The following is a 72089-nucleotide window of genomic DNA, read 5'->3' on the forward strand; positions in this document are numbered from 1 at the left end:
TGACCAACCTGCACAGCATATTAAAGAGCAGAGATATTACTTTGCAACAAAGGTTTGTCTAGTCAAAGCTATGGTTTTTCCAGTAGTCATGTATGGATGTGAGAGTTGATCTATAAAGAAAGCTGAGCATTAAATAATTGATGCTTTTGAACCGTGGTGTTGGAGAAGACTCTTGAGAGTCCCTTGGATTGCAAGGAGATCCAACCAGTCCATCCTAAAGGAGATCAGTCCTGAATATTCATTGGAATTACTGATGCTGAAACTGAAAGTCCAATACTTTGGTCACCTGATGTGAAGAACTGACTCATTGGAAAAGACGCTGATGCTGGGAAAGATTGAAGTTGGGAGGAGAAGGGGTCAACATGGGATGAGATGGTTGGATGGCATCACCATCTCAATGGACCTGAGTTTTAGCGAGCTCCAGGAGTTGGACAGGGAAGCCTGGTGTGCTGTAGTCCATGGGCTCACAAAGAGTAGCACACAACTCAGCAACTGAACTGACTGTCTATTACATTTAATCCCTTGAATCTTTTTGTCACTTCCACTGTATAATGGTAAGGAATTTGACTTAGATCATACCTGAATGACCTAGTGGTTTTCCCCACTTTCTTCAATTTAAGTCTGAATTTTGTAGTAAAGGGTTCATGATCTGAGCCACAGTCAGCTCCTGGTCTTGTTTTTGCTGACTGTATGGAGTTTCTCCATGTTCAGGTGCAAAGATATAATCAATCTGATTTCAGTATTGACCATCTGGTGATAAGCATATGTAGAGTTGTTTCCTGTTGTTGGAAGAAGGTGTTTGCTATGACCAGTTCTCTTGGCAAAAATTTGTTAACCTTTGCCCTTTCATTTTGTACTCCAAGGGTAAACCTGGACTCTACACACACCTTAATCTTGTCAGTAACCCCACCCTTTTAAAACTTCGCTGAAGAAAGCTAGAGTTTTACTGCCTTGAGCCTTATCACACCCCCCTGCCAGACTATACAACTTTTACCTATTCACCAGGGACGGGGGCATTGTTCTAGAAACGCTAGCCTTCTGGATTCCCCGTTTGCCTGGCAAAGAAAGCAAGCCACTCTTTCCTTCTCTATGGTTCTGACTCCCTATTTCTGTTTGTGATTGGTACATAGAGAGTCAAGCTTTTGGCGGCAGTAGCTAAATCACCGCTTCTTAGGTTAGTACACTGGCATAACCTCGATTCACCTCATTTGCTGATTTTAAATAAAGAACTTGAAATGCATACTGGGTGTCGCCCAGCAGTGAAGCTCCACTGCCAAGGCGGGAAAAAAAAAAAGCGCCTTTTCTCCTGCTGCTGCTTGCTCTCGGAGGTGCCAGACTGTCATCTGCTGATGGATCGTCTGGCCCCAGGGCCTTGACAGTTAATGATTTGCCGCAGAACGAGTCCGCCCAGCAGAGGTGAGAGAGGGACGCCGGCGAGAGCGAGAGCGCGGACCCACTGGCCGAGCCAAGCCCCCACCGGCCGCACAAGCGCCGCCTCCCGTCTTCCGGGACCCGGCACTTCTAGGGGTTCCGGGCGCCGGAGACCGCGGGGCTCCCATGGAGGCCGCCTCGCCGGCGGGACCTAGCGGCCGGCAGCCGCACGCGCCGGGCTCGGCCAGCCTGCTGCTCTGGATCAAGGGCAAACTCTTCACCTGGTGAGTGGAGGGCAGTGCCCCGCGGCCGGCTGGGCTGCGGGCGCCGCAGGGAGCACCCCGGCTCGGGCTCGGCGGCCGCGTGCGTTGGGGAAGCTGGTTCAGGCGGCTCAACACGTGCCGCTGGGGTTTTACTCCTTACTGGCTTTATGAAGCTCTTGGTGTCCCTCCCTGGGCTCCCTCTTAGAAATCGTGGGGATGTGTTTCATAAGATTTGATGGGAAATTCTTTGGGCATCATTAGGTCTGTCCCCGGTGGCCTCCCAGCCTGCAGGGGATGGAGCCCCCAGGGATGCTGTGAAGGAGGGGTCCCCACCCTCGGGCTTGGTAGGTGAGTAAGCTCCTCTCCCTGGAGCCTGTGTCCACATTCCACTGCTGCGGAGCCCAGTCCACTCAGTTGAGTTCACCCAAGTGAAAAATCGGGGTTGAGTTTTCTGGTGCCTCCTGGAGGTAGTCGAGAGCCAGCTCCTTCCTTGGGCTGAGATGAGAGGCGACGCAGCCACCTTTGGGTTCAGGGTCCTCAGAGAAGCTGCTTCTGTTGTCACCATGCTCTGTGGAAAATAGAAGTGTGTTTAAGGGACTGGGAGAGACTCTGGGTCGGGGAAAACATTTTTGTGGTCGGTGGACGACTTGTATCCTGGAAATAGAGATAACTCAGGATCTAAATAATGAAAGCCAGCATTCATGGAGCATTCACAATCAAGTATTGTGCTTAGGAATTTTTATGGATAATATTATTTAATCCTTACCACTTTATGAGATGGCACTGTTGTTATCCCTACTTTGCCGATGGAGAAACAAAGAAAGCTAAAGCAACTTTGCAAGGCCATGCAACAACCGGTAAGGAATGACGCCTGTCCACCCCAGTCTCAGCTGACCTGAAGTGCTCCTGGCCACTGGCTCATTATGACACAGGCATTCCCTGCCCCGCACCCCCCCCCCCCCCCGCCTTTTTCAGATTAACAAATCGAATTTTTCATAAAAGGTTGTGAAAACTATGTCTTGAAAAGTCATACCATTTTCAAAACTAGATCGATAATGGTGTATATATTTTTGTCATGTAAATAAGAATAGTTTTAAACAGCTGTATATCTTTAAAGGGGAAAGGTGGCCAAAAATCACCTTGCATTATCCAGCAATATACAGTATGCCTGATAATTTAGACAGAAGTTCTCAGCTGGGAGGCAGTATCTAAGAGTACATGTCTTAGAGTAATGTCTAAGAGTACAGACTCAAATTCTGTTTGTGCCACTTACCAGCTGACTGACTGTGGATGAGTCATTTAACTCCTCTGTACTCCAGTTTTCTCACTTGTAGAATGGGGATAATAACAGTACCTATTTTGTTGTGATATTGCACCACAGGAGTGGCAGACAGCTTGGTTCATGGTACTATTCATGGGTTAGTTTCATTCATCATCAGCCCCCAATTCTTGGGTAATAGGAAGGCATGGTGTTGCTTTAGGAGATAACAGCAACCCCGAGACAAGACAGACGATACAGCAGATTAGTTTAGCAAGACACAGGAAAGATGAGCAATATTTTTTCCCCTAATGCTCTAATATTTTCAATCTGTTCCATTTTATTAATATGAGGAATATCTCATAGCTTCCTAGACATGAGATTTCTTCTCTCTCTAAACACACTATTTTTGTGTGCCTCCCTTATTGATTTTTATTTTCTTCCCTGTGTGATAGCTGTTTGTGTGCATCTTACATTCCTGATGGACAAAGTCCTTAACAGCAGGAAGTCAGATCTTTTTTTCCCCTCCACAATCCCACAAGTGAATGAATGAATAAGGGATGACTAGAGTTCTTGAGACTTCCTTTCCACTCTACCATACTCCCTATAATCTTCCCTTTATTGATCTTTATTCTGAGGGTCTTGGGCTGGAGCTTTTGGCAGAGCTCTTTTGTTCATTTAGATTTTCAGTCCTACCTCTGGCAACTGTCCAAACATAAATTCTGATTTGCAGTTTCTCTTTGTCTAACCCAGCAATCAGAAAAATGCATTTTACCCAATAGCCAGTACTCCTTATATTTAGTATTTTAAACTCTCAGTGTTAAAACTCATCTCTTCTGCTAGACTTCAAGAGGTGAAGTAGCTCATTACCTTAGGAGCTGGAGGGAGCTGGGTGGAGGAATGGTTCCTGGCTAGAAAACCTGAACCTTTTTAACTTCTCAGCACTGCAGGAAGTTGTTACAGGGATGGGCAGTAATGCGGTGTAGGGAGGAGGTAAATGTGGACTTTAAAAGCCTTCCACGTGGCCTCTGGCCTTCTCTGCCCAAGGGTATATTCCTCTCCCTACCCCCCGCCCCCCAGAACAGTTCTAGGAATAACCCAAAGGTTATTCCTGCTTATCTCTGCTCCTTTCTTCAGGTTCATTTGGAGGAATATGAGATGGCTGCCAGTGCTTATTTCTCTTCTCAACAGTGCTTCCAGAAAGTATCTGGCGTCTACCTCCCGCTCTAATCCCTATTGTCACTACTTAAGTTTAGACCTTTATCATTACTGGCACATTTGTCACAGCTTCCATTCATGCCTTCATCTACCCTAAATCATCTCATTACAGAGGAACCAGTGAAGTGAGTAAAGTCGTTCAGTCGTGTCCGACTCTTTGCGACCCCATGGACTGTAGCCTACCAGATTCCTTTGTCCATGGAATCTTCCAGGCAATAGTCCTCGAGTGGATTGCCATTTCCTTCTCCAGGGGATCTTCCCAACCCGGGTATCGAACCCGGGTCTCCCGCATTGTAGACAGACGCTTTACCGTCTGAGCCACGTGCATGTCCAGAGTAATGCCAAGTAACACTGAAGGGTACCAATAACTGCCATCAAATGAGAATTTTACCCCCAATAAGGTATCCTTCAGGCTTCTCTAATAGCTCAGTTGGTAAAGAATCCGTCAGCAATGCAGGAGACCCTGGTTCCATTCCTGTGTCGGGAAGATCTGCTGGAGAAGGGATAGGCTTCTAACTAACATTTCATCAGCCCTTATAAAAAGTTTTTTTAGTCCCTTTGATAGCCGGTTGGACTTCCCTGGTGGCTCAGATGGTAAAGCATCTGCCTACAATGTGGGAGACCCAGGTTCGATCCCTGGGTCGGGAAGATCCCCTGGAGAAGGAAATGGCAACCCACTCCAGTACTCTTGCCTGGAAAATCCCATGGACGGAGGAGCCTGGTAGGCTACAGTCCATGGGATCGCCAAGAGTTGAACACGACTGAGTGACTTCACTTCGCTTTGATAGCAGGTAAGTAATTTGCCTAAGGGCAGATTGCTGTTGATGATCTCACAGAGGCAGCTGTGAGCAGGGGCCTCACATCTTAATTCCCTGCCCAAGAATTGAACCTGGGTAGCGCAGTGGGAGAAGGCGATGGCACCCCACTCCAGTACTCTTGCCTGGAAAATCCCATGGACGGAGGAGCCTGATAGGCTGCGGTCCATGGGGTCGTGAAGAGTCGGGCACGACTGAGGGACTTCAATTTCACTTTTCACTTTGATGCATTGGAGAAGGGAATGGCAACCCACTCCAGTATTCTTGCCTTGAGAATCCCAGGGATGGGGGATCCTGGTGGGCTGCCGTCTATGGGGTCGCACAGAGTCGGACAAGACTGAAGTGACTTAGCAGTAGCAGCGCAGTGGTAAAGAATCCTTCTGCCATTGTAGGAGATGCAAAAGACTTGGGTTTGATCCCTGGGTCAGGAAGATCCCCTGGAGAAGGGAAGGGCTTACTCTAGTATTCTTGCCTGGAGAATTTCATGGACAGAGGAGCCTGGTGGGCTACAGTCCATGGGGTTGCAAAGAGTCAGACATGTGTCCTACTTAGCAAACAGGAGGCTGGTTTTAAGAGTCTGGCATGAAGCCCATCTTTCTCTTGCTCTAAGAAATGTAAACAGGTGGCCAGTTGTAAATGCCTAACTGTGGCCCAACTGTCTCCTGCCCCAGGGAGAGGCAAAGTGGAGATAGTTTCATTTGATTCATGTTGTTGTTGTTTAGTTGCCAAGTGGTGTCCGACTCTTCGCAGCCCCATGGACTGTAGAGTCATTTGATTCTAAACTAAATGTTTGCAGTACTGTTTCAGAAATCTCACTGCATCATGTTGAGGGTGAAACCTTTTGGCTTCCTCCCATTACCTGCACAGTGGTTTGCAATTTGGGGAAGCTCTTGGTGGGGGCACTGAAGTTTCCTCTGGGTCCATTATGGGGGCAAGATGGGAAATAGAAGCTGGTGGGCTCCTGGGCTGGCCTTTGGCCCCTGCTCGGTCCGTGGCTTTGCCTGTTTTACAGTTGGGCTTTTGTGCAAGGTGTTTGAAGACAGGGTTCTGCAGTTAAAACAAGGCTGAGAGCCACTGGTTACTGCATGGAGCTCAAGCTGTGGCTGTTGGTACTGCTTCTGGCCGCTGTTCCCTCCTTTTCTTTCCTCTCCCTCTCCCTTCTTCCCTCCTTTGTCTTCTCCTTACCTGAACACAATTATTATATTTTTAGAGGTTTTTATTATGATAAAATATATATATATATAACGTAAAGTTTACTGTTTTAACCATTTTAAGTGTCTAATTCAGTGACATTACGTATATTCACAATGTTGTGCATGCATCACCACTCTCCATTTCCAGAACTTGTTAATTATTCCAAACGGAAACCCTGAACCTGTTATCCCCTAACTCCACATCCCTTTCTCCTCACAGCCTTTGGTGACCACTATTCTGCATTCTGTCTCTACAAATTTGACTATTCTAGGTCCCTTTTATAAATGGAATCATGCAAAATTTTTCCTTTTTTTGAGAGCTCAAAGTTCTTGACGTGAACTGTGAGGCTGTCTATCACTGGCCCACTTCCCTCTCCAGGCTCATTTCCCAGGACGTGCATCTCTCATGTGGTGGCCCAGCAACACCGGCGCGCCTCTGAGTGCCTTGCTGCCACACGTCATTGTCCATGTCTTTATATTCGTACCTCCCTCCTTGAATGCTTTCCTCTCTGACCTCATGGCTGCTTAAAGACTCTTTGCAGACAGCACTAAGTCAGGCAGTCTTCTTCCTTGGCTCCTTGCTGTCTCTCTGTTGGGTGCCCTTCCTCTATGCTCTTCTGTACCTGTTTCCTAACTCATTACATTACCATACTGTAACAAAAAAGTAGTTTTCATGAGCTACAGCTATGGAAGAAGCAAATTGCCTCTCAAGGTAACTGCTTGTGTACATTAGTTTTGGTAGGTTTATTAAAAAGTTATAAAGCTTCCTTATATTTTTATTTACTGAGGAACATCAGAGAAAATGAAGTATTTCATGCAGGTGAATTTTACAGGTAACTTTTGACTCACTTTTTAAAAAATATTAAGACTTACTTTTAAACCCAATCAAAGTGGCACTGTTTATGTAATGGATTACTCACTTCTGTTGTCATAATTTTGGGCAACAGTTCTTCACCATTTAATTGGTTTGTATCAAACAACTGTCTAGGTTAGGACAACCCACTGAAATACTTAGTGAGTCCATTTGCAACTAATTCTGGAGATTTTACCAAGGAAAAAATCCATCATTTAGAAGTCTTCATGGTATATTTAAAATAGAAATGAGACTACTTGCCTTTTAATAAACAAAGTGCATTCAACATAGTACCTTTTCTTAATGATTCAGGATCATCATTATGATGATTATGATAATTAAAATTATTCTGCTGAGTAGTCATAATATGCTAAGAGGCCATTTGAGTTAATATTTTGTCTTATTTTTTTTGGACTTCTTTCTCATAGTTGTCACACATGTTTTTTTTTCTGTATTATGGAGCATATCTAAAAGTCTACATTTTTCTAGATTATGACTTCTAACCTATTAATGCTGTAGAAACTAGATAACTCATTTCTTAGAATTGCTCATAGTCAAAGTATAAATAGGCCCTATTTATAAATCTTTATAAATAGTATAAAGATTTAAATGGTTTTTATTTTAATAAATTATAAAAACTTTAAGTCTACAGATTGTGGGATTTCTTTTTAGATGGTTAGAGGGGTCTTTGTTAATTAAAGTCATCAGATAAGTAATATGTCATGAAAACTTGGTTATTTATGCCAATGATGCAGAGAAAGATTCCATTAAAAACCACCTGTGAATCTCAGACTTCTTTCTAGTCATTTCTTGGAAGTCAGTATTTAAGGAAAGTATTGACTCAGTTTCTGCAGTCCAGCAAATCCTACTGAGATCTTGAGGCTAGTATTACTATGCTATGTGATTTAGAGCTTCCCAGAGTAGTACTCTGCAAAAGAGTACTACAGAATATTTTTTGAGTTTTTATTTTATGATGGAGTATAGCTGACTAATAATGTTGTGATAGTTTCAGGTATACAGCAAAGTTACTCAGCCCTATGTATACATGTATCTGTTGCAGGAAGGGGGATCCCTTCCAGGGTCCAAGAGAACTGTTGTCTAACACTCAGAAATGAATTGTCCAAGGAGACATACGTGCTGACAAAGCAAGAGATTTTACTGGGAAAGGGCGCCTGTGCAGAGAGCAGTAGGGTAAGGGAACCAAGGAGAACTACTCTGCCATGTGAATCGCTGTCTCAGGCTTTATGGTGATGGGATTAATTTCTGGGTTGTCTTTGGCCAACCATTCTGACTCAGAGTCCTTCCTGGTGGCGCACACATTGGTCAGCCAAGATGGATGCCCATGAGAAGGATTCTGGGAGGTGGTCTGACACGTGGTGTCTCCTTTTGACCTTTCCTGAACTGGTTGGTGGTGGCTTATTAGTTCCACTGTAATGGACTAGGACTTCCTGTTGTAAAATAACTCATGCAAATGGTTATTACTATGGTGGGTGGCCAGGGTAGGCAGTTTCAGTAAGTGTGCTTCCCCTAACATATCCATTAGAAGAATATTTCTTAAGCTTTTCACTGTGGTGTCAAGTCAGAGATAAAATAATGTTAAAAGCCAATCTTTGTTGAGTTAACTTTACTTAGTATACCTAGAGCAACCTCACTATTCCAGGACGTCATGTGGATTAACTCATGTAATCCTCTGTAATCTACAAAACTCATGTAATCTACAATAATCCTCTGCAGTGTTATACTGGCATTTCCAGTCCCCTAGACACATTTGGAAGCTGAGGCACTGGGAGGTTAAATCTCATTCCCTAATGGGATTAGTCACACGGCAGTAAGGAAAGCAGCCAGGTTTCATCTCCTCCAAGTCAGTCTGGTCCCAGCGCCTGGGCTGCTACCACTGTGGTGACCCTGCCTTCTCTGAGCTGGGCACCAAACAGAAAAATCAAGCCCGGGACAATTTTACCCACTAGAGTTTTTGCTCTGGGCTGTTCGTATCCCCTTGGGGTGCCAGGGAGAATATAAAGTCACAGGATAAATATAATTCTTTTCCTGGAGCATCATTTATTTTTTAGATTCCAGTTGCATGGAAGTATATTAATCATAATCCCTGGCCCATGACATGCTTTCATAGTTGGCCCATGAATGACTAAATTAATTTTTTTTGCATGCAGAATGTTCCTATATACCTACTATCAGCCCTAAAACTGGAATTGTGATGGTAATTTTCATCTACCTCTTTCAAACCATTGACTAAAAAATTAGTCACATCCTGAAAGTAGAGAATATTTCATTTGGTGGAAATGTTTAGGACTCCTAGTCCGGGAGACAGCATCTCAGAGGCCCTGAAAAACTGCTCTGAGCAGGCAGGAGATGGAGTCAGGCAACGTACAAATTTGCAACAAAGGGGTCGGGCAGTCTGACCATCGAAGATTATTGTTAAGTAAGGAAAACCAGGTATCGAGGAATTTAGCACCTTTCTATGTATGGGAAGATGCAAGAGTCTGGGATTATTGAAGTCATTTCTTTCATATGCATTCAGCTATCTGGGGCCAGCATCCTGCAATTTTACAAAAGTATTCTCTTCTCTCTTGAATTCCCTTACGGCTCACCAGCTCACACTGGAGGACGGTAATCGCTGATGACTGTAATATCCCTAAGTTCCTTGGGTAGAGTGTGGTGCCATTTGTTGGCAGGGCTCAGAAATTCACATTTGGAGGGCTGGAATTGCAGATAGTGATGACATTTCTTGCTAGCTGATATGGCAGGAAATATTTCATTTCACACTATCCCTTCTTTCCCAACCAAAGATAATCTCCATCCTAAATCCTTCTTTCACCATTTCCTTGCTCTCATTTTGGTATAGTGTTGTACCTGTATACATTTCTAAAACTTATATTTTATTATTATTTTTTTAAAAACTGTTTTAAAAGTATATGTTATGAATAATCTGTTGGGATTTATTTATACCCCCCATATCGCATTGCTAAGATTCATCCGTATTGTTGCCTGATGCTGCAAAACACTCCCTTTTGCTTCATATAATATTCTTTCCTGTGAGTATACCACAGTTTATGATCTCATTCCATTGAGGGGCATTTGGGCTTTTTTCTATGTGTTTTGGAATAGTGAACAGGAGTTTTAGGAACATTCTTCTACTGTCTCCTGTTGATCACTTGTAAGAGCTTCTTAATACATACACATGCACACACACATACACCTATGAGAGGAGTTGCTGCATTAGAGGGTATGTGGTTGTTCAACTTTATAAAGTAAATGCCAAACTTTTCCCAAAGTGTTTGTATGAACTTATACTCCCACCAGCTGAATATGAGAAATCCTGTGAAACAAATATCCTAGCATTTGATGTTATCATACTTTAAGATTTTTACAATCAAGTGAATGTAAAAGAGTATCTTAATTTGTGTATCCCTGATCAGTAATGAAGCTGGGTCTCTGTGTATGTTTATTGGCTTTGTTTCTACTTTTGAGAAATACTCGTATTACCTGTGAAATACCCATCTTTTGCTATTACTTTTATATCAAGTGGCATCTCTATGGGCTTCTTTTATGGCTCAGCTGGTAAAGAATCTGCCTGCAATGTGGGAGACCTGGGTTCCATCCCTGGGTTAGGAAGATCCCCTGGAGAAGGGAGAGGCTACCCACTCCAGTATTCTGGCCTGGAGAATTCCATGGCCTGTATAGTTCATGGGGTCGCAAAGACACAACTGAGTGACTTTCACACACACATACATAATGCAATTTACATAGATTTTTAAAGATGCCACCTGAGAGCTTAAAAAATTGGAGCTTATATCAGGTTCCCCACTAATGCTCATTTACTTCTCCTTGCCTGATACTGGCAGTTCCAGTTGAAAAGGTTGAGAGTGGTTGAGACCTGGCAGGCATAAATTAGGAGCAAATGAAGCAGACCAAGGAGGAAAGTGAGTTTTTCTGGTTTAAGGTCTGAGGAATGTTGAAAGACTGTCATGACTCACTCCTTTACACCTCCCTTCTCCTCCCAGACCCAATCCTCAGGAACTTTCAGACTTAGATTCCTGTTTTCTTTTGGTGCCTGGTTGGTGTTTGAATAGTGTATTAATTTTATTGTTAGCTGAGAAATCCAGCTGACCACTGTTGTAGGTAAAAAGGAAGATTTATGACTTTGCAGAATTCAAGGAGGGTTTAAGTGCCAAACCACAGAGAGCAGAGAAGCACATGGAGCCAGGAACCCAAACCACAGTGGGATTCTCTGCCTGTCTCTTTATTTGTGCTTTGCTGTCTCTGTTGATTTCATTCTTCTAACTGCAGACCAGTTGATTTTCTTCATTTGAGGATTACATCTTACCATTTAAAACACACAAAACAGAAAACAACAAAACCCTCAAATTTTGAAATCCATATTTTTGTTTTGATAATCCACAATGGATATACATTTAGATTTTTCAATGGTTAAAAAAAACACAGTTCTTCAAAACTTCCTATTCAGCCTCAGCCTCAATGGGTAGGCAGTATTAGGAATTTAAAATTTTGTGGGTGGTGGCTTCTTGGTTGCCGATGGAGAACAGGGTTAGTCTGTTTTCTTCCATGCCTTTGCCAGACTGGGGGGGGGTAGAGATATGGTTGTACGTCCGTCACAGGATTTTAAACTCTAGCCATCTAGACTCTTGAAACTGCAGTGTGCTAATTACCCAGTACTGATCCCATCCTTCTGAATTTACCCTTCCCCCATCCCTGTCCCCAGCTTGTCAGCCCTCCTGGAGCTCCTGTTCCTGACCTTAGAGGGTGTTTCACATCGGTTGCCCTTTTTGGAATTCTCACACAGGAGTCTGGGGAGAGGGAGAATCCGAGAGGTGGGAGGCCACATCCTCTACATATTGCCCACAGTTAGTGCTTCTCCAGCGCCTTCTTGTTCGCGTCCCTGGTGGCTCAGTAGGTAAGGAATCCGCCCGCAATGCAGGAGACCCAGCTTCGATCCCTGGGTGGGGAAGATCTCCTGCAGAAGGCAATGGCAACCCACTCCAGTGTTCTTGCCTGGAGAATCCCAGGGACAGAGGACCCTGGCGGACTGCAGTCCATGGGGTCGCAAAGGGTTGCACACAACTGAATGACTAACACTTTCACTTTAACCTCCCCCTTGTGGGCTGTAGGACTCAAGTTTCTCTGACCTGTGTCCAGATAGAATAGGTGAGTTGAATATGTGTTTCAGACTTTCTCTTTTCAGCCAATCAAAATTGGAGGGCAGAGAGAGGATACTATAAATAGATTTTTTGTCTTTCTTAATTTCATTAGAACACCCCCTTATTAAAATAATTGTGGAACATATAATCAAATGGATGTGTTAATGCTCATTGTGAGAGATTCAGGTAATTTGTATCAGTTGATATCCTTGCATGGTATCATAATCCTCAACATTGTATACTTCATTTTTGTTATTATCAGAGAGGTAATATGTAGGATGGTAAAATACAAACTCAGAACGGCTGAAACTCAGTTTCTTACCTATTCAGTTGTACTTGTAATCCCTTTCTCACAAAAGCTTTTATGAGATTTAAATGAAACAACATATATAAGCACTTGGTATGACACCTGACACACAGTTATTTTTATTGTCTCCTCAATCTTGTTAGGATAATAAGAAAGGGATTTTGAGTCCTTAATAAATGCTGTCCTTGGTTTCAGTTACACATGGTCAACTGAGGCCTGAACACATTAAATGGAAAATTCCAGAAATAGTTCATAAGTTCTAGATTGCATGCTGCTCTGAGTAGTGTGATAAAATCCTGTGCTGTCTGCTGCATCCACCTGGGATTTGATTCATCCCTTTGTTCTGCTCTCCTGCCCATTAGTCACTTGTGGCATCTTGATTATCAGACTATTTTTGTGTCCATGTCACCATTATGTTACTTAAAAACGGCCCACAAATGTAAGAGTAGTGATGCTGGCGGTTTGGATACAGCACAGGGAAGCCATAAGGTATTTTCTTTAATTAACATGGTGAAAGTTCTCTGTTTAATGAGGGAAAAAGCTTGTCTGCTGAATTTGCTAAGATGTATGGCAAGAATGAATCTTCTGTGAAACTCTGAAGAAGGAAAAAGAAATGTGTGCTAGTTTTGCTGTTGCACCTCAAACTGCAAAAGTTACAGCCACAGTTGTTCCCTGGCGGCACAGTGATTACGAATCCGCCTTGCAGTGCAGGGAACGTGTGTTTGATCCTTGACTGGGGAACTAAGATCCCACATGCTGCAGAGCAACTAAGCCCATGTGCCACAGTCACTGAGCCGGAACCTGTTCGCCACAATTGGAGAGCCCACTTGTAGCAACTGCTGAGCCCACAACTAGAGTCCCTGTGCTGCCGTGAAGATCCTGCATGCTGCAACAGACTCGACAAACCCAAATAGAGCAAAGTAAAATAAAAGTTACAGCCACAGTGTGTGATAAATGCTTAGTTAAGATTAGATGGAAAACACATTAAATCTGCACTGTAAAATATTCTGAGAGAGCTCACATTCACATAACTTTTATTACAATATATTGTTATAATTGATCTATTCTATTAGTTACTGTTGTTAATCTCTTCCTTCATGTATAAATTAATTTTATCATGAGTATGTATGTATAGGAAAAAACATAGCATGTGTAGGGTTCAGTACTATATGCATTTTCAGTCTTCCCCTGGGATTCTTGGAATGTATCCTTCATAGATAAAGGGGAGAGGGCTACTGTACTTCCAGTATAACAATTATTATAGGCCACATTGCTTGGGCTGCTCCCCAGGTTCTACTGTTTACTAGCTGTATAATATTGGGCAAGTTGCTTAATGTCTTGTGCTTCAGTTTGTTTATATATAAATAGCAAAAAAAATATTACCTACCTTATAGGATTGTTGGGAGGATTACACGAATTAGAATTATGAAATTGTTAGAACAGTGCTTGGTAAGAAATGTGCACTTAACAAGTGTCAGATATTATTGTTACTGTAAACAGTAATAATAGTAATGGTAACAATAGTAACAGCAGTAATAGCAACAGTACTGGATATTATATGAATGTAAGGGGAAGGCACAAAAATCCCCATGATACACTTTATGCATTTATAATCTAGTAAAACAAATGAAACAGGAATATAAAACACTACAGACATAATGTAGAAAATGGGAGGGAGAGTTACAAGGCAAATGCTGTAGGAATTGAGGGATAATTATTCTAGAACTGTGCACCCTTCTTACTATCTTTCTTCCCACAATTATTTCATTTTCTTAGCATAGCAGAATGGAAAGAACATAGGCTTTAGAATCTTATTTTAATTTTAATCTAGTGTTACTGCAAGGCTTCCCTGGTGGCTCATATAGTAAAGAATCTGCCTGTAATGCAGGAGACCCGAGCTTTATTCCTGGGTCGAGAAGTTCCCCCAGAGAAGGAAATGGCAACCCACTCTGATATTCTTGCTTGGAGAAGTCCATGGACAGGGGAGCCTGGTGGGCTACAGTCCATGGGGTTGCAAAGAGTTGGACATGACTGAGCGACTTTAACTTTCCTAGTGTTACTATTTATTTGTCAAAACTTGGTTAAAGGACTTTGAACTTTGGCAAAAGAATACCTACATTTTAGGTTTGTATGAAAATCCGTTAATATATGTAAAAGCTCAGTACAGTGATTGGCACTTGTCTCCCTTTTATTGTATAGAGGGTGAGTATTAATATATTTCCCCTGTATTCCTGACTATCTTAGAGTCATGCAGGACATGATATGTAAGAGGAAATCTCTGGCTTTCCAACTGTACTTTTGTTCACTTACATAAAACTAGTTCAATAGTTTCTGGTTTAATGGCATGGTTTCAGTTTTTTCCCAGCAAATGATGAAAGTGTTTTAATCCAGGATGGCTCCTGATCCACTTTGTTTGCAGTTACTTAATAGGCTTTTTACTTGATATGATTATCTTGTTACTAAGGCCATTCATTGGGTTGGATGTAAAGAGTTAAATAACATTATGATTCAAATATTAAGTGTCATATGCAACGAACTTGACTTGGTGCCCTAGTTTTCTATTGCTGTTATAACAGATTACTACAAATTTAGTGACTGAAAACAGATTTATTATCTTACCGTTCCTTAGGGCAGAAATCTGACACAGGTCTCACTGGGCTAAAAAGCAAGACATCAGCTGGGTTGTGTCTTCTCTGGAGGCTCTAGGGAGAGTGGATGGCCTTGCCTCTTCACTTTCTGGAGGATGCCTGCATTCCTTGGTTTTGGCCCCATCTTCAAAACCAGCAACTTTGCTTCTCTTGGACTCTTTTTATGTGGTCATACCACCCTCAACCACAGATGGAATAGGGTCTTCCTTTTAAGGACTCATCTCAAGGTACTTAACCATAATTACATTTGCAAAATCCCTTTTGCCCAAAGGAAGAAACTGTATTTTCCTACCTCAGTATTTCTGACAACAAATGTGGGGGTGGTGCTTGTGGTTTTCTCACATCAAGAAATTTACCAGCTCTTCAGACACAAATTGGGTGTACTACAATTTAGTTATGATACTGTTTGGACTTAGTGCAGACTCCACAGGCACTTTTCAGGTGGCTCAGTGGTAAAGAATGCTCCTGCCAAGCAAGAACATGGGTTCAATCCCTAGTTTGGAATGGGTTTTATCTAAAGTGCCTCCTGACTTGCTTTGCTTGCAGGCAGGCATGGAATTCTGGCAATGTCCAGGCAAGTCAGAAGCTGATCAGAGGCCTGCTCTCCTGCTTCTGAAGCTTGAACAAAACTTCCTCCATTTCAATTTCCCTAACATGCCCCCACCTCCCAACCTTCCATTTCAGACACAAGTCATGAGTCCCAGGTTGTTACCTTGTATTTCTGTTGATCAATCTAAGGTTAATGAATGTTTTCATTGGCGACCCCATGGACTGTAGTCCATCAGACTTCTCAGTCCATTGAATTCTCCAAGCAAGAATACTGGAGTGGATAGCTGTTCTCTTCAGGGGATCTTCCCAACCCAGGGATTGAATCTGGGTCTCCCTGATTTGCTACAGATCCTTTAGGACCTTAGCCACCAGGGAAACCCCCATTATGTAGCAAAGTGATTAATTCACTGGTCAGTAGTGATTAACACAACCTCCAGCCTCTTTCCTCTTCCTTGGGAGTGGAGCTGAAAGTTCCAGCCCTCTAATTACTGGCTGGTTCCCCTGGCAACCAGTCCTCTACCCTTAGGGGCTTTCTTAAAGTCATATTATTAACATAAACTCTGGCGTGGTTTAAAGGGCCTATTACAAATAACAAAAAATGATTCTTCTTTATTACTCTGGAGCTATTTCAGGATCTGGAGACCAACAAACAAAAAAAGGTGGTCCTTTCACTTTCTCTGTCTCCAAAATCACTGTAGATGGTGACTGCAGCCATGAAATTAAAATTTGATGCTTGCACCTTGGAAGAAAAGCTATGACAAACCTAGACAGCATATTAAAAAGCAGAGACATTACTTTGCTGACAATAGTCAAAGCTATGGTTTTTCCAGTAGTTATGTGTGAATGTGAGAGTTGGACTATAAAGAAGGCTGAGCATCAAATAATTGATGCTTTTGAACTGTGGAGTTGGAGAAGACTCTTGAGAGTCCTTTGGACTGCAAGGAGATCCAACCAGTCCATCCTAAAGGAAATCAATCCTGAGTATTCATTGTAGGGACTGATAATGAAGCAGAAGCTCCAATACTTTGGCCACCTGATGCAAGAAGCCGACTCATTAGAAAAGATCCTGATGCTGGGAAAGATCAAAGGCAGAAGAAAGGGACGACAGAGGATGAGATGGTTGGATGGTATCACCAATTCAATGGACATGAGTTTGAGCAGGCTCTGGGAGATGGTGAAGGTCAGGGAAGCCTGGTGTGCTGCAGTCCATAGGGTCACAAAGAGTCGGAAATGACTGAGCGACTGAACAACAACTCTCTTTTAAAAAAATTAGTTAATTAATTAGGCTGCCTCGGGTCTTAGTTGCAGCATGCTGGATCTTCTATTGTTTTCGCAGCATGTGAAATCTTGCTTTAGATGAGGGCATGTGGGATCTAGTTCCCTGACCTGGGATGGAACCCAGCCCTCAAAAGTTGGGAATGCAGAGTCTTTGCTACTGGATCACCAGGGAAGTCCCCTTTCAGTCTTATCATTTAGGAAATTATAAGGACTTTAGGATTTGGCCAGGAACCAAGACTAAAATATATATTTCTTATATCATAATATTGTACCATGTAGGTGAACTATTCATAGGTTACAGGGTACTAGGGCATGGAGATGTTTCGGAAGACATTATTCTGTCTAGTACATTTGGTGATAGAGTCTAAAATTGGTTCCAGTTTAAAAAAAAATAACTTTAGAGCACAGAGACTATCTGGACGCTGGTACAAATGTAAGCAATAATTCATAAAATATCAAGAAAACATTTCTCAACTCATCTAACCCTCACCTTTGCACATGGTCCATGTTTGAAATAATCAACCAATAATTGGTTCTCTTTTTAGGTTGTTCCACAGGTTTGAAAGAGATTTGGTAGCTGCTAATTTCTTTGGATGAGCTGCATCTCTAGGCTTCAGGCATGCTGGAGAATTCATAATACCATTTTCTGCTGGTACCTATAAGCAGATAAGGCAGAGGGTCCCTGGAGAAAGAGAACCAGACATGGTTTTCTTGACATTAGAGCAAGACCTAAGCTATTTTGTGATCTAAGCCTGACCACAATCCTTGATCAGGTCTCAGTATTTAATGATCTTAAGGACAAAAGAACAAATGTGTTTTTAGGCAAGAAAAGTAACAATAGCTAAGGAATAAATCAGTTATAAAGACTCCCAGTTATGTTTCAGTGGTAAAGATAGCCAGTATGTGGGTTCTTGGTCTGTTTTGTGGAACTGACCCCTCCTCCAACCACATGCTCAACCACCAGATCTACTGGAATCTAAGGAATGATGATGTTGACCTTTTCTGACACTGGAGATTTCAGTCAACTAAAGCTTGAACTTTGTCAACCTTAGTCCCAATTCTATGCCGAATTCTTCTCTGCTTAAGGCCCTTCATGAATTTTTGTGAATCCTCAGCTTCAAGCTTCTCCAGCTTTGTTGTTGGTGAGACACTGCTTTGGGAAAGATACCTGTTGTTCTTACTCGCTGCAAGTAGTAATCCTTCCTTCTCCTACTCCTGGGCTTTTGGCTGTGTCTTTTGGCTTAACACCCACTAAGAAGTGATCCCAATTTCAGGTAGCAGAACAGTTCCTATTCCCTTTCTCTTAACCTGAGCAGCTTGACGAAGTCAGGGAATAGGAATAGGAAAGGGAATAGGAACTCCTGTTCTGTTATCTGAAAACTGGGATCACTTCTTAATGGGTGTTAAGTCAAAAGACACAGCCAAAAGCCCTAGAGCGGGAGGGAAGGATTAGGAAATAGCAATCCACTTGAGTGATTCTTGCCTGGAGAATTCCATGGACAGAGGAGCCTGGCAGGCTACAGTCCATAGGGTCACAAAGAGTCAGACACGACTGAGTGACTATCACTCACTCACTCAATTGTTTCTTTACTGTTTTTCTTCACTGTTGTATTGTGAATTTCATGAAGGCAGGCTCTCTATTATTTTTCTATATTCTGAGAGTCTGATATGGTATCAGGAACTAAAAAAAAATTTGCCGAATTGAAAAGAGTACTAATAAGAAGATGGTAATAAAGGTCACCGTGGGTTGTAGCAGTTACCTGCCAGGTTGGACTATTTTCACTAAGCAGTCTCTAGGTAGGAGTAGTATACTACTGCAAAGCCTAGCCCACTCCTGAAAAAAAGACCCAGGTATAAACTTGATTAGATCATCGATGAAGAATTGATGCTTTTGAACTGTGGTGTTGGAGAAGACTCTTGAGAGTCCCTTGGACTGCAAGGAGGTCAAACCAGTCTGTCCTAAAGGAAATCAGTCCTGAATGTTCATTGGAAGGACTGATGTTGAAACTGAAACTCCAATACTTTGGCCACCTGATATGAAGAACTGACTCATTGGGAAAGACCCTGATGCTGGGAAAGATAAAAGGCAGGAGGAGAAGGGGTTTAGAGGGTGTGATGGTTGACTGGCACCACTGACTCAATGGACATAAGTTTAGCAAGCTTCGGGAGATGGTGAAGGACAGGGAAACCTGGCATGCTGCAGTCCATGGGGTCGCAAAGAGTCGGACGTGACTGAGCAACTGAACTGAACTGAGATAGATCAGCTCCCTATCTGATCAAGCTGCAGCTTTCTATTATAGGTGCAGTTACTGAAAAATACCTCAAGTGGCTATTTTCTCCATCCATGCTTCTCTGTTTGTGTGAGGATGTCGGTGTATGTGTGTGTGTGTATCTTTCTGTTTTTGCTTAACTCTAATTTTCTATAGGACTTAATATTGGTGTCTTTCTCATATTGGCTGTGGGATGATATTGCAATGATTAGAGTTGACAGGTATTGCCAAAATTCGCAGACCTCAGTATTGTGCACAGTATTTATTAAATTGCTTGGCATGTGTTTGGATATATTTGCAAATAAAATTCTGAGAAATATGTAAACTAATTATAATTCTATAATAACTGATTTAATTCTATGCAAACTGAGTCTATAGTTATTATGGAATATTTTATCTAATATAAAACATATGGGAAAATATAATTTGAAGTCATATTCAATGATTAGATGAGAAGTCAGGCATTTATAGAAAGAGATGGCATTAGCATTATCCAATTTGTATTTTTGCCACCTTATCCATTTTCGTCAGATATTTGGTTAGAGAAAAAATAAGAAAAGATGAATTTTCTACTTTAAGTTATTTTAACAGAATCACATAGGAGGGAACATAGTGGGCTAGCAGAAGCACTTTATTTGTGCTAGGGCCTTGTATTTTGTACCTAATTCTGCTACTTTTGAACCAACATCAGTTAGGTGATCCATTTCATCGCTCTCAGCCTCAGTTTCTTCATCTGTAACTCCACAGCACTGTCAAATTGGTCAAAAATCAAACAAGGTAGAGAGAAGTTTTTGTATCTTGCAATGCACTATAAAAAACATAAAGTAAGTATTTTGATGGGGTTCTTTAGCATGAATGTAATAAAATAATACTTGATGGTGACAGATGAGTCCACCTTAGCACAAGGATTCAAAATGAAGAGTCAAAGAAGTCTTCTAACGTTAGTCTGCACGGGCTCTTCTGGTCCCTTCAGACTCTCAGGTTTTTAAAGAAAGAACATAGATTTAAAAAAAATAGATTTCTCATTGTTAGAAAACTTGCTATGTACAAATTTGATAAAGAAGAAAACAACCAAAGTCCTATGAACCCACTCAAATGCTCTGTTAATTTTAAGGTTCAGATAATTTGATCCATCTACCAATCTAGTCGTTGATTTCTTACCCCTTTCACTAGTATCCTTTGGCTCTAGGCCCTTTCATGTTTCTGCAGAGTCAGAATGGAATGAGAGTTTCAGGAACTAGAAGAGAGTTGTTAAGGCTCAGAGGTTGAAGTTAATTTTGGTTGAATACATCTTGAGTTACAACCAAAGAGAGTGGATGTAATTCTGGTCCTTGCTGGACCTACACCCATCCTAAGTTTGCTCTTCTCCAAACCTCGTTGTATTGTCATAGAGTACCACAAAAGTGGTTAGCTTTCCCCTCCCCTTCCAGGGTAAGAAGTTCACCATGACATATGGTGATGGTAAGTAGAGAAAAATGTTTTGCTAATTTTGAAGTGCCTTATTCTATTATTCTGTTTAATAGTAATACATAGAAGAAAATATAATAGGTGCTATGATTTATGGGGCAACTTTTGGACACACTTGCTTCATTACTTCATTAAATGATAAATTGTGGTTATGGCAAAATTTTATGAACATCCTTCTAGAATTGTAGATAAGAAAGCTGATGGGGAGGGAGGTGGGAGAAGGGTTCAGGAGTGGGAACATGTGTACACCTGTGGTGGATTCATGTTGATGTATGGCAAAACCAATACAATATTGTAAAGTAATTAACCTCCAATTAAAATAAAAAAATCTTACCTCAAAAAAAAAAAATTAAAAAAAAAAAAAAGCTGATAGCTGAATCTCTGAATTCCTGTTCCTTGGGGGAATTTTATACTTCTGTATATCTGGAACATCATGGTCAGTTCATTTGGGTGTGGTTGGGCTCTAGATAAAGTGGGGCTCTTGCTGTTGAAACTTACATTTATACTTGAAAATAAATGTATTAATTTATAATGGGGGCTTCCCTAGTGGCTGAGATGGTAAAGAATCCACCTGCAATGCAGGAGATGCAGGTTTGATCCTTGGGTTGAGAAGATCCCCTGGAGAAGGGATCTACACACTCACCAGTATTCTTGCCTGGAGAGTCTCAAGAATGGAGGAGCCTGGTTGGCTATAGTCCGTAGGGTCTCAAAGAGTTGGACAGGACTGAGTGACTAAGCACAACAATTTATAACAAGAATTGTCACTGTTAAATTTGACAGCTGGTTACAGTGAAATCATCCCAACTGAAAAATCTACTTAGGAACTACAAGATCTGATGTTGTTTGGTGAATCTAGGACAAAGACAAAAGAAAGTCTCCCCTTACTTCATGATGTCTTTTCTTCTACTCTTGGTATCCAAGCACTTAGGATTGATTGTCAGTGGACCCTTGCTCCTGTACAGGACTAGAGAAATGTAATACTTTGGCAAAAGCCTGCAACCTACAGTTCAGTTCAGTTGCTCAGTTGTGTCCGACTCTTTGCGACCCCATGGACTGCAGCACTCCAGGCTTCCCTGTCCGTCACCAACTTCTGGAGCTTGCTCAGACTCATGTCTGTCTTGTTGGTGATGCCATCCAACCATCTCGTTCTCTGTCGTCCCCTTCTCCTGCCTTCTATCTTGCCCAGCATCAGGGTCTTTTCCAATGAGTCAGTTCTTTGCATCAGGGGGCCAAAGTATTGGAGTTTCACCTTCAGCATCAGTCCTTCCAGTGAATATTCAGGACTGATTTCCTTTAGGATGGACTGGTTGGATCTCCTTGCTGTCCAAGGGACTCTCAGGAGTCTTCTCCAACACCACAGTTCAAAACCATCAATTCTTCGGTGCTCAGCTTTCTTTATAGTCCAACTCTCACATCCATACATGACTACTGGTAAAGCCATGGCTTTGACTAGACAGACCTTTGTTGGCAAAGTAATGTCTCTTCTTTTTAATATACTGTCTAGGTTTGTCATAGTTTTTCTTCTAAGGAGCAAGTGACTTTTAATTTCATGGCTGCAGTCACCATCTGCAGTGATTTTGGAGCCCAAGAAAATAAAGTCTTTCACTATTTCCATTGTTTCCCCATCTATTTGCCATGAAGTGATGGGACCGGATGCCAACATCTTAGTTTTTTGAATGTAGAGTTTTAAGCCAGCTTTTTTACTCTCCTCTTTTGGTCTCATGAAGAGGCTCTTTAGTTCTTCTTCGCTTTCTGCCATAAGGGTGGTGTCATCTGCGTATCTGAGGTTATTGATATTTCTCCTGGCAATCTTGATTCCAGCTTGTGCTTCATCCAGCCCAGCATTTCACCTAATGTACTCTGCATATAAGTAAAATAAACAGGGTGACAATATTCAACCTTGATGTACTCCTTTCCCAATTTGCAACCAATCCTTTGTTACATGTCCAGTTCTAACTAGTGCTTCCTGATCTGCATACAGATTTCTCAGGAGGCAGGTAAGGTGGTGTGTTATGCCTGGCTCTTGAAGAATTTTCCTCAATTTCTTGTGATCCACACAGTCAAAGGCTTTAGTGTAGTCAATAAAGACGAAGTAGATGTTTTTCTGGAATTCTCTTGCTTTTTCTATGATCCAGTGCATGTTGGCAATTTGATCTCTGGGTTCCTCTGCCTTTTCTAAATCCAGCTTGCACATCTGGATATTCTCAATTCAGGTACTGTTGAAGTCCAGCTTGGAGAATTTTGAGTACTACTTGGCTAGCATGTGAGATGAGTGCAAATGTGCGGTAGTTTGAACATTCTTTGGCATTGCCTTTCTTAGAGATTGGAATGAAACTGACCTTTTCCAGTCCTGTGACCACTGCTGAGTTTTCCAGATTTGCTGGCATATTGAGTGCAGCACTTTAACAGCATCATCTTTTAGGATTTGAAATGCCTCAGCTGGATTTCCATCACTTCCACTAGCTTTGTTTGTAGTGATGCTTCCTAAGGTCCACTTGACTTCGTACTACAACCTATCTGGCCAGCCAAATACATACTAAATAGAATACTATATGAGACATTTTATTAGATCAGCAATCTAGGTTTTCCTCCATTATAAACCTGTTTTCATTACTTCTCTCCCGAGAATTTTATATTTTGAAACTTTTAAAACTTGTATTTGTTAAATAATAATGAATTTATTTTTTTTCTCTCTCTCTTTTAACTAATCAGATACTAAAGCTTCTGATTAGTAAGAGAAAATGAGTGTTCCTACATTTGGTTGGTATAACTATAACTGAAAGTAAGTAAATATGATATTTGAGTTTGTCTGAATAGTCTTATCATGGGTAAATGTGAGGTTTATGTTAGGCTTAAAAAAATTATGGGAACATTTAAATAAAAGTAGAGCCTATTACCTGCTGTGATATACAGATCAACCAATAATTATCAGCTGATTTCTTTCATACTTCTCCACTTCGCCCCTCCTGGATTATCCTAAAGTAAATCTCAAGCATCATATAATTTCATGCATAAATATTTCAGTATTAATCTCAAAATGTAAGATAAGGACTTAAGAAACATAGTCATAGTACTATTATTCCACCTAAAAATTAGCAATAATTCCTTACTATCATATAGCTAGTCTCTTTAGTTCAGTTCAGTCTCTCAGTTGTGTCTGACTCTTTGTGACCCCATGAATTGCAGCACGCCAGGCCTCCCTATCTATCACCAACTCCTGGAGTTCACTCAAACTCACATCCATTGAGTTGGTGATGCCATCCAGCCATCTCAACCTCTGTCGTCCCCTCCTCCTCCCCCAATCCCTCCCAGCATCAGAGTCTTTTCCAATGAGTCAACTCTTCGTGTGAGGTGGCCAAAGTACTGGAGTTTCAGCTTTAGCATCATTCCTTCTAAAGAAATCCCAGGGCTGATCTCCTTTAGAATGGACTGGTTGGATCTCCTTGCAGTCCAAGGGACTCTCAAGAGTCTTCTCCAACACCACAGTTCAAAAGCATCAATTCTTCAGTCTTCAGCTTTCTTCACAGTCCAACTCTCACATCCATACATGACCCCAGGAAAAACCACAGCCTTGACTAGACAGACCTTTGTTGGCAAAGTAAGGTCTCTGCTTTTGAATATGCTATCTAGGTTGGTCATAACTTTCCTTCCTAGGAGTAAGCGTCTTTTAATTTCATGGCTGCAATCACCATCTGCAGTGATTTTGGAGCCCAAAAAAATAAAGTCTGACACTGTTTCCACTGTTTCCCCATCTATTTCCCATGAAGTGATGGGACCAGATACCATGATCTTCGTTTTCTGAATGTTGAGTTTTAAGCCAACTTTTTCACTCTCCTCTTTCACTTTCATCAAGAGGCTTTTTAAGTTTCCCCAATTACAACTTAATTTTAAAAATAGTTTGTTTATATAAAGATGCACATAAGTACCATGCATTTTTAAAGATTGTTATATCTACATCTCTTCCTTCTATATGTTTCCTCTTCCTCTTGGCTCTTTTCTATTGTCTTTTTCTTTTTTTGACTCTTTTATTCTTGCCGTTTATTTATTTTTTTGGTTCTCAAAATTCATTCTTTATTTTGATATAAAAAATAAGCCCTTCAACTTGTAAAGAGTGTCACTTTTTTCATATTGTTTATTGTTGTAGAGCAAACTTATAGAATAAGACTATCTGCTGCCAGCTCCAAGGATGTCTCATATACTTTAGAAGAAAAGTCATTGTTACTTAGACTCAGACAAGCATCAGTGTGGAGAAAGGAGTAGCTAATCTGATTTTTTTCATACTTTTACTAAATCATAACTTAAAGCTAGTAGTTGGGATGACAGATAATTATGCTAGAATTTGGTAGTGGTGGTAAAACCAGGTATCTGAAGCCAGCTAAATTATAAAAACATGACCTTTTTTCACCATTCTTCCATTTCTGGAGTTCAAGAGCTGTGTTTGATACCCCTGTAGGCTAACAATAGGCTTGAGTTATAATGTGTAGATTCCTTTTGATTATAGTTGCCAAAGAAATCTTTAAATTCTTGAGGGTTTGACTTGTCTTGGAAAGAAGTAAGTTAGGAGGCAGACTGCTGATCTGGATTTGCTTAAATGGAAAACATTTACACTAGGAGTCCAGCTGATAGGCTGTTGAAATCACCAGGCTTGTACTGATCAGCGAGTTCCGTCAGCTAATCGGGACACCATCTCCAGATCTTTAAGTGACATGTTTGAAGTTCTCGTGGTAAAGTTGTGGCCTTGATGCCGTTCGCTCTGGTTATCTTCTTTGATTTTTAATGCCTAGCATTCTGCAGCAGCTGTAGCAGCCACAGCATAGTAAAATTTTGCCACAAAGCCTGCCTTACTGACCTTCAGCTGCCTGACAAATTCACTGTGCTGTTGCTCAGCCCAACCTCAGAACAATTTATCCCGAAGATGCAACTGGCACTCAAAGATACAAGATAGTGTGTTTGCTCCAGACACACTGAGCCGCTCCAGACTTTCAAGCAGTGGCTGTAATTTTCCCAATACTGTCTTAGCTACCAGGTTCTGTTGGAAAGGTTCACACTGAGAACCCGACCAGCTGGCAAACCAGGAAAGGATACACTTCATCTTCTGGGAAGTGATGTAAGACATGGGGGAGGGGAAGAGTTAGAAGTGTCTGTGACAGAGGATAAGGGAGAAGGGCAGGGGAGCGGCATTGAAGAGGAAGATGATTCCAGGGGCACTCTCCCCTTTCCTCTCACAGGGTACCTGGAGACCATCACAAGAATGCTTGGGCTCCAACTATTGTGCTTCTGTTTTCTGAAAACTTATAAGAAAGGCCAGTCAGGCAACCCAGGCACGTCTGGTCTCTTGCAGTTTATTTTTAAAGAGACAGTTCATATGTGCTAGAGAGTTTTCCACACTCTGGGTTTTGCTGACTGTATCTTTCCGGTGGGTTTACAGTATTTCCTTCTCAGAATAATGTTTTTAAATACAAAAAACAAAATACATAGGATTATAGAGGAAACCCATTCTCTCTATTTAGATATTAAATTATTAAAAACACAATATGATGTTAATATTTGTGCTGTCTTAAAAAAATATGTTAGATTAAAGATCTCACAATGGGTCTTTAACTACCATCATTTTGGAGTAGTAATGATGTTTTGAAATTCCAGCCAACAGTTGTCATATGATATGAAAATATCTGTAAAATCTTTGGCAGCAAATTTATAGGCACCGCTAATAGTAATATCTCTATAATTTGTTACCTATGTTTGCAATCGAAGGGAATTTAAACTTCAGTTTAATGTTACTGAAGATCAGGATGTATTTTTTACCCATCCAAGTACATGTATTTCCCAGAATATTTTCATGGGCCTGATTCATGGACCCCTATTAAAAACTTTGTGGTCCTACAATTTTGGCAAGACAGTTTTGTAGATACTGTGTACTGTCTTCAGGAAGTGCATAATGTTTGCATGTCTTTTTTCTTTCTGTTATGTTAGGAGCTATAAAGTTTTATTGCCTAGATTCATTATTTTATCAGGAGTTGTAAAGTTATATTCTCTTTCTGTCATTCCATGTTTATTTATTATATACGTATTTCTACAAAGATGAATTTCCTGTCATCAACTCATTGCTCTGAGGTATAATTTGTATAGGAAGGGCAGGATAAATGTTTGCTTCTTTCCATTTACTAGTTTTCAAAATAATGGATTGGTTCCCTGTGTGTGTGTGTGCTAAGTCACTTCAGTTGTATCCAGCTCTTTGTAACCCTATGGAGTAGCCCGTCAGGCTCCTCTGTCCGTGGGATTCTCCAGGCAAGAATACCGAAGTGGGTTGCTATGCCCTTTTCCAGGGGATCTTCCTGACCCAGGGATTGAACCTGAGTTTCCTGCACTGCAGGTGGATTCTTTAGCCACTGAGCCACCTGGGAAGCCCAGATTGGTTCCCTGTTGCTGCTGCTAAGTCGCTTCAGTTGTGTCCGACTCTGTGCGACCCCATAGGTGGAAGCCCACCAGGCTCCCCCGTCCCTGGGATTCTCCAAGCAAGAACACTGGAGTGGGTTGCCATTTCCTTCTCCAATGCATGAAAGTGAAAAGTGAAAGTGAAGTCGCTCAGTCGTGTCCGACTCTTAGCGACCCCATGGACTGCAGCCCACCAGGCTCCTCCGTCCATGGGATTTTCCAGGCAAGAGTACTGGAATGGGTTGCCATTGCCTTCTTCAGATTGGTTCCCTAGCATCCACCAAAGATGGCCAATTGTAGGCAGATAGATTGGGGGTTTCCCAGAGAAAGAGAACCAGGAATGATTTTCCTTTTCTTTCTTAATAACACGAATTTTATTTATTTATTTATCTTTGGTTGTGCTGTGTCTTTGCTGCTGCACACTCAGGCTTTCTCTAGTTGCAGAGAGCGGGGCCTGCTCTTGGTTGCACAGGCTTCTCATTGCTGTGCAGTCTCTTGTTGCAGAGCACAGGCTCCAGGTGTGCAGGCTCCAGGAGTTGCAGCTCACGGGCCCAGTAGTGGTGCACGGGCTCAGTTGCCCTGTGGCATGTGGGATTCCCCAGACCAGGGATCTAACCCGTGTCCCTGCATTGGCAGGCAGATTCTTTACCACTGCACCATCAGGAAAGCCCTGCTTCACGGATTCAGACATACTAGAGGCATTTCAATCCAGTGTAGTTGCTCTTATTGATGCCTAGATGGCCTTTCTGTCATGACTTCACTCAAGTTTCTTGCCATTTGGTATGACTGGGGTTCCAGTCTTTTTCCTGCACCAGAAAGCAATACATTAATATACTTTCTTACTTGTTTTATTCCACAATATGCATACAGTTTCAAAATAATATCTACACTACCTCTCAAGGTGTTTAAGGCATTTTGCAGTTCTTATTGTTCCTATGGTGTATTCTATTAAGAATTTACTATCAAATTAGTGTATTTTTTAAAGTTCATTTATTTCTAATTGAAGGATAATTGCTTTACAATGCTGTGTTGGTTTCTGTCATACATCAGCATGAATCAGCCATAGGTATACATTCGTCCCCTCCCTCTTGAAACTCCCTCCCACCTCGCACCCCAACCCACCATTCTAGGTTGTCACAAATTAGTATGTTTTAAAGTCATTTGAAATAATTCCTATTTGGTTTTGCCACCAACTTAAGACATCCTTTTAGGTTCATGTAATATTTTGTTTTTAAATTTTATGTGTAGCTTATTTTAAAATTAAAATTTAAAAATCTATAAACCAAGGCATATTCAGACATAATATATCTCTTACTTTTTCTCTCTTCTGACTTATAGGTAACTTTAAAAGCAGTTACCTATTTTCACTTGAAAATATTAACATATATAGGTACATGTTTGCACTCCATGCCCATTTTCCTCCACACTTATTTTTTAGTATATCTCAGCAGTCATTTTATAGAGTGTATAGAGATATTTGCTTTGCTTTTTATAGCTACATAGTACTCTTTTGTATTTATTCAGCTAGTTCCCTGAGGTAGGAAGGCAGTGGGACATAACCTTTAAAAGAATGACAGGCATTGAGGACAGGACATAAACTGGTTAGAACCAACTAGGTCTAAGATGGCAGATGATTGACTTCCACTAGACCTTAAGACTCAGTATACACTCGTTGTAATAGATCAGCCAAATGACATGACAGTTCTGAGACTGGACCATAAAAGACTGAAAAGTGGGCAGTGGCCCAGTTCCTGGAAATCCCCATCCCTTCCCCAAAATAGTTGGAATAATCTTCCCACTCATTAGCCTATGAGATTACCTACCCCTATAAAAACCGACAACCCTGTACCCTGGTGCTTCTCATCTTCTGAGGTGGCCCATACTCTGTGGGGTGTTTTGCCCTGAGTAAACCTTCTTTCACTTTACTGTGGTTAGCGCTTGAATTCTTTCCTGTGTGAAGCCAAGAACCCTTGCTTGGCAGCCATTCCAGACACTCACCTGAGACCTAGGATGTGACCATTCTCTCAGGCCCACTTTCTTTCCTGCAACACTACTGGGAGACATATAGGATTTTCTCTTTAGACTTTATAAATACTGCTGCAGTGAATAGCCTGTATATACACCTTTTGTATTTTTCCCAGATTGTCTTTGGGGTATTTTCCTAGAAATAAAATTGTTAGAAATTGTACCTCTCCACACCATAAATAATGTATCATTTTTGCATTCTTGCCAGAAAGTGTCCAAAGTGTTGTTAAGCTTTTTGAAGTGTCAAAAACAGCTCCTAGATAGCCCATGCATTGCTGCCACTCATTCCATGGATTCAGAGCTGAGAGAGCTCAGAATTGGAAGCACTATGTAGAGCCTTGGACTAGAACAATGGAGTAGTTCAAACTGGGAAAGGAGTGCGTTAGGACTGTATACTGTCACCCTGCTTATTTAACTTATATGTGAGAGAGTCAATTCCTAGGCAGGTTGATAAGTCTGGTGGTCCCCAAGGAGAGAGGGGTCTGGGGTTCTTGAGGAGGAGATAAGGGTCTGGAATTCTAAAGGAGGAGGAAAGGACAAACTTTTTCCTCTACATTTCTTAGGATTATATAACAATAATGTATCCTGCTTGAGGACAGTTTCTGGAAAAAACCTTCTGGCTAATCCTGTAATCTTAAAATGTAAATTATGGGAGTGGGTCTTTATAACCTCCAGATGTTCTTTCGACTCATTGTAATAAGTAGTTAAAAAGTGTATAACTCCATTGCTAACACTAACAAGGGGGCACTTTTTCTGCCCCCTTCTGATGTCTATGTTAAAAGCTTTCTCTGTCTTTTTTATACTTTAATAAAACTTTTTTACACAAAAGCTCTGTGTGATTAAGCCTCCTTAAGAATGTGATCATTCGCCTCAAGAATGAATTCTTCTCCTCTGGAGGCCAAGAATCCTGGTGTCTTTTGTGGTTCAGCAACAACCTTTCATATGCAGAATACATCATGCAGAATGCCAGGCTGGATGAATCACAAGCTGGAATCAAGATTGCTGGAAGAAGTAGCACTAACCTCAGATATGCAGATGACAAGACCCTTATGGCAGAAAGCAAAGAGGAACTAAAAAGCTTCTTGATGAAGGTGAAAAAGGAGAATGAAAAAGCTGGCCATTTTGAATATGCCTTTATTACATCAGAATGTTGGTTCCTCAAAACTGCTAGCTACTTATGCTTATTATTAATTAGATGGCTAAATTTCTGAATCATAGAAATGTGGCTATAGAAAGAATATAACAGGTCATCTAGGCTGCTACAATGTAAAGAAAATCTATCATTTATTTTCTAGCTTCCTTCCAGTCTAATTTAAAGCACTAATGTACACTGGATATTCTATGTGCTAAATGTGAGGATTTATTCTTTTCAGATTTGTAATAAGACTTTTTATAGAAGTGCTCAAGTTATTATTCTATCTCAGGTATTTACAGATGGCAGGTATGATAGATTTAAAAATCTCCCCAAGAAGATGGCTCTATAGAAGTCTTTAAGCTTTAATTCTAAATCCTGCCTTTAGCTGATTATGCGCAACCTGGCAGCGTAGATCTGAGACATAACATTGTGTTTCTATAATGTTACTGTCCTCCGGGAGCTTAGAGTCTTGGAAGAAGAACCACAAGCAGCATGGTGGGTGCTAGGATAGAGGCATGTGGGTATTATTTTCAAGGCACACAGCAAGAGCATCTTTAGAGAAGAAGGCCTGGGACCAGGAAATACATGGGCCTTTAAAGTTCTAAATTCTTCATGTATAACACATATTGGGGGGCTTCCCTGGTGGCTCAGAAGGTAAAGAATCTGCCTGTAATGCAGGAAACATGGGTTTGATCCCTGGGTCCGGAAGATCCCCCAGAGAAGGGAATGGCTACCCACTCCAGTATTCTCACCTGGGGAATTCCATGGACATAGGAGCCTGGTGGCCTGTAGTCCATGGGGTCACAAAGAGTCAGATGCCACTGAGCAAATAACACACACATGAGCAAATAGTAGCACATATTAGGCACCCAAGAAACTTTAGTAAGTTCTTGATCAAAGAGTTTACTGACTGAATAAATAAATAAGAGAAATTATAGTTTCATTGGAAAGCATATGCATAAATATGAGTTTTAGAATGGATGGGATATTAAAATACATACTTCAGGTTTTCTAGAAGAAAGAAGGGAGGAAATAAAATGGCGTGGAATCTCTTCTTCCTTTATTCCTTAAATTCTTAAATTTGTACAATATATCCAATGAGTAATGTGGTCAGAATGAGTAATGTGGTTAGTTACATTTCTACCTGTTTCCCCACCCCTACCCCTGATGTCCATTTGTTCTGCTTCATGCTGTGTGGGCCAGCTCTCACAGCATGAAGCTGCCTTGGGAAACACGTCTTGGAGCTGGATCATATCCTGTCATTGAAGTTCACTTCAGTAGAGGTTCCGTTTGAAAAACAGTGACAGGATATGTCCCATGGTTAGATGCACGTTGCTTCTGGCAACTTCCCTTAAAGAGGACAGACTTTATTATGGTATAGAGAGAGTCCCTGTGTTTAACTCAGAATTCATATGAACTAGGATTTTGTGAAGTTCAAATGCTTACATATGAAGCCATAAGTAACAAAAGTTGTTTTGTGGCCTTTGGTATCTCTCCGTACATGTCTGAGTCGTTTCCTCTTCTTTCTCCCTCGTGCGGCCTCCAACCCCTTCAGCTCCTCTTTCTGTCTCTCTTTCTCACTTTTGTTCTTGCTCTCTTCCTCTTCCATTATAGATGAGGTCATTATGATTTGGAGCCAAGAGAAGTGCATTGCTGTAACTTTAATCTCCATACTCAATTTATGACTCTCTTTTTTTTTAGAAGATAGGTATACTTTATAGTGGGAGGCTAACTTTCTTAAGTGTGCTATTTTAGAATGTAAATGGATCTCACCTGGTTGGCTTAGATGGTAAAGAATCTGCCTGCAATGCAGGAGACTGGAATATGACTTCTGGGTCCAGAAGATCCCCTTGAGAAGGGAATGGCAACCCACTACAGTATGCTTGCCTGAGAAATCCCATGGACAGAGGAGCCTGCCTACAGTCCAGGGGGTTGAATAAGAATCGGACATAACCGAGTGACTAACACTTGAATGTCCTCCTTATTGCAAATGTCAGACTTAAATTGAAGAAAGTAGGGAAAATCACTAGGCCATTCAGGTATGACCTAAATCAAATGCCTTACGATTATACAGTGGTAGTGGCAAATAGGTTCAAGGGATTAGATCTTATACACAGAGTGCCTGAAGAACTATGAACAGAGGTTTCTAACACTGTACAGGAGGCAGTGATCAAGACCATCCTGAAGAAAAAGAAATGCAAAAAAGCAAAATAGTTGTCTGAGGAGGACTTACAAATAGCTGAAACAAAAGAGAAGAGAAAGGCAAAGGAGAAAAGGAAAGATATACCCATCTGAATGCAGAGTTCCAAAGAATAGTAAGGAGAGATAAGAAAGCCTTCTTAAGTGAACAATTCTAAGAAATAGAGGAAAACAATAGAATGGGAAAGACATTAGAATGGGAAAACAATAGAATAGAAGTCTCCTCAAGAAACTTAGACATGCCAAGGGAACATTTCATGCAAAAATAGACACAATAAAGCACAATAAGGAAACAGTATAAACCTAACAGAAGCAGAAGATATTGACAAGAGGTGGCAAGAATACACAGAAGAACTATGCAAAAAAGATTTTAAAGACCCGGATAACCATGATGGTGTAATCCCTCACCTAGAGCCAGATATCCTGGAGTGTGAAATCAAATGGGCCTTAGGAAGCATTACTATGAACAAAGCTAGTGGAAGTGATGGAATTTCAGTTGCGCTATTTAAAATCCTAAAAGATGATGCTGTGAAAGTGCTGCACTCAGTTCAGTTCAGTTCAGTTCAGTCGCTCAGTTGTGTCCGACTCTTTGCAACCCCATGAATCACAGCACGCCAGGCCTCCCTGTCCATCACCAACTCCCAGAGTTCACTCAGACTCACATCCATCGAGTCAGTGATGCCATCCAGCCATCTTATCCTCTGTTGTCCCCTTCTCCTCCTGCCCCCAATCCCTCCCAGCATCAGAGTCTTTTCCACTGAGTCAACTCTTCGCATGAGGTGGCCAAAGTACTGGAGTTTCAGCTTTAGCATCATTCCTTCCAAAGAAATCTCAGGGCTGATGTCCTTCAGAATGGACTAGTTGGATCTCCTTGCAGTCCAAGGGACTCTCAAGAGTCTTCTCCAACACCACAGTTCAAAAGCATCAATTCTTCGGTGCTCAGCCTTCTTCACAGTCCAACTCTCACATCCATACATGACCACAGGAAAAACCATAGCCTTGACTAGACGGACCTTTGTTGGCTCAATATGCCAACAAATTTGGAAAACTCAGCAGTAACCATAGGACTGGAAAAGGTCAGTTTTCATTCCAATCCCAATGAAAGGCAATGCCAAAGAATGCTCACACTACCTCACAATTGTAGTCATCTCACATGAGAGCAAGGTCATGCTCAAAATCCTCCAAACTAGACTTCAACAGTACATGAACTGAGAACTTCCAGATATTTATGCTGGATTTAGAAAAGGCAGAGGAACCACAGATTAAATTGCCAATGTCTGTTGGATCACAGAAAAAGCAAGGGAATTCCAGGTAAACATCTACTTCTGCTTCTTTGACTACATTAAAGCCTTTGACTGTGTGGATCACAACAAATTGTGGAAAATTCTTCAGGAGATGGGAATACCAGACCGTATTGCCTGAGAAACCTGTATGAAGGTCAAGAAGCAACAGTTAAAACCAGACATGGAACAATGAACTGGTTCAATATTGGGAAAGGAGTACATCAAGACTGTGTATTGTCACCCTGCTTATTTAATTGATATACAAAGTACATCATGTGAAATGCCAGCATGGATGAACCACAAACTGAAATTAAGATTGCCGGGAGAAATATCAATAACCTCAGATATGCAGATGGCACTACCCTAATGGCAGAAAGCAAAGAGCCTCTTGATGAAAGGAAAGAGGAGAGTGAAAAAGCTGACTTACAACTCAACATTCAAAAAAACAAAGATCATGGCATCTAGTCCCATCACTTCATGGCAAATGGATGGGGAAACAATGGAAACAGTGACAGACTTTATTTTCTTAGGCTCCAAAACCCCCGCAGATGGTGACGGCAGCTATGAAATTAAGACACTTCCTCCTTGGAAGAAAAGCTGTGACAAACCTAGACAGCATATTGAAAAACAGAGACATTACTTTGTCAACAAAGGTGTGTCTAGTCAAAACTATGTTTTTTTCAGTAGTCATGTATGGATGTGAGAGGTGGACCATGAAGAATGCTGAGCACCAAAGAATTGATGCTTTTGAACTGTGGTGTTGGAGAAGACTCTTAAGAGTCCCTTGGACTGCAAGGAGATCAAACCAATCAATCCTAAAGGAAATCAATCCTGAATAATTCATTGGAAGGACTGATGCTGAAGCTGATGCTCCAATACTTTGGTCACCTGATGTGAAGAGACAACTCATTGGAAAAGTGCCTGATGCTGGGAACGATAGAAGGCAGGAGGAGAAGGGGGCCACAGTGGATGAGATGATTTGGATGGCATCACTGACTCAATGGATGTAACTTTGAGCAAGCTCTGAGAGATTGGGAAGCAGAGGGAAACCTAGTGTGTTGCAGTCCATGGGGTTGCAAAGAGTCAACACGACTAAGTGACTGAACAACAAGAATGTAAATTTGGGCTTATTAGAGGAATTTTGTCGATTCGTGAACAGGGCTTAGTTCCACATTTCTTATTCTCATGTTTCAAATTTATAGTTGCTTTTGAGCCTATTATGGTGGGCAAAAAAATGTTCTGAATTTAATAAAATTATCAGCTCCTTTATTAACTTTTTGGTGCCCAGTACTTTGGACATCCAATGTCCTCCTGACATATGGGGAAGCAGTAGCAGAGAGATCAGTTTCTCTGGTAGCAGAGAAATCGGGCTAGACCCTTTCTTTAAGTGAAGTGCACAGATCCTTTGAAGAAGGTGGCTTCTAATGTAAGGTCTGTTATAAAATCATGGAGAAGTGTAGGAAGGTGGGAAAAGGGGTGTGGGGATAGGTGAGTGAGGACAAAGAGGCTCAAGAGTAAGAAGATAGCAGCTGTGAGAGATGACCTCACTTCCTATCCTAAGACCATGTTCTCCAGTGGGCACAGCAGATGCTTAATGGTCAGAGAACTTGCATATAATTGGCTCTGATGTTTTCTTAGGCAATACACTCAGCTCTTCTGGCCAGTTTCCTCATTTAAAAAAAATGGAGATTAACAATGAAGTCCAGCAAGTCTTTGTTCCATGGAAGAGAGAAAGAGAAATTTAAAGAAAGGAAGAGTTCATTACACAATGAAATACAAGAAAATTGGAACCATTTCCTTGCCAGGTACCCTTCCTCACATATTCCAGAGGAAAGTGTGTGGCTGGGAACAATGACACCAACTGAATGCACTTTTTCATTCTTTGGCTTTGGCCTATACACTTGTAGGTTCCCAGTTCATAATACAGGACCAAGTGATAAATTTCTTTTGCTTAGGATAGGACAGCATAATTTCCAGAATCAATGCAAACTTGTCTCCTTCAGAAAGAAATGAGCGCAAGAGAGAGGTAGCAACCCACAGATCCATTTTGCCTCATCAGCCTGTGACCAGAAGAGCATCCCTGGAAAGAATACTACTCTATGGGAGCAAGTCCTGAACCTTTTGCTCACCTGGGTGAATAATTCCTACAGTAGCCTAGTAAAATGTCTTTGGATCTGAACAGTTCTTGATACCATTTCTGCCTCTTGAAGGGTGAAATTTGCCTCATTTTCTTCCATTTGAAAGTAACAGAATAGGCCTCATGGAATAATATAACCCTTTGAAGAGAGTTTTAGCAAAATAAGTAAAGCTGAAGACATGTTCTAAAACCAATTATTCTATTAAATATATCTCTAAAGCAAATGATTCCTTTAAACTTCATGACACAAATAGAAACTTATTATATTTGTAGGGTACTCTGAGTTCACTGCTTTCAGAAGATGTCTAGGTGTTACCCATCAGGCCATCCTGAGTGCTGAGGAGATTTTACATTACACGTTAGTAACTCATTTGCACAAATTTTATAAAACCTAGAGAAACTTAGATATGCATGTTGAGAAACATACATATGAATATTTATAGAGGCATTGTTTATAAAAGCAAAAAAATTTGGAATACAACCTAATAATCAATAAAAGAATGGATACATGAAGTGTGATATAATCACGTAATGGAATACTATACAGGAGTGGAAAGGAATGAACTAGAACTAATGTATCATTATCAATGAGACAGTGTTGTCAAAACAGCAAGTTGCAAAAAGTATACAGATAGTGTGATGCTGCTTATATAAAAATTTAAAAGTCAAAACAATTGTTTATATTGCACAGGGATACTTACATAAGTATGAAAATATATGGAAATGCATGAGATGTTAAATTCCAAGTTCTAGAAAGTACTTATCTCAGGAGAGCTAAGATATTGGGGAGAACACAAGGGGGAATGTTGATGTCACCAGTATTTTACGTCTTAAGCTGCCTGGTAGATACACAAATACATGTTGATTATGCTTTGTACTTTGTTATATTTTAATATTCTATAAGAAATTTCAAAACTTAAACATTAAACTATGATGGGACTGCCCTGTTGATCCAGTGGCTAAGATGCCACGCTCCCACACTCCCAATGCAGGGAGGTGTTCTGATTAACATGCAAAATGTTGACTCCTCTATAGTGTAGAGATTGGGTTTGTGGAGAGTAAAGAAGAAAGAACAGGAGAAATTTGCTGCAGTTCAAACTGTAGAGCACTTTTGCTTGAAATGCCACTTACTCTTGCTTCCAGTATTTTTTGCTTGGTCTCTCCCTGCATCTTTCTGGCCATGACTTTTCATCCGCATCTCTAATTCCTCTTCCTCCTCTGCCTACTAAATGTTGCTGTTTCCCTGGGTGTTTCTTTTTTACCCTCTTTTCTTTTCAATTTTTAGGTATATGTTTTAGTGATCTCATTTATATCCCAACTTCAATTACCACTTTTATGATCATGATTCCCAAATTTATTTCTCCAATCCAATCTTTTTATCCCAACTCCAAACTGTCTATTGGATATTTCTTCTTGACTGTCTCATAATTTAAACAAAATCCAGCATGTCCAAAATGGAGTTGTTCTTTTTTCTAAATGTGCATTTTCCTTTTGCCTTTGGGATCTTGATTAACCACATTGTTATCTACCACATGTCTGATTCAGAAAACTGCGTATTTTATTAGACAGACCTGCCTCTGACAAATTTCCTCTTTAATTTGGCAGGAATTAAGAGTAAGGTTTTGGTGCTGTGTTATGACATATAGGCACCCAGGCATGCCCAGTTTCTTCCTTGCTAGTCACTTTTTTCCCTTCTATTGAGAAGATTTCAATGAGCTTGCCACCAGCAGATAAGATACCAGCTTTAGAACTGACTTTAGATCTTTTCTTGATCTCACTTTTATTGACTTTTCCATCATCTGCTGCCTCTGTTTTTCTCTCCTATCCTCTGAGCTACAGCTGTACTAACTCACTTGAAATCCCTGAATGTGCCATGTTGTTTTAGAGCCCTGGGCCTTGGTACTTGCTATTCCTTCTGCTTGAGATATCTCTCCTTACTGTGCCTGTCTAGTGAACTCATGAAGTTTTGGTAACTAGCCTATTTTTGTGCTTGTCTGTCTGTGCCCTAGTTACTAGTTTAAATGCCTGCTTATCCCCAGTGGTCTCTGAGCCTTTGAGGCACAGAAAGTGCCTATCCAGTTTTTGTATTCTCATGGCCTGGCACATGGTAGATGCTCTATAATTAGGGTTGTCTCACCCAGCAAGCTTCCCCTTTTTATTTTTGCCTGTGTTGGGATTGTTTGAGGTTAATTGCAAATTACTGAAACAAATATTCCAAAAAATACAACAACAACAACAAAAAACCCCAAACTGTAAATTCGTAGAAAGATATTCTGTGTCTTCTGTGGTATTGGTATTTTCTATTTTGCTAAGAGCAACTCTGGAAGAAAGTATTTATGTAGAGAACATTTAAATAAAAGTTCCAGGATTCTCAGTCCTGCTCCTTGAAACTTCCATGAACTATATGTCTTCATTATCTCTTTTAATTTTTTTTAAGTTCCTTTTAAGTTTTCACCATATTGCCTTCTGCCCATCTCCCAATCTTGTTTAAGTTTCCTTGGTCTACAGACAAGATAATAGTTAAAAAAACAAGCTAGCAGAAAACTTGTCCTCAACACTGCTGCTTATTCTTCAAACTCTTTCCCCATTCCTGTTCTCCTTTTCATCTTTTTTAAAAAATAGAGCTGTTTATGTTTGGTGCATTGTTGTTCCATCGATCAGTCATGTCCGACTCTTTACAACCCCATGGATTGCAGCACTCCAGGCTTCCCTGTTCTTCACTACTTCCCAGAGTTTGCTCAAACTCATGTCCATTGAGTTGATGATTTTTCCCAGAGTTTGCTCAAACTCATGTCCATTTAGTTGATGATGCCATTCAACTATCTCATCCTCTCTTGGGCCTTCAACTCCTACCCTCAATCTTTCCCAGCATCAAGGCCTTTTCCAGTGAGTCAGCTCTTTGCATCAGGTGGCCAAAGTTTTAGCAGCAATCTTTCCAATGAATATTCAACGTTAATTTCTTTAGGAGTGACTGGTTTGATTTCCTTGTTGTCCAAGGGACTCTCAAGAGTCTTCTCCAGAACAACAGTTTGAAAGCATAAGTTCTTCTGCACTCAGATTTCTTTATGGTCTGACTCTCACATCTGTTAGTGGTTACCGGAAAACCCATAGCTTTGACTATACGAACCTTTGTCAGCAAAGTAATGTCTCTGCTTTTTAATGCACTGTCTAGGTTGGTCATAGCTTTTCTTTCAAGGAGCAAGTGTCTTAATTTCATGGCTGCAGTCACTGTCTGCAGTGATTTTGGAGCCCAAAAAAATAAAGTCTGTCACTGTTTCCATTGTTTTCCCCATCCATTTGCCATGAAGTGATGGGACCAGATGCCATGATCTTTGTTTTTTGAATGTTGAGTTTTAAGCCAGCTTCTTCACTCTCTTCTTTCACTTTCATCAAGAGGCTCTTTAGTTCTTCTTTGCTTTCTGCCATTAGAGTAGTATCATCTGCATATCTGAGGTTATTGATATTTCTCCTGGCAATCTTAATTCCAGTTTGCAATTCATCCACGCTGGCATTTCACATGATGTACTCTGTATATCAGTTAAATAAGCAAGGTGACAATACACAGTCTTGATGTACTCCTTTCCCAATATTGAACCAGTTCATTGTTCCATGTCTGGTTTTAATTGTTGCTTTTTGACCTTCATACAAGTTTCTGAGGCAATACGGTCTAGTATTCCCATCTCTTGAAGAATTTCCCACAATTTGTTGTGATCCACACAGTCAAAGGCTTTAATGTAGTCAATGAAGTAGAAGTAGATGTTTATCTGGAATTCCCTTGCTTTTTCTGTGATCCAACAGATGTTGGCAATTTAATCTGTGGTTCCTCTGCCTTTTCTAAATCCAGCTTGAACATCTGGAAGTTCTTGGTTCACATACTGTTGAAGCCTAGCTTGTATTTTGAGCATGACCTTGTTAGCATGTGAAATGACTGTAATCGTGCAGTAGTTTGAACATTCTTTGGCCTTGCATTTCTTTGGAATTGGAATGAAAATTCACCTTTTCCAGTCCTGTGGCTACTGCTGAGTTTTCCAAATTTGTTGGCATATTGAGTGTAGCACTTTCACAGCATCATCTTTTAGAACTTGAATTACTTTAGCTGGAATCCCATCCCCTCCACTAACTTTGTTTGTAGTAATGCTTCCTAAGGACCACTTGATTTCACACTTCAGGATGTCTGGCTATAGGTGAGTGACCACACCATCGTGGTTATCTGGGTCATTAAGACCTTTTTTGTTCAGTTCTTCTGTGTACTCTTGCCTCTTCTTTTTAATATCTTCTGCTTCTGTTAGGTTCATACCATTTCTGTCCTTTATTGTGCCCATCTTTGCATGAAATGTTCCCTTGGTATCTCTAATTTTCTTGAAGAGATCTCTAGTCTTTCCTATTCTATTGTTTTCCTCGATTTCTTTGCATTGATCACTAAGGAAGGCTTTCTTATCTCTCCTCGCTATTCTTTGGAACTCTGCATTCAGATGGGTATATCTTTCCTTTTCTCCTTTGCCTTTCATTTATTTTCTTTTCTCAGCTATTTGTAAGTCCTCCTCAGACAACCATTTTGCCTTTTTGCATTTCTTTTTCTTGGGGATGGTTTTGATCACCGGCTCCTGTACAATGTTACAAACCTCTGTCCATAGTTTTTCAGAGACTCTATCAGATCTAATCCCTTGAATCTATTTGTCACTTCCACTGTATAATCATAAGGGATTTGATTTAGGTCATGCCTGAATGGCCTAGTGATTTTCCCTACTTTCTTCAAGTCTGAATTTTATTGAAATCAGTATGGTGTTCATGATCTGAGCCACAGTCAGTTCCCAGTCTTGTTTTTGCTAACTGTATAGAGCTTCTCAGTCTTTGGCTGTAATGAATATAATTCATCTGATTTCAGTATCGACCATCTGGTGATGCCCCTGTGTAGAGTCATCTCTTGTGTTGTTGGAAGAGAGTGTTTGTTATGACCAATGCATTCTCTTGGCAAGAAATTTTGGTGCATTAATTTACTGATATTCTACTCACTCAGCCCACTGAAATCTGACTTTAGTTACTACCACTAACAAAAAGCTTTCTTTCCAAGCTATCTAGGAGCTTCCAGCTTGCCATTTCAACTGTGTCTGTTTAGCCATGATGACCCTTTTTCTGTCTCTTTAGGTTTTGGCTGTTGTATTGTTGATATCATCTTTCTTAAAATATTTTTGTACTCTTAGTTTCTGTATCATGGCACTTTCGTAATGTGTTGTCTTTCTTCGACTATTACACTTCATAGGACAAGTGGGAAAGTGTCTTATATTTGAGGTGACCATATGTTTGGGCATATCTGGTAATTTCTTTATCTATTTACATTCACTTGACAAATATTTATTGAGTGACAGCAAAGTGCTAGCACTGGATATGTAGTGGAGAGCAAAACAGATATAGATACAGTCTTTCTGAAGTTCAGAGTTTCAACTTTGTATTTTTTATCTCTTGCTACTGTATAACAAATTGCCTCAAATTTAGTGGCTTAAAACAATACACTTGTTATCTTATAGTTTTGATGGATGAGGCATTTGGGCATGGCTTAGCTCTCCTCTCCGCTTCAGATCTCTCATAAGGCTGCAGTCATGATGTTGGCCAGGGATGGAGTCTCATCTGAAGTCACGACTGGGGAGAAAATGCTTCCAAGCTCGTGTTGATGTTGGCGAGATTTATTTCCTTGGAGACTGGTGGACTCAGGGTCTCAATTCCTTACTGGTTGTTGACCAGAGGCCACCATTTGTACCTTGCCATGTGGGCCTCTTTATATAGCAGCTTGTTTGATTAGAACCAGTAAGGAAGAGAATCAGTAGAGTTGGCTAGCAAGATGGAAGTTATAACCTCATCTAATGTATTCATGGAAGTGGCAGCCTGGGTTTTTTTTTATATTGAAGTATAGTTGATGTACAATAGTATATAAATTACAGCTGTACCATGTAATGGTTCACAATTTTTAAAGGTTTTACTCCATTTGTAGTAACTACAAAATGTTGGGTGTATTCTCTGTGTTGTACAGTCTGGTATCCCATTATTTTATTTGAATTCTAATGGTTAGAGTCAAATTAAAGATCCAACTCATGTTCAAATGGAAGAGATTACACAGAACAGAGCTATCCAGAAACAGAGATTCACTGTGGCCATCTTAGAGTCTGCCTGTCACAAATGTCTTAATGTTTTTTTCTTAGACATTCCAGCCACCTCAACTTCTAGTGCTCTCACACTGAACTCATACTCTCCCTTTCCTAAACCTACATCTCATCCTATATTCCCTGACTTGGTCAGCAACCTCATATCCATCCAGTTGTCTAGTCTAGAAACCCAGACATCATTTTTAATACCTCCTCCCTGATAGCTCAGTTGGGAAAGAATTCGCCTGCAATGCAGGAGACCCTGATTCAATTCCTGGGTCGGGAAGATCTGCTGGAGAAGGGATAGTCTACCCACTCCAGTATGCTTGGGCTTCCCTTCTGGCTCAGCTAGTAAAGAATCCGCCTGCAATGCAGGAGACCTGGGTTCAATCCCTGGGTTGGGAAGATCCCCTGGAGAAGGGAAAGGCTGCCCACTCCAGTATTCCGGCCTGGAGAATCCCATGGACTGCACAGTACATGGGGTCACAATGAGTTGGACACAACTGAGCAACTTTCACTTCACTCACCTGAGATACAATGGATCAGTAGGCTCTGTGAGTCTTTCATATCATTCTCTACTTAACATCCATATTGCTGTAGCTTTAGCTCAGCCATGGATCTTTATACTGATTTTCTAACCTTTGGTCCACCTTTTGGTCACCAGAGTTACCATTTACAGCCTGGCCTCCAGTTACTTTTCCAGGCTTCTTGCCCACAGCTCTTTGCACTTGTGCCCTAGGCATAGACCACTTGCTTCCAGAACCTACTATTGCATGTTTGTGCCTCTACACTTGGGCCTACAGTTACTTCTTGGATTCCCTTCTCCCTACTTCTTCCTCTAGAAACCTCTTATACACATCCAAATCTAACTGAAAAATCATCTGTTTCATAAAACTTTTCTCAGTTTTCCCTCTGCCTGCTAACTCCCTCATTCAGAATTAACCTCTGTGCTCTCTCAGCCCTTTTTCACTTGTACCACTGTTATAAGATTGCTTTCTGTAATGAAAAAAAGTGGTTTGTGTGGTTTGCTTTCTGCAATTTTTATTTGGTTGCTAAGGTACTTCTCTTTTAAAATGCAGAAGGGTAGGCTCTAGATCTTATTCTACTCTGGATACAAAGTACGCATCTCTGAAGTGGTGATTCACAGTCTTGGCTGCTTTTGGGATTATTTGGGGAGCTCTGAACATCACTGATCCCTGGACCCACCCCTCGAGGTGACAATATAATTGGTCTGAGGTGCAATCTGGGGTATTAATATTTTTAAAAGCTCTGTGATTCTAACATGTAGGTAACACTGAAAGTCTCTGCTTCTAGTTGAAGAAACCAAGTCTCTGGGAGAATGAAAGGATAAGAAACTGTTAAACATTTAATGAACAGAAAAACTTTAAAACTAGAGTTAAAGTTGAGTTTTAAAAAATAACACAGATACCATTCAAATAATACATGACATAGCTAAGTAATCAGTTCAGTTCAGTTGCTCAATCGTGTCTGACCCTTTGCAACGCCATGAACTGCAGCATGCCAGGTCTCCCTGTCCATCACCAGCTCCCAGAGTTTACCCAAACTCATGTCCGTTGAGTCGGTGATACCATCCAACCATCTCATCCTCTGTCATCCCCTTCTCCTCCTGCCCTCAATCTTTCCTAGCATCAGGGTCTTTTCCAGTGAGTCGGCTCTTTGCATCATGTGGCCAAAGTATTGGAGCTTCAGATTCAGCATCAGTCCTTCCAATGAATATTCAGGACTGATCTCCTTTAGGATGGACTGGTTGGATCTCCTTGCAGTCCAAGGGACTCTCAAGAGTCTTCTCCAACACCACAGTTCAAAAGCATCAATTCTTCGGCCCTCAGCCTTCTTTATAGTCCAATTCTCACATCCATACATAACCACTGGAAAAACTATAGCCTTTACTAGACAGACCGTTGTTGACAAAGTATTGTCTCTGCTTTTTAATATGCTGTCTAGGTTGGTCTTAACTTTCCTTCCAAGGAGCAAGCATCTTTTAATTTCATGGCTGCAGTCACCATCTGCAGTGATTTTGGAGCCCAGAAAAATAAAGTCTGTCACTGTTTCCACTGTTTCCCCATCTATTTGCCATGAAGTGATGAGACAGGATGCCATGACCTTAGTTTTCTGAATGTTGAGCTTTAAGCCAACTTTTTCACTCTCCTCTTTCACTTTCATCAAGAGGCTCTTTAGTTCTTCTTCACTTTCTGCCATAAGAGTGGCATCATCTGCATATCTGAGGTTATTGATCTTTCTCCCAGCAATCTTGATTCCAGCTTGTGCTTCTTCTAGCCCAGCGTTTCTCATGATGTACTCTGCATGTAAGTTAAATAAGCAGGGTGACAATATACAGCCTTGATGTACTCCTTTTCCTATTTAGAACCAGTCTGTTGCTCCATGTACAGTTCTAACTTTGCTTCCTGACCTGCACACAGGTTTCTCCAGAGGCAGGTCAGGTGGTCTGGTATTCCCATCTCTTTCAGAATTTTCCACAGTTTATTGTGATCCACACAGTCAAAGGCTTTGGCATAGTCAATAAAGCAGAGATAGATGTTTTTCTGGAACTCTCTTGCTTTTTCAGTGATCCAGCAGATGTTGGCAATTTGATCTCTGGTTCCTCTGCCTTTTCTAAAACCAGCTTGAACATCTGGAAGTTCACGATTCACATATTGCTGAAGCCTGGCTTGGAGAATTTTGAGCATTACTTTACTAGCATATGAGATGAGTGCAATTGTGGGGTAGTTTGAGCATTCTTTGGCATTGCCTTTCTTAAGGATTGGAATGAAAACTGATTTTTTCCAGTCCTGTGGCCACTGCTACTAAGTAACCAAGATGATCTCTAAATAGATCATCAGTGAACTGGGGGAATATGTATTTTTGTGGGAGAAGTTAGAAATATAAAAGAGAATAAAATTATAGTCGCTGAAAATCCAACACTTTTTGTGCATATGAAGTAAGTGATACAATGAAATAAATAGTCACCTGGAATTATTAGCATTTTCCTTTTTGTTTAGCCCTAAAAAAGTGTGTGTGTGCGTGTGAAATACATAAATTATTTACCAGTAACTCTTATTTTCTCCTTTATTTTCCAGGAATATTTTGAAAACAATTGCCTTAGGTCAGATGTTATCCTTGTGTATATGTGGGACAGCCATCACCAGCCAGTATTTGGCAGAAAGATATAAAGTGAATACCCCCATGCTTCAGAGCTTTATCAACTATTGTTTGCTGTTTCTAATTTATACAGTGATGCTGGCATTTCAATCAGGTATGTCAAATTACCTTTTTAACAAATTATCTTCATAAAAATGTTTGGCTCTATACATTCAAAAAATAAAACATGAGCCCAAACCAAAACCAAGAACAGGAAACTACTGCTTTTTTTATAAAAGTCACTAGAAAGGTATGACACCCCCGAATTCTATGAAGTTAGTACTAGAGATTTATGTATAGCTCTCTGAAATTGTTTATTAAAATGAGTAGCATCAACCTGTAACATAGGATTTGTCAAAAAAAAAAAAACATGTAAATGCCATTATAAGTTACACCTTTCCCCCCCACTGTGGTTGATAAGTTTAAAAGACAGTATTAAAAACACTTAAAAAGTTAAGAACCTCACTTTCCAAAATACATATTTCCAGCTAAGTGGAGAATGCTAAGTAGAGCACCACTGCCTGTAAATGTGAGAGAAACAAAACAAGGAATTAACATCTTATCACGAGATTGATTTCAAGAGTGTAAAGACAATGGGTAACCCAGACTGGGAGGGTGGAATACTACCATTTTAATCACATTTAAAGCATGTGATAAAATTACAAGTGTGGTGGTTTTAATATGAACATTAATACATCAACGGTATTCCTATATGTCAGGATAAAGAACTTACTTTTGAAAGAAAGTGGAAGCCAATTGTGAGAAGGGGAAAATATCCTAAGGGGAAAGCACCAAATTTGGCAAGAGCTGTAGAAGCTGGAAATAGAACTGGTGTGTCGTGGTTAATAGCCCCAGAATTTGCTCCTCTCTGTAAGAACTGGCCTTTAGGAAGTCAGTATGATTTGTAAATGTATCAGTGAAGTCCCTCTAAGGGATGGTTATTATTGTGTTTAGTTGCTAAGTGTTGTCTGACTTTGCGACCCCATGGACTTTAGCCCACCGGGCTCCTCTGTCCAAGGGATTTCTCAGGCAAGAATACTGGAGTGGTTTGCCATTTCCTTCTCCAGGGGTTCTTCCTGACCCAGAGATTGAACCCCTGTCTCCTGCATTGCTAGCAGATTCTTTACCACTAAAAAAATGATACATAAATAAGTCATTGAAATCCCGCAAGGGATGGTTATTATTAATAGATGCCTTCCATGCTATCTCATGTTAGGAAGACTGTGTTTTCAGGATATTCCTGCTAGTTGGGATTTAATGATAATTATTGAGGATGGTGACTGTAGCCATGAAATTAAAAGACACTTGTTCCTTGGAAGAAAAACTATGACCAACCTAGACAGCATATTAAAAAGCAGAGACATTACTTTGCTGACAAAGGTTCGTATAGTCAAAGCTATGGTTTTTCCAGTAGTCATGTATGGATGTGAGAGTTGGACCATATAGAAAGCTGAGCACTGAAGAATTGATGCTTTTGAACTGTGGTGTTGGAGAAGACTCTTGAGAGTCCCTTGGACTGCAAGGAGATCCAACCAGTCAATCCTAAAGGAAATCAACCCTGAATAATTCATTGGAAGGACCGATGCTGAAGCTGAAGCTCCAGTACTTTGGTGACATGATGCAAAGAGCTGACTAACTGGAAAAGACTCTGATGCTGGGAAAGATTGCGGGTAGGAGGAGAAGCGGGGAACAGAGGATGAGATAGTTGGATGGCATCATGGACTCAATGGATATGAGTTTGAGCAAACTCTGGGAGATAGTGAAGGACAGGAAAGGCTGGCGTACTGCAGTCCATGGGGTTGTGAAGAGTCAGACACAACTGAGTGACAACAATAACAGAATTTGACTATGATTCTCTCTACCTTTATTTCTTTGCAGGTTATCTTACCCATAAAGCCTTCTTGTATATCTGCCAACTCTATATCTCCTTGTGATGCTAGATTCTCCAAAGAATTGATTCACAGTTAACTTGAATAAATAGAATTTAGATGCCACTAAGTTGTTTTTCCAAACTTACCACTGGCTTAATTTCCTGTTGAAAGCAGATCTTTTCCAAAAGAATGACCACAAACAGAGTTTTGGTCTGTTTGATAAATTTATAAGACACACATTTCATTTCCTAGGATGATCTGGATGTTATATTTCTGTTGCAGTAGGAAAGAAAAAGGAATTCAACAAATTTAACCACTCTTACTTCCTTTATCTTTGGTGTTTTCATTGAGCACTTGGTCTATGATGACACCTTAGCTTGGGCCTCATACTAGAAAAAAATCTGACTGACTGCTGAGCTGTTGCAGGAGTTTGAGTTATGAGTAATGGACATTAGGAGGAACCATGTTCAATGTACATAGTGGTAAAGTATGTGCCTGTAATGCAGGAGACCTGGGTTCGGTCCCTGGGTTAGAAAGATCCCCTGGAGGAGGGCATGGCAATCCACTCCAGTATTCTTGTCTGGAGAATCCCCATGGGCAGAGAAGCCTGGTGGGCTACAGTCTGTAGGGTCACACAGAGTCAGACACAACTGAGCGACCAAGCACAGCCCAGCGCAAACACTAGCTTTCACTATCTCTAGATTAACATGCATGGAATAATTTTCAAGTAACATGTCCTAATCTAGATTTCTTTTAACCAGGTAGTGATAATCTTTTATGCATCTTGAAAAAGAAATGGTGGAAGTACATCCTGCTTGGACTAGCAGATGTAGAAGCTAATTACCTGATTGTCAGAGCATACCAGTACACAACTCTAACCAGTGTCCAGGTAAGAAGGAGTCCTCTGACCAGTTTGGATTTTTTAACTTTAAGAGAGGAATCTGAACTCATATGTACTCAGCTAATTTGCCTAAGAACCTGTTCACTCAGAAAAAAAACTAAAAACAGTGGATGCTATCTGTTTTCCAGTGGAGCATGTGTGCTAATGAGAAAGGCTTCCTGAAATTAGTGAAAACATGTAGAAGTTAATCTGTTCCCAAACTGCTAATGCTATAGATGAATAGAACAGTTGCTACCAAGTAAACATAAATACTTAGTTGGCAATCAATGCTGTGATATTGGCAAGAGTTCTATTTTGTGTGTTGCTTAAAAATGGCATATAAAGTGAATATACTATTGTGTCCCAGAAAAGTTGGAGTCTTACAAGTAAAGTGGATATCTAAGACAACAAATAGGTTGTTGTCTTTTTGTTGTCTGTTGTCTAAGAGGGCATTAGACATTTTGGGTAAGGGTGGTAGCCAAAAGTAAAACTTATATCTATTCCTTTTCTAGGTTATTCTCATTAGATTGAAAGAAAAATGTTCCTACATTGCAGTACTTTTCAACATGGTGGAGTTGAGGACGACTGATTAAGTTGTCTTAACATTAGGGAGATCCCTGGTGGCCTTAGTGGTTAGGATTCTGGACTTTCACTGCTGTGGCTGAGTTTGATCCCTGATCGGGGAACCAAGATCCAGCAAGCTATGTGACACACCCTAAAAAAAGAAAAGAGTTGTCTTAACGTTAGCAAACTGTGGGATGTATCATAACACTGACTCCTTATCGCTAACAATAAAATGTGTTGTAAATGGAGATTTACATCTCCATGTAAATCATGTAAAATAGATTCCCATGTCAGGTTTAGACTTCACAGTTTACTGAATTTATGACTTAAAAAAAAAATTGGTTGCCGCATGTGGTATCTACTTTCTTTATCAGGGATCAAACCTGAGCTCCCTGCATTGGAATCGCAGAGTCTTAGCCAATGGACCACCAGGGAGGTCCCTGAATTTATGACTTTGGATGCATCTTTGTTTTTGGCTGTGCTGTATAACTTATAGAATCTTAGTTCTCAACCAAGGAGAGACTGGACCTGTGCTCTCAGCAGTGAAAGCACAGAGTCTCTACCACTGGACCGCCAGAGAATTCCTGTTGCTTCACTTTTTCCTATAAAACAGAGATGGTCTTATCTCCAAATTTAAGGAACATGAAAAATTGAAGATTTAAAGAGAAAGATGAATGATTAATGAAACTCAGTATTTTTCTGATGTGAATATGCATTAAATGCTATTATTACCAGAATGCTTTTTAATACTGTGCTAAGCATTGTCCTCTGGGCTTCCCAGGTGGCTCAGTGGTAAAAAGAATCTGCCTGTCAAGCAGAAGACGCGGGTTTCATCCCTGGGTCGGGAAGATCCCCTGTAGAAGGAAATGACAACCCACTCCAGTATTCTCGCCTGGAAAATCCCATGGACAGAGGAGCCTGGTGGGAAAGATAGGAAATCTTTTGTAAGACAGACATCATAAGAGGCACATGAAAAACTCAGAATTTCATAGAAATTAAAACCAGGAGTTACCTAGAAGATGCATTCATCACAAATAGTATTAAGTGTACTTTTAGCCATGAATAATAAGAGTGTAAGTATATAGAAAATGTACTCTATATAAAAGAGCCGACTCATTGGAAAAGACCCTGATGCTGGGAAAGATTGAGTGCAGGAGGAGAAGGGGGTGACAGAGGATGAGATGGTTGCATGGCATCACCGACTCAATGAACATGAGTTTGAGCAAACTCTGGGAAATAGCGAAGAACAGGAAAGCCTGGCATGCTGCATTCCATGGAGTTGCAGAGTCAGACACAACTTAGTGAGTAAACAACAACAAATACAGAAAATGGCATTTTTCTAGTCACATCTACCTGTGATCTCACACACAATTTAATTGCTTGATTATAATTTCCAGAAATTTTGATCTGTGACAGATGATGATTAGAAGTTTTGAATTGGTACAGGTCTAAACAGAGCTAAGCAAAATACTTACACTGAGGTTTTATGACTAAAGTTCACGCCTTAAACTAATCTCAAACAATTTCTTTCATCCTAGCCTCTTAGAAAAACCTAAGCATTTGGTTGTCAAAAATTAAGTACTTATGGTCCTAGGAAGCCATATTATAACAAGTGCATCTAACAACTAAACCTCCTTCCAGCAGTGAAGAGTGCCTGCCATTGGAATTCTTCAATCAGATTATCTCCTTGAGTAAACCTCTAGTCTGGTTAATCTGAAAGGGTGGAAGTTTGCTTGTTTGTTTCTTTATAGACACACAACATGCAGGATCTTAGTTTACCAACCAGGTATGGAACCAGTGCCCCTGCAGTGGAAGCACAGAGTCCTAACCACTGGACCACCAGGGAATTCCCCCTGAGAGGGTGGAAGTATAATTGGATGGTCTTGGAACCTCTTTCTTAAGGATTCTCTTCCTTCAAGGATTCTGTAATTGTAAATACTAATGCAGTGGTTCATGATGTGTGCCACATTGCTGGCCTAGCTTTCCACTCATGTTACTTCTCATTTCACTTGCCACATCTACACATTCCCTACCCATAGCCAGCTTCTCTCATGTTGCTGTATTATTTCTAGAATGCATCCTTTTCAAAGCCCCTTCTCAAAGGCCTAATTTGATTTCATTTTCTTCTCTATAGAGTATACTCCATTGTATCACTAACAAAGTCTGATTCATGTTTATATCCATCCTTCCCCCTCATTCTAGGTTCTTACTTCTTGTGTCTATATAATAATTTTTTTAAAGCAAAGATGAATATTTTTAATGATAAAAGGAGCAATTCACAAAGAAGATAGATATCATAAACCATTAGATATCTTATCAACAAAGAAACAAAGATACATAAAGGAAAAATCAGAAGAAATATAAAGGAAAAGAAAAAAATATAATCATAGTGAGACATATTAACATTTCTCTGAGAATATTTTATCAAGTGCAGAAAAAATAAGAATAGGAGCATCTTGAATGATGTCATTAATAATTTAAATATAATAGGTTTATATTTAATTAATTTGTATTAATCATATCCTACACAAATATATTTAAAATTTTGTATCTCATATGTTGTTATTAGATGTTCATAGGACATTTAGAGAACCTGGCAAAAATATAAACATTACTTAATTTCAAAAAGTAGAATTTTTTTTGGTGTTTGATTCATTTATACGCATGTTATTTTTGAAATTATTTTCCATTATAGGTTATTACAAGATATTGACTATAGTTCCCCATGTCACACAGTAAACCTTTGTTGCTTGTTGCATATCTATTTTTTTAAATTAGAAATCTAGCCAATAATTTTTAAAGGTTAAATTAAATAGATGGCTCTTAGAACTAAAAGCATCAAGCAGAAGGCATCTGTCACCAGGAATACATTTTGATAAGATTCAGTTTAGATAAATGACTGACTGTAATAGATACCAGATTAGAAGTCATGGAACTTTAGAGTGGCCAGGTACCATGAGATCATTTGGTCTGACTTCTTGATTTCAGATTTTGACTCAAGAGTTGACTAGCTGGAGATCACACAGCTGGTCAATGGCAGGGCTGGAGCCTGAGGCCTTGGGAGCTCTTACCAAGATGTAGGTGCCTCCTTTATATGGCCAGTCATTGCCCACCAAAAATGGTAAAAATAGAGGAGGTTTAAGTTTGATTTTAAGACACAGTTTGAGGATAGAGAGTCTTCTGTGATAGTTTTTAGAGTGATGTTTGTCTACTTTTTTTGTCTAAGAAATATAGTTTCTATTTTATTACCTCACTATGGCTAGATTCTTTTGGTATCTTCCAGGACAAGCTATTATCATTTGCATCGTTTAATGGTTTGTTATTCAGGCAGGCTCAATAAAGCACTTAAGAGATTAGAGTTCTATAGATGGAATAAATAACAGAAGGCAAAGTGCCCATTCCTATACTTGACATTGCAATGAAAGGCAATCAGTAAACAACTGTGGACAGGATCAAACAAGCTGCTGAGATTTAGGGGCCTGCCTTGTCCTAGACTAAATAGATACAGAGCACATCAGGGACAAGGTTAAAAAAAGAACAGGATGAGCAATCAAATAGCAACATCAGGAACATTATTAGTAAAAGGAATATATTTTATCCTTGAATGCAGTCTACAAATGTGTGCCTTTGAGAATCGAATGAATGAAATCTCTTTTTCCTTTATCTTGCAAAGATTTTGGATTTACTATAATTTTGGCACTCTTAATCCCCCTGCCTTTCAGACTGGCAATATCAGGGGTGTAGCAAGTATTTTCTGGACCCAGGATCAACAGGTGGTGGAGGAGTATATGATGAAGATGAGCGAGAGTATTTGCTGTGAGCAAGTATCTGTCTTACATGGTGGGGTTGGACACTTTGTCAGGGAAACGGTGTCTGTTTGCTTTCTCATAATAACCTGCTCTTTCTGTTGTTCTTAAGCCCAACTGCAATTAAACATTGGTTATGCTATTTTTCTCTGTCTAGTTTCTAAATCCTCCACTTTGTACCTCTCTTGTTCTCTACATTCCACCTCCTCCATTAGTGTCTCCCACATATCACGTACTTCAATATTTATTGACTGAATTGGTACATGTCTACTGGACTTAAGGACAAACACAAGTGAGAATACAGAAGTAAATTGCATAGGCTGTTGGGCAGAATTCCTGGGTTCATCAACTGACTCCCAAACTTTTAATTGTGTAATTTTGGGCAACTCATTTAACCTCTCTGTGCCTTTGGTTTCCTCACGGATAAAACGGAGGTTGAAGTTCCAGTTTCATAGAGTTCTTGTGAGGATTAAATGAGTTCATCCAGATAAAGCATTTAGTACAGGGCTGGCAATAATAAATGCTCAGTAAACACCGATTTCTGTTATTAGTCATCTTTTCACTAATGAGAGATATTTTAAGGTATTTATTTCTCCTTTCATGCAGCTTTTGGATTGCTTTGGGATTCCTGTGTTGATGGCTCTTTCGTGGTTTGTTCTTTATGCAAGATACAGAGTGATCCACTTCATTGCTGTGGCTGTCTGTCTGTTGGGTGTAGGAACTATGGTTGGTGCAGACATATTAGCAGGGAGGGAAGACAATACAGGTGAGACTGTGTTACTTGTTTCTGGTGTAGTCACAGAAGACAGTTTGCTTATGTCTTCACTTTTATTTTGCAAAGATAAAGTAAACGGCAGAGAACATGTCCTGATTACCTATCTTAAAATTTTTATTTTCAGATTTGTTTGCTTCTGCTACTATGACCACTTCAACAGAGCAGTCTATGTTCCTACCTGCCCAGAGTCCTTACTTTTTGTCACACTAGTTTGTTCTGTGTCCTGAGAGAGAACTTTCTTTATATATTTGCAATAATCTTCTTTTGGCCCATACATTTAGATTAGTTGCCGGAAACCCTACTGTAGATTTTGTTTCCGTCAAAAAGGAGATGTTGTGTTCACTAAATGACTTCTATTTCAGTTACTCTGTAGATGAGAACATTTTGATATTCTTTATGTCAAGGTTGAGATAGTTCATATTATAAAATCCAAATAAGGTCTATGAATTTCCCCAATCTGCAAGCGACTTCAGTGTCTCCTTTAATTGAGAAAATCACCTTGCTTCCCTGTAGTTATCAGTGAATTCCTATTAATAAATTCCATTAATTTCCCATGTCATAGAATCATTTTCTGGGGCCTTACATTATGGTATACACCACCATCTTCCAACCTGTTAGTCTCCTGAAGATCCAAAACAAGAAAAATGAAAGCAGAATTGTGCCAGAAAATGAGAAGAGTAAGAGTCTTTAAACTTTTAAAAATCAGGGTTTCTTCTTCTGTAAAATCTTATTTAGATGATTATGAGCCAGATAAACTTCTGGAAGCAAGCTGGAGAGTTTTCCCTAGTGACAATGTATCCCTTTTTATGGCTTATCTCTCTATAGGTAATAATGTACTGATTGGTGACATCTTGGTCCTTCTTGGAGCTTCCCTCTATGCTGTTTCTAATGTGTGTGAAGAATACATCGTGAAGAAGCTGAGCAGAAAGGAGTTTTTAGGAATGGTGGGCTTATTTGGAACAATTATCAGTGGCATACAGCTGTAAGATTCTAAACATATCCTTAAAAACAAAATCAGCAAATATGTCATAGATGATTAGTTTCCAGCTACTAACATTCATTGTTTATTTGGCCTAAATTCATATTTGAAATCAGTAACTTGCTAAATATCTATTAGAAGATTGTTGAAATGTCAGTAATTATGCCTCATTTTTTTTTACACGTTTGATGCTTAAGATTACTGCTTATAATATCATTAGACTTTATATTACCAGTGAAGACTTTCTTTTTCAGTTATTCCTGGAAAATATTAACTTCCTATTCATAATATCATGTTTCCCTCCTGTAGCTGACTACCACTAAACAGTGCTTCTAGGGGTGTCAAACATGTGTTTATGGACTCCTTTGAGTTTTATTCTTTGTCATTTAATTAAAGATAGTTTTTTTTTTTTAATATTTTATGAAAACCAAAAGTCAACATAATTCATCACCTTAAAAGCTGAAGCACTTAAAGTGAAGTACTTAAAGCTTGAAGCAACTTACTTGTTTATAAAACAGTGAAAATTTATATAAAGATGTCTCTGTGACCTCTTGTTTTCATCACAGATTGATTGTGGAATATAAGGATATTGCCAGCATTCACTGGGACTGGAAAATTGGTATGTATATATATATATATATAATAATTTTTTTTAGTCTTTTCCCTGACACACACCAAGAAATATTTTAATAATACTATTTAGGCATTTTTATATAAAATCACGTAATTTAGTACACAGAAAACTATAGTGGTTTATGTCAGGTTTTCTCTGAGAACTTGTAAATGAACCCCCGTAAAAGTTAATCCTTAATCTTTACCTTCAAGAATAACCGTTCTTTACTAGGAATTCTGAATAAGACTGACCTTTGGTCACACTAGCTTTCAACTAGATCTGTATTTCGTGTCCTCAGACTTCTTGTGAAGATTGCCTGCCTGATATGGTCAGTGAAGTATTAACTTAAATAATCTGATGGTGTGTAGTCACTACCACCTTGCATTACTCCTCTCATCGGATAGTCTTAAGCATCTGCACAGATAAACAACAGAAGAAAGCAGTAGTGGGACAGTCAGGGAAGATTTGAACCTTATGGATGGAAAAAAGTAGTGCATGAGTGTCACTGAATTGAAATTCATTTACCATGCTTGGATGATTTCATTCAAGTAAATAACTTAGATTTCCTGTGTGTGTACTGTGTGTGTGTTGAGTGAGGTTGGAGAAGCGATTGTGAAGCAGAGATACTTAGTACTCAGCACCCACGTGACTAGCTCTCTTATGGGATGAACAAAAGTTAAGACCCTAACAACCGCCTTTGATGCCCTAAGAATACTTTACTCAACCACACAAATCATGTCCAACCATGATGCCTTTTATCATTGGCACCTCTCCGGGCAGGTGTGGATAGCGTGGAGTGAAAAGAGCTGTTAACTTACACTGTAAGCAAGATTCTATGGCCTTGATCATCTAACACTGTTGGGTTTTTTAAGTTCTTCATCTACATCACATGAGAACTTTGTATGTCTCATTTGTAATGCTTACTGTTAACGAGGGACTTTGTGGACAGTATGTTAAAGGATCAGGGGATTTTACGTCAGGCAAGCTTTGTCCTTTATCTTTTGATTTCTTCCTTTAACACTGGATATTCCATTTTCCCCCCACAGCCCTGCTATTTGTAGCGTTTGCCCTCTGTATGTTTTGCCTGTATAGCTTCATGCCACTGGTGATCAAAGTCACCAGTGCCACTTCTGTCAACCTGGGCATCCTGACAGCTGACCTCTACAGTCTTTTCTTCGGACTCTTTCTGTTTGGCTATAAGGTGAGCAAATAGATCTTGTTCAAATAAGAACACTTGTTTGGTGTAAAAGAAGCAGTGGATTTCTTTAAAATTTTAGATCCCCAAATAAAACCTTCTCATCTCCTTAGCAAGAATTTCTTACTGCCTTAGAAATCTATCTTTCCATAGCATAAAGCTTGTTAAACTGCCTGCTACTACAATCATTTGAACAAATAGAATGTCAGCTGTTGCTTGGTAATGTTACTTTTAGCTGGGTATAGCAACTGTATTTCTTAATCCTTATAAAGTTTGAGATCTGGGTGGAAATTACATGGTGTTGATTGACACTATTCCCAGGAATTGACCATGAACTCAGAATGCCTAGTTCAGTGTGTTCCGAGAAATTTCTGCTTGAGAAGCGTAAACCATTTTTGCTTTTCAAGATTATGTCATAGGAAATAGCTGTTGTCTTTGCAAAAAAACCTGCTGGTTGTGGTATTCACGAACTAAGCCTGAAGAAGTATTTATAGCTTTTTGGTGGCATCATTAAAAAGTGACAGATGTCAGAGTGAATCAGAACAGTGATCTTGATGGCTTTAGGTTCTTTCCTGTGATAACAATCATTAAGGGGTACAAAGCAAGCCTTTCAAGTGTGTTAGCTGTTCTGTGCTGGTGTTATTGCATTTCACATGGCTACCTCTAGAGGACCAGGGTGATTTTATTCTGCAGTTCAAGGCCAGGTGACGGCTACCAGAGAAAGCTTGAAAGCTCTGCGGTATAACTTGTGGCCTGGCTCACCTGTGCTTTTTTTTTTTAAACTAAACATATTGAGATAGCATTAGTAGTTTAACATTTACCTTTCCCTCGTAAGTAAAATAATGTCCAAGGAGGAAGTAAGCTTAAAGAAATAAAAGCTTCAAAGTGCAAATACACTTGTCGCTACCTATTATAAGCTCCCTAAATGTAGATATTTGCTCTTTAACTGCTACTAACTTTAATGAGAAAAAGCCTTTTTGTGTGTCATTTTTTTGCCTATGTGATTTACACTATTGTTTTCAAAATGGAACATGCAAACAACAAATTCCTTTGCAGTTCTTTTGCTTCGTGTTTCTTTGTCCCTGCATGTCTAGCAGCTCACTTTTAACTCAGATCAGATTTTATTCTTTTTGTTCAGGTAAAGGAAAGAGGAGGTCCACTGTGATCTTCAGAGTAAATTACAGAGGTTGGAAATCATACAGAACATAAGGAAGATACCTAGGATTTTAGAAGAAAATTTTAAGTAAAGGATCATAACTCAATATATCACCAATTTTAAAAAGCGTAGCATCTAAGATAACTTGGGCTCTGATATTTTGAAACAGTTGAAGAAGATGTTAAAAATTTCTACCTTCATTGGTGTCAGACTCCATCCCCCTGGACTGATCTTTAGTAAATACTCACCGAACAGAGTAGCCACAGAAACTTCCTGTATAGGTCCACACACAAAGGGTAGAATTAAAAAAAAGGTAAGAGCCTTTAATTTAGGAGACTTATTATCTCACTCCCTCAGAGTCTCTCTCTTCTAATAAAAGTGCCTCCATTTAATCACCTAGAGGCTCAGATGGTAAAGAATCTGCCTGCAATGCAGGAGACCTGAGTTCGATCCCTGGATTAGGAAGATCCTCTGGAGAAAGGAATGGCTACCCACTCTAGTATTCTTGCCTGGAGAATTCCGTGGACAGAGGAGCCTAGTGGTCTACAGTCCATGGGGTTGCAAAGAGTTGGACATGACCGGGCAATTAATACTTCTTAAGAGGAACAAGACTTTTTTTCTTATAAATATTTAAAACCTCCAAATCAAGCAGAACATGTTTTGAATAAGTTACTTAGGTTTCCTTATAGTTAAAAACGAACATTCTATGGGAGAGCACAATTGACTTTTATGATACCGACTTCAAAAGTTTAGGGTACTCTAAATAGCTTTAACTATCCCTTAATCTTCTCTGAATCACTTCCCCCACCCTGAACCCCACCCCCCCGCCAAAAAAAAAAAAAAAAAACAAACCACATTTATTCAATACTAGCTATGTGCTGGGTGCTGTGCTGAGATTGGATCCAAAATGAAACCCATGGAGGAAATTAGTTTGGCTCCTGCTCTGCTTGAAATGATCACTGGCTTTACATCATCACTGAATCCATTGGAGGCCTTCCAGCTTTGGGGAGGGCCCTGGCTATTCCAGGGTTCTAAAAGTTTAAGGTTAAGAAGTAATTGAGCATCTATGAAACATTAACATGTTGAAACCAATGGTGACCTGTAGAAGCCCACAGCTGGAGGTGACCAGCAATCTATGTAATACTCATTTCAAAACCTATTTCGTTTCTCTTTCTATCCTGGGAATGTCTCTCATTTTTTCTTCTCCCTTATTTTATTTCTCTTTTCCTTCTCCAACCCATTCTGTTTTCTTATTGTTTCATGCCATCGTTATGTGTTGTGTCTAGGGTCCAAATCTGGGTCTTTCTTTTTAGTCTCTCCACTAAGTAAGTGGGACTGGTTGTGAGGTGGGATGTAGCTGTATTATTGCAGAGAAAGGCAAGAGGTCATTTCCTAGAGATCTAAGATTTTTTACCCAGTTGACTGATGGGCTGGGTAATGTTGGCCGAGATCACACGTTCACCAGTACACATACTTGGGGCAGTTTTGGTCCTTAGTATCTCCCTGGACAACTTTCAGATAAAAAGATTATGAGAAGGCAACTCTCCAAACTCAGTGGACAGAAGGCAGCAGCAAAGATATGTGTATGTGAGAGAGCACTATCCATAGCCTATCCTCTCCTCCTAGTTTTCAGGACTGTACATCCTGTCCTTCACCGTCATCATGGTGGGGTTCATTCTGTACTGCTCCACCCCGACGCGCACGGCAGAGCCAGCTGAAAGCAGTGTACCACCAGTCACCAGCATTGGAATTGACAACCTGGGACTGAAGCTTGAGGAGAACCTGCAGGAGACCCACTCTGCAGTCTTGTAGCTGGAGAAGAAGGCATACACGTCCCCCTGAGGTTTCCTGGGAAGCTGGGAACTGTCACCTGGATAAAGCAGAGCCTACGGCTTTGGGACACTTGAAAACTTATCAGAGTGAACACTCCATAGCATTGGGTTTGATCCAGTTGGATTTTAAAAGGAATATTAAAATAATGTATCAAAAGTGGAAATGCCAAAATAGAGCAGAAGCCGAGGCTAGGATTGTGTTTCTGTGTGTTTCGGGCCCAATACCTGTTAGTGTCCGGGAGACAAGGTATGGGGCGCATCCTGGGCTGTTAGAAGCACAGGTGGGAAAGCAGGATTGGGCAGATACTTGGGTGTGAGCCAGACTCAGGCTGTCCAGGATGGGCTAGGTAGTCAGGAGGAGGGGCAGCCCAGGGTGGTTGGGAGTAGCTTTCCTCATTTTGAGGCATCTGATGTGCTGAGCCAATTATTGTCCACAAGCTTTGTGGCCTTTTAGGAAAGGGAAAAATGGGTGGGGCAGCACTTGAGAAATCCTGAGATACAACTGTGAGTACCATAGAAGCCGTCAAGTAGAGTACAGTAAACCTAGGAACCTTCTCCCAATTGTTACTATGCTACTTCTTAGCAAATAATGTGCCATGCGATTTTTATGATACCTCTTCAATACAGAGTGTTAATATGCAGTGTCATTATGATATCAACTGCCAGAATACCACTTTGTAAAAACTCTGTATGTGAACTTTTTGGGGTGAAAAATATAATAATGAAACTGAGGGTAAATTCGTATTATTAAAAGATTTTGATTTCATGGAAATATATTTACTGTGTGGTTTCTTTGATTACCTAATTCCCCTTGTGGATTTTAAATGACAATATATTCAAGATTTCCTCATATACAACTTTTTAGAATCATGTCTTCTTAAGGTGGGACAGCCTTATCTATTTGGGGCTATGTCAGAATGGAGGGGAAATCAGAGCAAGCTCCCAAGTTGTTTGCTGGGATAAATATTTAAAACTTTTGAATTACCTTAATGAATTTTTTAAGAAAACTTTTTTAAGTGAAATAATCTTTCATTTCCTGCAGCCAGTTAAAACTGATGTTTGGTTTTCACTCTTTACCATTAACAACTGTCAGTGAGTGGAAAAAGGTTATGTTAAAATGTTTGACTCTTTGGAGAAGACTTCCAGTTTGATTAATACACTGATTATTTCTTAAAATACCTTGATTAACAATAAACCTGTATCTATGGGGATAGTGGTGAACTAGCCTCAATGGCTCAAGCGGTAAAGAATCCACCTGCTACACAGGGGACACAAGAGGCTTGGGTTCCCTCCCTGGGTTGGGAAGATCCCTTGGAGCAGGAAATGGCAACCCACTCCAGTATTCTTACCTGGAAAACGCCATGGATGGAGGAGCGTGGCAGGCTACAGTCCATGGGGTCGCAAAGACTTGGACATGACTGAGCAGGTAAAAACACAGAGACAGACAGATGGAGAATCTCAAGTGACAGTATCCCACTGGATACTCAGTATCCAGTATTCTGAGTCTGAGCTCAAATGAATCTGTGCTACTATGAAGCCTTTTTTAGGCTGTCTAGGCTGGGTCTCCCCCTCCTTTATGTTCCCAGGGGCCCTTGCTTATTCACGTCTTCGTTATAACACTTAATGAATTGAGGTGCTTGTCATTTACTTGTCCCTTTTCACCACAGGTTGAGCTCTTCCATGTCAACAACTTTTTATCATCTTTCTAGTCCTTCTTGAGTGAAGTGAGATTAATGAACTTTGTCTTTGGTCCCAGTTCAGAACATTTAAGGAGAGTCTGATCTAAAGTAAGGCCTTTTATGCAGATACATGTCTGTTGTTCAGTTGCTAAGTTGTGTCCAACTCTTTGTATGACCCCATGGACTGCAGCACACCAGGCTTCCTGGTCCTTCCATATCTCCCGAAGTTTGCTCAAACTCATGTCCACTGAGTCGGTGATACCACCCACCCATCTCATTCGAGGTTGATATCATCTTCTCCTATCCTCAATCTTTCCCATCTTTTCCAAAGAGTCAGCTCTTCACATCAGGTGGCCAAAGTATTGGAGCTTCAGCATCAGTCTTTCCAATGAGTATTCAGAGTTGATTTCCTTTAGGATTGACTGGTTTGATCTCCTTGCAGTCTAAGGGACGAGAGTCTTCTCCAGCACCATAATTCGAAAGCATCAGTTCTTCAGCGCTCAGCCTTCTTTATAGTCCAACTTTCATATCTGTACACAACTACTGGAAAACCACAGCTTTGACTATGTGGACCTTTGTCAGCAAAATGGTAACTCGGTTTTTTAATGTGCTGTCTACATTTGTCATAGCTTTTCTTCCAAGGAGCAAGTGTCTTTTAATTTCATGGCTACAGTCACCATCCATAGTGATTTTTGAGTCCAAGAAAATAAAATCTGTCACTGTTTTCACTTTTTCCCCGTCTATTTGCCATGAAGTGATGGGTCTGGATGCCATGATCTTAGTTTTTTGAATATTGAGTTTTAAGCCAGGTTTTTCACTCTCCTCTTTCACCCTTATCAAGAGGCTCTTGATGTCTGTAGGGAGTAAATTATTCTACCCTGCTCTTTTTTTACCTATTGCCCTTAATCCTGGTGTTCCTCCTTGCTTGCTCCCTTTGGAAAGGGCCAGAGGAGTTCCAGCCTAGGCATCTCAAATTAAAATTCAGAATTCAGGGTGCCAAAGAAGCAATGCTATGAATGACATTAAGAAACTATATAATAATACTGCAAGGCTGTGCATATAAGCAGGGGCTTCGCCGGTGGCTCAGTGGTAAAGAATCGCCTGCCGTACAGGAGCCTCAGGAGACACGGGTTCAATCCCTGGGTTGGGAGGATCCCCTGGAGGAGGGCATGGCAACCCACTCCAGTATTCTTGCCTGGAGAATTCCATGGACAGAGGAGCCTGGTGGTCTACAGTCCATGGGGTTGCAAAGAGTTGGACATGGCCAAAGCAACTTCACACACACACAAGGCTGTGCATCCTGGTTTAAGTAAGTTGTGAAGACTGTCGGTTTAACTAGCCTACATAATGCCACTTTCTTGGAAGATGTGTTTTCAAATATCTGGCTTACACACCAGCTTTTAAAAGACAACACATTCTTAAGCTGAGAACCTCCTATAAATTCTCAGTCTATTAAAGCAATATTGATTTTTCTATATTTTTGTAGATATTCATGTCATTAAAAAATATTCCTGCTGAATAGTATAATAGAGTTTCTAGATCTTTATCTAGTGTTGTATAGAGGTAATAAATTGTGCAATTGGACTGTGGTAATACTGTCAGAAGAGAGTGCTTTGCTGGTACCATTTTCATTATTTGCCTTTTGAATTTAGATTCTCTTTTTTGGATGTGCTCAGTCACTTTAGTCATGTCTGACTCTTTGCAACCCAATGGACTGTAGCCCACCAGGCTCCTCTGTCTATAGGATTCTCCAGGCAAGAATACTGGAGTGGGTTGCCATGACCTTCTCCAGGGGATCTTCCCGACCCAGGTTTCAAACTCGAGTCTCCTGGTCTTCTGCAGGCAGATTCTTTACCCACTGAGCCACCTGGGAAGCCCCGTTTGTGGATGAGCACATAACATTTCTTACCTTTCTGATATAAGTGTTTCAGAGTATTAGAATGTAATATCAGTAGTTTCCAACAGGTGGCGCTTTAACAATTAGAAAAAAGACCTGTGACATTAAACAATATTTTGTAGCGCCGCCATCATGTTCTGTTAAATCAAAGTGTTTTAAAAGAGAGGATCTTGATGACTGTCCTCAGCAAGGATTGCCTTTGATTAACGGTTGAAGAATGCACATCTCATAAAAGTCGAAATATCCTTTATGGGTCACCTAGTTTGGTGGCTAAAGTGAAAGCAGAATCTAAGATTCCTTTCAGGTTCACTGAAATTCCTACTACTTGAAACAGTGAATTCTGAGCGGGCTGTGTGTGGTCCCTGTGGAACTGCTGAGCCAGTGAATGTGAATGCACCTCAAATGGGAGGAACCAGGAAGATTTTCCTTTAAAAACTAGCTTGATGGTGCAGTTTTCTATGTGGCTCTGGAGCCTGCCCTTTTAAGAAGCTGTCAAGATGCATTTCTGTGAGGTCTTCTGTATGCCTAGTCACGATTCTTTTTTCTGTCATTATTATGGTGATGTACCATTTTCATCCACATTTAATCACTTAGTATCTGGACACATTTTCAGCCCTCAAAAGAGACCAATAAATCAGAGAAATTCAGCAGATAGCCACTTAGCTTATTAAAAGGCAAGAGATTTACGAGGAAATTGGGTAATGCTAAACATGCAGTTCTTCAATAGTATTTTTATAAAGAGTGTTTTGAAAAATTTTGCAATATATATGTGGTATATCAGAGGAATAAAGCCTCTTTAGCAAAATTTTTGGAGAAGGCAATGGCAACCCACTCCAGTACTCTTGCCTGGAAAATCTCATGGACAGAAGAGCCTGGTAGGCTGCAGTCCATGGGGTTGCTAAGAGTTGGACACAACTGAGTGACTTCACTTTCACTTTTCACTTTCATGCATTGGAGAAGGAAATGGCAACCCACTCCAGTGTTCTTGCCTGGAGAATCCCAGGGACGGGGGAGCCTGGTGGGCTGCCATCTGTGGGGTTGCACAGAGTCGGACATGACTGAAGTGACTTAACAGCAGTAGCAGCAGCAAAATTTTACCTGTAGAATTTTTTGTCCCAAAGTTTCTTCATGCACTTTATTCTTGGTTTAAATATTGCCCTCTTTTAGCAATTTTAAAGTGCAGACACTTTAGAAAAGAAAATTGGGAAGAGAAATGATACCGATAAAAAACATAGGCCATTTGAATAATTATTTGTTCCAACTACCATAACAAGCATGCAGATCATACCCCTATAATCATCATTCAATCAGCTATTCTTCACAGCTTGCCCAGTGAGGAGGCTGGACTCTATAGACCAAAAAAAGGTAGAGGATTTGCAGTGCTAGTAACAGGATCCTGGAGTCCCACTTTCCATGACCTCAGAAGTTGCTCTCTTTCTGTTGTTGATGGTGCTTTTCCATTTTTGCCTGAGTGTTTCACATTCTTTCAGATTCATATTCTGACTTTGGCCTTGTGGACCTTATCCCCACCTGCTGCTGCTGCTGCTAAGTCACCTCAGTCGTGTCCGACTCTGTGTGACCCCACAGATGGCAGCCCACCAGGCTTTCCCGTCCCTGGGATTCTCCAGGCAAGAACACTGGAGAGGGTTGCCATTTCCTTCTCCAATGCATGAAAGTGAAAAGTGAAAGTGAAGTCACTCAGTCGTGTCCAACTCTAGCGACCTCATGGACTGCAGCCTACCAGGCTCCTCGGTCCACCTAGGTCTTGATAAAAGCCTGCTAGTTCAGTGCATCTGCCTGCAGTGCAGGAGACCAGACCACTGCATCTGACTGCAAAGAATCTGCCTGCAGTGCAGGAGACCCGGGTTTGATCCCTGGATCAGGAAAATACCCTGGAGAAGGGCATGGCAAACCACTCCAGTATTCTTGCCTGGAGAATTCTATGGGCAGAGGAGCCTGGCAGTCTATACAGTCCATAGGGTTGCAAAGAATCAGACCTGACTGAACAACTAACACTTTCATTCTCGCACACAATTCACAGTCCAGTGCATGCACCTTTACGTGAAGGCCCAGACACACACACCACTGTCACCACCATCATCACCATCACCAACTCCTACGTATTCCCCTGCCCCGCTGCCTCCCCATCCTACCCCGTCTTATTAATATTTTCCCAGGAATTGCAGTTGTTGATAAGATTGATTGCAGCAGTTTAAGGAAATATACCCTTACCCCTGACACATATCTAGAGCCATTCCTGTAAAAGTTCACTTTCTTCGGCTAGTTGTTGGATTAAGTGTACAGACACACCTCATTTAACTGTGTTTGGCTTTGTTGGGTTTTGCTGATATCACTGTTTTTACAAATTGAAGTTTTGTGGAAACGCTGCTTTGAGGAAGGCTATCAGCACCGTTTTTTCCAACAACATTTGCTCACTTCATGACTGTGTCACATTTTGGTAATTCTCGCAACATTTCACACTTTTTCATTATTATATATTTGTCATGGTGATCTGTGATTGGTCATCTTTGATATTATAATTTTTCAGGAGCCACAAACTGTGCAAATATAAGACAGTAAACTTAATTGGATAAATGTTGTGAGTGTTCTGATTGTTTCACGAACCAGCCACTCCCTTGTCCCTCTCCCTCAGCCTCTCTATTCCCTGAGACACAATATTGAAATTTGGTCTATTAATAACTCTGCAGTGGCTTCTAAGTGTTCAAGTGAAAGGAAGAGTCACATGTCTCTCACTTTAAATCAAAAGCTAGACATGATTAAGCTTAGTGAGGAAAGCATATTGAAAGCAGGAAAAAAAACTAGGCTTCTTGTGCCATTTAGCTATGTTGTGAATGTGAAGGAAAAGTTCTTGAAGGAAATTATAAGTACTACATCAGTGAACACATGCGTGATTAAAAAAAAAAAGTGAAACAGCATTATTGCTGATATGCAGAAAATTTTGGTGGTCTGGATAGAAGATCAAACTAGTCACAACATTCCCTTAAACCAAAGCCCAGTCCAGGGTAAGGTCCTACTCTTTTTGATTCTATGAAAGCTGCAGAAGAAAAGTATGAAGTTGGCAGGGGTTGTTCCTGAGGTTTAAGGTAAGAAGTCATCCCATAACATGAAAGTTCAAGATTAATCAGTAATATAGGATATATATATATATGTATATATATATATAGGAGCTGATATATATAGGATATATATAGGAGCTGCTGATATATATAGGAGCTGCACAGTTATCCACAGGATCTAGCTAAGATAATTAATACTAAGATAATTAACACATGTATACCTGTGGCAGATTCATTTTGATATATGGCAAAACCAGTACAATATTGTAAAGTTAAAAAATAAAATAAAATTAAATTAAAAAAAATAAAAATTAAAATTAAAAACACACACACACACAAAATTAATACTGTGGTTCCTCTAAACAGATTTTCAGTGTAGATGAAAGAGCCTTCTACTGGAAGAAGATGCCTGCTAGGACTTTCATAGCTAAAGAGGAGAAGTCATTGCCTGGCTTCAAATCTTCAAAGGACAGGCTGATTCTTTTTTTAAGGGTCTTTTTAAAACAAGATCTACTGTGAATAAAATGCTATCAAACAGCATTGCAAGCTGTAGAGAAACTGTTCGTGAAAGTTAAGAGTCAGCTGATGCAGCAAACCTTATTGTTGCCTTATATTAAGAAACTGTCACAGCTACCCCAACTTTCAGCCAACGCCACCCTGATCAGTTGGCAGTCATCAGCGCTAAATAGGCAAGACTCTCCATCTGCAAAAGGATTAAGACTAGTTGAAGGCTTGGATGAAGGTTAGCACTTTTAAGCAGTGTTTTACAATTCAGCTATATACATTGCTTTTTTAAACATAATACTATTGCACACTTAGTAATTACACACTTAATAGAATACACATAAATTTTATGTGCAATAGGAAACCAAAAAAGAAATCATGTGTGACTTTAAAAAATATTTTTAATTTGAGGATAATTATTTTAAAATATTGGAGAAGGAAATGGCAACCCACTCCAGTGTTCTTGCCTGGAGAATCCCATGGATGGAGAAGCCTGGTAGGCTGCAGTCCATGGGGTCCCACAGAGTCAGACACGACTGAAGTGACTTAGCAGCAGCAGCAGCACTTTAAAATATTGTGATTGTTTCTGCCATACATCAACATAAATCAGCCATAGGTTTACACATATACTCCTCCTCTTGAACTGCCCTCCTACCTTCCTTCTCATTCTACTACTCTAAGTTGTCACAGAGTACAGAGTACCAGCTTTAGGTTCCCTGCATCACACAGCAAGTTCCCACTGGCTATCTATTTTACATATGGTAATGTATATGTTTCAATATTACTTTCTCAAGTCATCCCACCCTTTCCCTCCCCTGCTGTGACTGTGAGTCTGTTCATGTTTATGTCTGCTTTGCTGCCCTGCAAATAGGATCATCTGTATTATCTTTCTAGATTGCTTATATATGCATTAAATTATGATATTTGTCTTTCTCTTTCTGACTTACTTCACTTTGTATAATAAGCTCTAGATTCATCCACCTCATTAGAACTGATTCAAATGTGTTCCTTTTTATAGCTGAGTAATATTTTATTGTATATATGTACAATTTCTTTATCCATTCATCTGTTGATGGACATCTAGGTTGCTTCCTTGTCTTAGCAATTGTAAATAGTGCTGCAATTAACACTGGGGTACAAGTGCCTTTTTCAATTATGGTTTCCTGAGGGTATATGCCTAGTAGTGGGATTGCTGGGTCATATGATAGTTTTATTCCTAGTTTTTTTAAGGAATATCCATACTATTGTCCATAGTGGCAATTTCAATTTTCATTCTCACCAATAGTGCAAAAGGGTTCCCTTTTCTCCATACCCTCTCCAGCATTTATTGTTTGTAGACTTTTTGATGATGGCCATTCTGACTGGTGTGCTGACTTGCTTTTTTGTGATATTTGCTCTATTGCAGTGGTTGAAACTCATAATATCCCAAAGGTATGCCTATATATAGTGATTTTACTTGGACACAACTGGTGTGCAACATTTATTTAGTCTCCCATCAATTTAGAACATTCAATAGGAGCGGGAGGGCCAGGGCTTGACCTCTGATCTGATAACTAAAGTGAGACATGTCAGAGCAGGGGGATTTGGCTTAGTTGGGAATCAAATTTGGCTGATGAGCACAGTGTACTGTCTTGAGAACTCTTTGGACATGATGTAGAAACATGGTTCAAGTCCACATCTCCTTGTGGAGAGCAGTGCAGGAACACACTGTGTGCCCAGTTGCTCAGTCATGTCCAGTTCTGTGACTGCATGAACTGTAGCCTGCCAGGTTCCTCACAAGAGGACTCTCAGTTCAATCAGTTCAGTTGCTCAGTTGTGTCTGACTCTTTGCGACCACATGGACTGCAGCACACCAGACTTCTCTGTTCATCACCAACTCCCAGAGCTTGCTTAAATTCATGTCCATTGAGTCAGTGACACCATCTAACCAGCTCAACCTCTATTGTCCCCTTTTCCTCCTGCCTTCAATCTTTCCCAGCATAAGGGTCTTTTCCAATAAGTCAGTTCTTGACTAAAGTATTGGAGCTTCAGCTTCAGCGTCAGTCCTTCCAGTGAATATTCAGGATTGATTTCCTTTAGGATTGACTGGTTTGATCTCCTTGCAGTCCAAGGGACTCTCAAGAGTCTTCTCTAACATCATAGTTCAAAAGCATCAATTCCTCAGTGCTCAGCTTTCTTTATAGTCCAACTCTCACATCCATACATGACTATTGGAAAAATCATAGCTTTGACTAGACAGCCTTTTGTTGGCAAAATAATGTCTCTGCTTTTTAACATATTGTCTAGGTTGGTCATAGCTTTTCCTCCAAGGAGCAAGCGTCTTTTAATTTCATGGCTGCAGTCACAATCTACAGTGATTTGGAGCCCAAGAAAATAAAGTCTGTCACTGTTTCCACTGTTTCCCCATCTATTTGCCATGAAGTGATGGGACCGGATGCCATGATCTTAGTTTTTTGAATGTTGAGTGTTAAGCCAGCTTTTTCACTCTCCTCTTTCACTTTCATCAAGAAGCTCTTTAGTTCCTCTCTGCATTCTGCCATAAGGGTGCTGTCATCTGCATATCTGAGGTTAGTTGTTCAAGCTGGATTTAGAAAAGGCAGAGGACAAATTGCCAACATCCAATGGATCATAGAAAAAGCAAGAGAATTCCAGAAAAACATCTACTTCTGCTTCATTGACTATGCTAAATCCTTTGACTATGTGGATCACAACAAACCTAAAAATTCTTAAAGAGATGAGAATACCAGACCACCTAACCTGCCTCCTGAGAAATCTGTATGCAGGTCCAGAAGCAACCGTTAGAACCGGACATGGAACAATGGACTGGTTCCAAATTGGGAAAGGAGTATGTCAAGGCTGTATATTGTCACCCTATTTATTTAACTTATATGCAGAGTACATCATGTGAAATGCCAGGCTGGATAAAGCACAAGCTGGAATCAAGATTTCCAGGAGAAATATCAATAACCTCAGTAGGACTCTGCTGCTGCTGCTGCTAAGTAGCTTCAATCATGTCCAACTGTGCGACCCCATAGACAGCAGCCCACCAGGCTCCTCCGTCCCTGGAATTCTCCAGGCAAGAACACTGGAGTGGGTTGCCATTTCCTTCTCCAATGCATGAAAGTGAAACTGAAGTTGCTCAGTCGTGTCCGACTCTTCATGACCCCATGAGTCCTCTTCGCAGTAGGACTCTAGGCTAGGCCTAAAGACACTGTCTAGGAGATCTATTCATCAAAAGTGGGGAACGCTCAAATTTCCTGGACTTCAGTTACTACAGGCTAATCTTTTAGAAGAAGGCTGGTTAGATAATTGGAGGACATTCATACAGATGCCCCAGACAGGGATTCAGGGGGCAGGGAGAAGAATCTGGGGAAGATGAGAGTCCCAGGCCTCTTAGTAGTAGGATGAGCTCAAGAAAGGTAACTCAATTTGACTCCCAAATGGGCCTGTGCTCTTAGAATATTCTTTAACCTTCTAATATGGACATTTCTCCAGCTGACTATTCCACCACTGAGCTCAGTAAGTTTAACTGAAGCACATCATAGTTTCTATCCCCTTCACTTTATCATCTGTATTAAATTTTAATGTAGCAGGTGGAGAAAACCTTTTAGAAAAACTTTTGGAAGGTTAAAGAACATTCTAAGGCCTATTTGGGGACCAAGTTCTAACAGTTAAAAGCAATACCTTTTAGTTTGCTTATCTTTAAAATTTTCTTCCCTGATTACTAATTTTGCTATTTCAACATGCTGGATACTGCAGCTGGGAATGAATCATGTGTTTTGAACTTAGTGAGACAGAAGAGAAAGTGCTACAGGCACTCTGAGAAGGGAGATAATCCTGTGGACTCCATCTGCTAGGAAGGAGGAGACAGACTTCAGGTGAAGCTTGGACAATGAAGTAAGTGTGAAGCACACAAAGATGACGTGGAAGAAGGACTTGAACCTGATTATAATTAAATAATTATTATTTAGATATGTGGAGAATTGTGAGCTTTAAGCATTGACACTCAAGAACAAGATTTGACAGTACTTGATTTGGTAGCATTCAAACCTGCCAGAGAGTGTTTTTGTCCTTGAGAATTTGAAAATAAGTTCTGAGCTTCCCATTTTGGCTGCTTCCCAGAGACAGGCTTGCTATCCATGGAACTATTGGTAGTGCTAGCCAGAATAGTTAACATTCTGTTACATTAAATCCTGAGAGAGATGGAATTTTTCATCTACATTAAAAAAAACCATAAACCAAAACACACACAACCAAAACACCCCTGGGTAAATTGGAGTTCAAAAATAGATTGGCAAACCTGGCCAGAGATCTCTTCCAGAGGAAACCAGCAGCCTTGGGACTGCAAAGCAGCTGGCATAGTGATTGTGAGCAAAGCAAGATACAGTCTTGGCTCTTCCTATTGCTGAGTGAGTCTCTGGCAAGTGATTTCATTTATATGTCTCAGGTGAGAGAACACCCATCAAGTGCTCAGTACATGAGGCACTGCCCCTGTGGCAATGTTTGGGGTCCACTGTCCCCTGAGGGACATCAGTGATGCCAGTGAAAGAGGAGAGTGAGAAAGCTGGCTTAAAACTCAACATTCAGAAAACTAAGATCATGGCATCTGGTCCCATCACTTCATGGAAAATAGATGGGGAAACAATGAAAGACTATTTTTTTGGGTTCCAAAATCCCTGCAGATGGTGACTGCAGCCATGAAATTAAAAGTCGCTTGCTTCTTGGAGGAAAAGCTATGACCAACCTAGACAGCGTATTAAAAAGAAGAGACATTACTTTGCCGACAAATGTCCATCTAATCAAAGCTATGGCTTTACCAGTAGTCATGTATGGATGTGAACGTAGAACCATAAAGAAAGCTGAGAGCCAAAAAATTGATGCTTTTGAACTGTGGTGTTGAAGAAGACTCTTGAGAGTCCCTTGGACAGCAAGAAAATCCAACCATTCAATCCTAAAGGAAATCAGTCCTGAATGTTCATTGGAAGGACCGATGCTGAAGCTGAAACCCCAATACTTTGGGCACCTGATGTGGAGAACTGACTCACTGGAAGAGACCCTGATGCTGGGAAAGACTGAAGGCAGGAGAAGAAGGGGACGACAGAGGATGAGCTGTTTGGATGGTATCATCAACTCGGTGGATATGAGTTTGAGCTAGCTCCGGGAGTTGGTAATGGACAGGGAGGCCTGGTGTGCTGCAGTCCATGGGGTTGCAGAGTCGGACACAACTGAGCAACTGAACTGAACTGTCGCCTGAGGGTGCCAGCTCTACCTACCTGGTCTTGCAATCACACTCTTGTCACACACTTTGGCTGTTTCAAGTTTCATAATCTCATTGCCTTCTTTTTCATCTTGAGACATCCACCTGTTACTGCTGTTGACAGTGAAGGAGGAAGATCCACTAATAAAGGAAGTCCAAAGTGACTTGTCATTATTAATGTCACAAATATATATTGCTCTGTAAAATGGGGGCTCAGTTATACCACAATTATTTTATTAATGAATTACTCTGGAACTCATAATCCTATTAGCAAGATGTTCTCTTCTTAGATAATCAATCTGATTTCGGTATTGACCATCTGGTGATGTCTATGTGTAGAGTCGTCTCTTGTGTTGTTGAAAGAGGGTGTTTGCTATGACCAGTGTGTTCTCTTGGCAAAACTCTGTTAGCCTTTGCTCTGCTTCATTTTATACTCCAAGAGCAAACTTGCCTGTTTGTTAGTCCAGCTATCTCTTGACTTCCTCCTTTTGCATTCCAGTCCCCTATGATGAAAAGGATATCTTTTTTTGATATTAGTTCTAGAAGTTCTTGTAGGTCATCGTAGAACCATTCAACTTCATCTTCAACATTATTGGTTGGGGCATAGATTTGATTAATGTGATATTGAATGATTTTCCTTGGAAATGAACAGAGGTCATTCTGTCATTTTTGAAATTGCACCTAAGTACTGCAGTTTGGACTCTTTTGTTCACTGTGAAAGTTACTCCATTTCTTCTATGGGATTCCTGCCCACAGTAGTAGATACAATAGTCATCTGGGTTAAATTTGCCCATTTTGGTCCATTTTAGTTCACTGATTCCTAAAATGTC

The 72089-nt window shown here is 40.4% G+C and overlaps 1 protein-coding gene and 1 pseudogene across 1 annotated transcript; one reads left to right on the top strand and one right to left on the bottom strand.

Moving 5' to 3' along the window:
• Positions 1–1351: 1351 nt before the first annotated feature.
• SLC35F2 (solute carrier family 35 member F2) lies at positions 1352–59621 on the top strand. The gene is made up of 8 exons (XM_027563846.1): positions 1352–1655; positions 45114–45289; positions 47807–47934; positions 52902–53061; positions 53896–54052; positions 54616–54668; positions 55709–55863; positions 58640–59621. The coding sequence occupies exons 1-8, from the start codon at positions 1558–1560 to the stop codon at positions 58823–58825; spliced, it is 1113 nt and encodes a 370-aa protein (XP_027419647.1). The 5' UTR covers positions 1352–1557; the 3' UTR covers positions 58826–59621.
• LOC113905897 lies at positions 25431–25961 on the bottom strand (annotated as a pseudogene).
• Positions 59622–72089: the final 12468 nt, after the last annotated feature.

Source organism: Bos indicus x Bos taurus, chromosome 15 (genome assembly GCF_003369695.1).
Source record: "Bos indicus x Bos taurus breed Angus x Brahman F1 hybrid chromosome 15, Bos_hybrid_MaternalHap_v2.0, whole genome shotgun sequence".
NCBI lineage: Eukaryota > Metazoa > Chordata > Mammalia > Artiodactyla > Bovidae > Bos > Bos indicus x Bos taurus.

Coding starts and splice junctions, on each gene's coding strand:
- SLC35F2 (XM_027563846.1), top strand. CDS start 1,558: ATGGAGGCCGCCTCGCCGGCGGGACCTAGCGGCCGGCAGCCGCACGCG. Junction 1,656..45,113: donor AAGGGCAAACTCTTCACCTG/GTGAGTGGAGGG, acceptor TTTATTTTCCAG/GAATATTTTGAAAACAATTG. Junction 55,864..58,639: donor TCTTTCTGTTTGGCTATAAG/GTGAGCAAATAG, acceptor CTCTCCTCCTAG/TTTTCAGGACTGTACATCCT.